We start from the raw sequence: 72,089 nt of genomic DNA, 5'->3' as shown, positions 1-72,089 counted from the left end.
CCTGGCATTCCTGGTGGCGCCGCTGTACAAATGGGAAATAATAGGTTGGGTTGAGTAGACGGGATGTTGACGAGCTACATTAATCTAGAATAATATAACATACTGTCTTTTTCATTATATGCAAGATGGACACACTAGTGGCAAGGGGCGGGGAGGGAAGTGGGAATGGGACTGGCTTATTTACATATTGATGCGAATTTCAGTCAGGCTACTGAAGTCTGTTTTGAAGGTGGCCAGAAAATGACTCTAAATGCAATTGTGGAATGTTATAAGGAGGAGGGGACATGAGAGATAGACTTAAGATTGTGAAACGTGTTGCCATATAAACGCATAAACAAGGATGTCAAAAGACTGTGGGGCATATTATCAAGGTGCTTTATATCTGCTTTTTTGGCTTTAAAAGCCAAGAAAGCGGAGATAAAATTATCTCCCTATTACCAGCTGTCGCTAACACCAGTTAGCAACAGCTAATAGGAGATAGTGACCATCTTGGGCCCCGCTTTGCATGCCAGTGATATTTATCACTAATGACATGCAAAGTGGGCGTGCCAAGATGTTAGCGACTGGAAACAGTCGCTAACATCGCTATCTCCTATTACCAACTTTTGGAGATATTCGCGCTAAGCGCGAATATCTCCAAAAGCTAACACCTACCCAGGAGCAGTTCTTAGCCATGTTATCAAATGGGAGGTGGATAACATGGCTAAGAGCATTTGCTCGATAATGCATGAATATCGCTGACTTTTCAGCGATATTCATGCATTGCGGCCGTTTTTTATCGCATTTGCGATAAACCTTGCTAATAGCAAGGTTTATCTGCGATAAAAATCGCCGATGTGCGGCGATAATTTTTGTCTCTAAACAGGTTAGAGACAAAAATTATCTCTATTGGTTGGTAATATGCCCCTGTATCATGGAATTGTAGTCCTGATAAGTACTGAATCACATTATAGCAAAGTAAAATGCCAGATGTTTGTTTTTGAGAAAAAATCAATAAAAACATTCAACAAAAAAAAAAGTAAATTACAATGCCTGGTATTTATCGTTTTTTGATAATTAACACAAATAAAAGGCATTGACATTTACAATGCCAATAGCTCAAACTCAGGTAAGTGTGAGACCTATTTCATTTCAAAGAAGGTGCCGCCATTGCCAGGGGCAGCTTGGAAAGTGAAAGCATACATGGTACGCTGAATGTTGCAAGAAATCATGTTGTGCCTGCAGTAGGAGAACTTATAAAAAAATAGTGCTTACAGCCTCAATAAGACGTGCTGTGTAACAACAGTATTTCCAACAAGGGTTGGTGAGGAACAGAGTCTCTGAATTAAGCAGAATACTCTCACCCAGTCAAAAGATCAGGGCTAGATCCAACACCATTTTTTAGCTCATTGCACCATCCCAGTTTCAGAACCTGGCTGTATGCAAATTAGTCTGTTCCTGTCCCAGTGCATGATGGGAACAGGGCAAACCAAACTACAAAAGCCAATTCTTACACTGGGAAGGAAACAAGCTTCCGGGGACCGGTTTCTGGCATTACAGCCGTCTTCGGCCCAGCTTGCTTGAATCCTGATGGTGCAATGAGCAAGGGACTCATGTCTGAGTATACCCTTCCACGCTTAGGGTGGACAAAAATATTTACAACAAGGGGTGGTGAGGGACAGAGTCTCTGAATTAAGCAGAATACTGTCACCCAGTCAAAAGATCAGGGCTAGATCCAACACCATTTTTTAGCTCATTGCACCATCCCAGTTTCAGAACCTGGCTGTATGCAAATTAGTCTGTTCCTGTCCCAGTGCATGATGGGAACAGGGCAAACCAAACTACAAAAGCCAATTCTTACACTGGGAAGGAAACAAGCTTCCGGGGACCGGTTTCTGGCATTACAGCCGTCTTCGGCCCGGCTTGCTTGAATCCTGATGGTGCAATGAGCAAGGGACTCATGTCTGAGTATACCCTTCCACGCTTAGGGTGGACAAAATATTTACAACCACCCCTTGTTGTAAATAGTGTAACAACAGTAGCAAAAGGGCCAGTCCTTGTGGGAGGGTACAAATGAAGACAAGGCAGTACTAAGAAAGGACTAACAATCCCATTACTGAATCAGAAGGCAGTATTTACAAAGGACAATAACATAAATATAGGTGGAGAGTGTTTGGACCTTCAAGTTCATATTTGAATACAGCATGCCTTGCTGTGCAGCGCGTGCGCTGCATAGGAGCAACCTAAAAAGGTTAGGGTTAGAAAGCTTGAAATAATCTCAGCTAATGTTAATAATTACATTTTTACATCCGATTTCAAGGTCTGAATTTCAGTTTATTTTCTTCAATTGTATTCTCATGATTCACCCAATAAAAATGGCTGACTGGGATAATTGCATGTGCAGTCTATTCCTGAAAGGAATTGGGAAATGTTGGATTCTAGCAGCGTTGCATCCTGTGATATATTGCCTCCTAGAATCCTGGAAGACTGATGAAGTTTCATAAGGTTCCAAGGGCAGGCCTGAGACTGTTTCACGTAGCGATGATGTTTTATGATCATTGTATTTTGGTCATTATCCTGATCAAATGGCACTGTTTGGTTTATTGTGCTGTGGCTGTATGGTCATCGGGTTTAAAGGTTAAGGGACGAAGGCTTTCCATTTACTGTTGCATTTTCAAGGTCGAGATTTGGCTACCTGGCCTTTGGTATGTATGTATGTATGTATGTATGTATGTATGTATGTGTATATATGGCAGTTATGTAGTAGAAACCTAGTGAGTATGGTTAAAAACAAGCACGAGTTCACTGAGGTGAGGAAGCTGGGTTATAGACGGTTGAAGGATTGTGACGCAATATTCTTTAAAGAGGTGAGTCTTTCCTAAATCGGAGCAGCATTTTGGGGTCCCGATGGATACGGGGATATTGTTCCTGGTCCTGGGAAAGTAAATTGAAAAGGCCTACTGTCTTGTTTTGTTTTCCTTTTTTACACTTTACTTGTGTGATTACAGTGTTTCTTAATGGTTTGGTTACAATATTTGACTATGTGGTGTGTCTGCATCATTTTGGCCATATTCTAGCTAAACTGTCCATTTCATCCTGTTTTAAGCCAATGTCTAGGCACATCATAGGAGGATGAGTTGCTGTGTGCATTTTGTTAGCAACTATATAACATATGTGCCATGCCAGACACAATGTGCCATTGTAGTAGCAACTACATATCATAAAGGTGCCATTTCAGATACCTTGTGCCGGTCAGATGCCTAAACACTCCTAGGGCCAGATGTAGGTCGCCAAATACCGGTCGGTAACGGCCGATTTCGGCCGTTACCGACCGGTATTTGGGATTTGACATGTAGGTGGCCTTAATGTTACAGAATCGGTATATTTACCGATTAGGTAAATTTACCGATTCTGTAAAATACCGAATCGGTAAATTTACCGAATCGGTAAATCCAGATGTAGGTGGCACTGAAAACAGTGCCACAGGCCATTACCGATTCGTTATTTACCATGTAATACAATTGCATGGTAAATAACGAATTCCAGTGTACATGCACATCTGTGCATGTACACCTGTGCCATGTGGCACACATACATGCCCTAAGGGTGTTAGACGCCATACACGTTTGAGTCTGACATGCTGTTTTATCTTGATTTCTCTAAGCGGGAACTTTGACCTTAAAACTCATATTCGGAGGTGTTTGCCCGCTTCAATCTTCTTATCAGTTATCACGCAGGTAAAAAATAATTATCTATTTAATTAAAACGGCAGCTGCTAAATGTTTTTGAACTGAATGGAGGCATAAAATACCGGCTAATCTGAAATATATGCTTTCTCCATCAGTGTATCATCTGCTTATTCTTGTGACCAGGAGGCCATACGTTGCTCAAGGTAAACTTTCTGAGTCACGAATTCCCCTTTTTTAGAAATTACAATTTCATTTCTACTTTTAAACACCCCTTCTTTTTCATGATTATGCCCTTTAGATTCGCACGTCTTTCATCTCCTATTGCGCCAAAGTTTACATCGTGACTACACGCAATATATTCTTTATATAACATGAAGGTAAATATGCAAATTCAGAAATGGGTCTGTTGGAAATTAACCCCTATTGTTGTCATATCTAAAAAAGCTTTTCGCTATTGTGCTTTACAGATTCACACGTTTACTTTCTAAACCTGCATTGTGCAATATCCAATCTGTCTTGAAACATCCAGTTAATAAACAATCGTAGAAGTAATACAGGCGTCATTTGGATAAAGGTAATATATCACCATTATTGAGAAATCCTTGCCTGTCATGTGAATTATTAAATGTTGTAACTTATCTCAAATGGTTAAATATAGGGATCTCTCCTTCGACATCCAGAACAGAAAATATACTCAGTATATTATATCTATGCGATGTTATGCATACCCATGACAAATGTATAATGGTGCCTATAAAACTAGAAAAGGAAATATATAAAGAAATAAATCTTGCTCTGTCAAATGACAAAAACCCTCTTGATTTGTAGATTTCGTTTAGAAGAGAGCTTCCATCAAATATCAATACCCTTCGCTGAAGATTTGGCCTATGGGAGTTAACTACAATAAGACTTTGACTAATCTGAAACTATTCTATATCTAGATCATCTAGAATTGTAAGTTTTCCGTTTTTTTTTAAATCAAGTTAGCTCCAATCTATTAAATGAGTTGGGCTACATATTTAGGATAGTAAAGTGTGTTACATTAAATTTTTGTTATTTCTTTGTAGTTAATCGTCCCTGATTTACAGACTACGGCTTCAGTTTTTAATTTTGATAAACTATTGGAGCAGTAAGTATATAAGATCGTCATAAGTCTGTGTAGCTAGCAATGATGAGAGATCCTACATAATATACCATTAGCAATGACAACATAGATAAAATAGCTATTTCAATAATGAATGGATATCATATCCCTTATCTGACATTTTCTCAATTTGAGAATATTCTAAATGATTATGAGCAATGAAATAAATATGCCAAGTGATTGCTATGAATTGTCTGTAACTATCGTATGTTATGTGCCTTTTGTGAGACATAAAGAGGGGTCGTTAAAAATAATGTCGGTCACAGAGAAAGTGACGTCATGCTTGGTGATTCTGTTTAGCTAAAAATATGTCAACATTATAATCAATAACCTGTTAAATAGTATCTATTTTATGTCATTATTTTTCTTTATAGGTAGTACGTGGCTACTCCAGAAGAAGGCGTTGGTCGCCGAAACGCGCGTCGAGAAATATCTTATGCCACCTTTTTAAATGTCAATTGTATTTTTGGTTGTTATATTCTGTAATGTTAATTTAATTATTATTGATGATAGTTGATTAATTGTATTTGAGAATCAACTTCTTAATATTGTTTTTAATTTACATTGTTAATAAAACCTGAGCTACTGAACCTATGTCCTAAGAATTCCTCTCTCTCATGTCACTTACCTTATGAGTGTTAAGAATTAATTGCCTAGGTTGTTAAATTTCATATGTGTGTCATATGGCACACAAGCCAAAATCAGGGGTGCAACAGGGTGTCAAAGTGACACCCTGTTCCCCTTGCAAAATCGTTAATTTTACCGAATCGGTATTTACCGATTCGGTAATTGACATTGATTCCTATGGGCCTGTGCTGAATGCTTGTCCGCACTGTGCAATCAGTGCCAACCGCATCTTGCACAGTGAGAGCGGTCGTTTTCTGTAGCTCGAGTAGATTTCTACTTGAGCGGCAGCTTCTCAATGCGGACTGGTAGTTTCTCATCGCGAGCAGTCGCGAGCATACGCACCCACTCGCAATGAGAAACCTGACCTCCCCGCGTTCAGAAACTCGCTGGGAGGTTTATTTTCCACGCTTTAGATTGGCAACTTGATGTTGCTGATAGCGAACGAGGAAAAATTCTTGCCGGGATGTCATTTTGCTCGCTCGCGGTCCTCAACTTGACATTGAGGACCGCGAGCAAGCAAAAAATGACCGCTATGCGACGCGTGTTTGCACTGTGCTATGTGCAATTCGCATAGTGTGAAAAGGCGCAAACTTCGCAAACTACGCGAGGGTAGCGTAGTACTTCGCCCAGGGTACCTTTTGTGCCATTTTGCAGTTATCATCTATTGGGAGATTAGGTCGATGCAGAACATATCTTAAGAGAGTTGCAAGACTGCAGCCAAAAGAGGAGGTCTTCTCTGCCCATTCTCGTGCCGGTATCTCGAAAGACTTTTGTGTGTATAGTATGCCTTTGTTTGTAATTTTCATTGATGCTTAATGTAGGGTTCCCTGATTCCCTGATGATAGTTAATTTACACACACAAAACCTCTCATCTGAAGATGAATTACTGACACTACCCTGTAATCAGGGTAGTGTCAGTAATGCTAAATGCTGTAATCAAGAATAGGTGGGAAATTACATGGAATACCTATCCCACAATGCCCCACTGTCTGCCATTGTCTCCTTAAAATAAAGATGGCTTTATTGCAAGATAACAACTGTTTGTGTAGCCCCGTATGGGTCTTACCAGCCACAAAAGATGATCAGCCACAAAAGATGATAAACCTGCTCTGCAATGAGCCTCTCCATTCATGCTAAGTGCCAGGGCTGAGCAGGCGCTAACAAACACAACGAAATATTACATTGATCGCACAAGACATTGGCCCACATGCTTTCTTCTCATAAGTGCGCCACATGACTTATCTCTTCCCAAAAATGAACCCTGACAGTTTTTAAAGCATCTTCCCAGGGGAAGTCTGACACCTTGCTGAATAAGGCCACAGGAGACTGCCCATTCTTCTGATCCCAGGGAAGGAGGCATTCCGGAAGCAGAGCTGTCTCTGCCTGGCTCACAGAATGCTGTCAGGAAAACAGGAAGTCTGACACTTCTTTGAAGGGAAGCTGGAACTGCGAGATCTGTATTTCCCTCAGCTAAACAGTACATTACATTGAAAAGCATTTGTGTTGAAAAGGTAACATTGGACGCGGTGTATGGTAATGTAATGTAGCATTTTGAAAAACCGAAGAGAATCGAACCCTTGTAGAGCTCTGAAATTGCCATTATCAGCAAGGAGATTAGTTTACATCCAGGCGGTTGTTTCTGTCGAGCAGTGACCCAGCTATTTCAAGTGCTGCAGAGATGTGTTGTGGGCTGCTGATCAGCTGCTGCAGGGAGGAATGCAGGGCTGCGCTGGGCCCACGAAGGGGGCCCTCCCAGAGGGCGGCCCCCCTTAGTGCCACACAATGGCACACGAGTCAGCCGCCCAGTGTTTTGGGACCCTCAAGGATCCACATGCCCACGTCACTTCCGGGCAGGAGGGGCCTGGGGACGAAGTACTTATACCGCTCCCGCCCACTGGGCGCCCTCTTTGTTCTGCTGCCCTGACGCCGTTTGGTTGTGGTGCAGGTTCCCCCAGGATTGCTGTTGTAAGTGCTCGTTGTGCGGCTGGTGAGTGCAGGCTCTGACCCCCCCCGCGGGCTGAGGCTCGCTTGGGTCCCTGACCCGGGCTTATCTTTGACTTTATGTACAGTCCTGAAGGTGCTCGGGCGGCCGGGGTTGGCCCGGGGTTGGGGCCCAGAATTGAAGTGTCCCGGGCCTCCACTCCAATGAGCATGGAGGGGGCAACCAGCATCTCGCGGCAGGGTCTGAGTGCCTCAACGGCCACGCGGGGCCTCTGCCCACATGGGAATAGGGGGCCCTAGGCCCATGCGGTCTGTCGCTTAGGGGACGTGGGGGGGCAGTGATCACCATGTAGCTCCCTCCCTTGATTGCACCAGGTGCCGGTTTGGTATGGGCTAGTGTCCCCAGGCCTCCTCGGCACGCTTGTCTCCCTGGCCTAGGATCAGGTGAGGGGTGCTAGGCTTCTACCCGTGAGGGGCACCTAAGTATACGGTGCTGGGGGAAGGCATAGGCCCAGTAGGGTATCTGGGTGGGATGCTGTGCAGGCTCCCTCGTCCCCCTTCCTGCCATCCAGGTCCTGGAGTGGCATAGGCCCGGGGCCGATGGGGGAGAGTTGGTAGCGGGGGAGGCGGAGGTTGCCAAGGGGGAAGGACCCGGAAGGCCCACCTGGGTTCCACCAATGAAAGTCGCTGGCAGTCTGGCATCTCCCCATCAAGCCGTTGGACGTGCTTCACATGTGTCCTGGGGCTGTGCCGCCACCCCCCCCCCAGTTGGAGGGTGGTGCAGGACAGAATGCACGGGCTAGGCCCCAGCCTGGCAGGGCATAGAAGGTGGGCGCATGGGGATGGAACCAGCGCTGGTTTTTCTCTTCCCTATCATTCCCGACCGGGTGTCCGGGCTGAGGCATGAGGGGACTGTGGAGGAGCTGAGCAGGGAGCTGAGCGGGTCTAAGCATATTGCTGTCAGTTCCCGATGCCTCTCCCCCACATGCACACACATACCTAGTTATGTGCCCAGCCACACAGTCCTGCTCAGCTTACTCAGGCACGTGGGGAACCCAGCGCACTGTTCCCCCACCGGTTGCAGGTGAGGGTTGTGCATATCGGGGCGCTCCCTGCTGGCTACATGCTGCCAGGAGTTCTGCTGGCGAAGGCACGCTCCAGGACCTTGCTGCACCAGCCGTGGATCCCGTGTCTCGGCGAGGCGCGGCCCCAGGATTGATTCCGATGGATGTGGTCGTCGGGACAGTGCGGGGCTGGGATGATGCAGGCGGCACAGGCCCCACCCCTGACAGCGGCTAAGGTCTCTGACACTTACTCGTGTTGGGTACTATAGAGCAGTCAGGCGTGGGCTGGTGGCATGGGCCCAGACTCTCATGCTGGAAGTCAGGGGTTCGAGTCATGCCAGTATTATTCTAAAATAAATTACTAGGATAAATATGTGGTGACAGGATTGCACCGTATGCATAATCATTTCATCATGTGTGCCTGCAAGCGTGTGGGTGGGGGGGGCGGAGCAGCGTCGCTCCCCCCGCTTTTTAATTTGCGATGGAACAAGCAATAACCCCAGATGTCGGCAACAACACAAGTGTCTAGTCAACGGCACGGGCCTTGTCAGCGGCAGCCTCTCACATGATGTCCATTTGTGGGTAGTATTGCAGCGAAGGGTGATAATGGTTGTCGCTAGCAAATAGTTCATGTCTTGGGGGCAGATTATTATGGCAAGCGTTTATCTGAGACCGCGGTAGTAATTTGCAGAATTAGTATCCTGATGGCATACAGGTTACTTTCATCCCATCATGTGTGTAAGCAACATGTTGCGCTTGTCACGGCACTTGGCGGCGACTCAAGCAAATGTATATGGCTGCCTGGTTCATGGTTTAAGTAATGCTGCGATAATGTACGGCGGAGCCACGTCTGAGTAGGGAGCACATCAGGGTTGGCACAACGATTCAGGGGGGAGAGGGCCACACATTCAGAGGTTCAGGGTCACTTCCCGAGCAGGGGGGCCATCTGAACCCGGGGTAAGGCTCTGGTGTGGGAGCCGGGAAGGGCTAGGGTCGAGCAGGTATGGCTTGCGCCTTCATTGCACTGCTAAGTCTTCTTCGCATGCTGAACATGTCAGTGTGTGCGGGCAGTGTTCAGGGTGTCCAGGGCAGTCTTGTCCCTTCATCAAGAAACAGCTTTACCATTATCTGGAGCCAGCATCGCCATAGCACAGTTAAAGCGGCACAGCTTTAATTAGGGTAACCAGTGTGCATTTTCAAAATAGTTGTAAACACTAAACCACACAAGGCTAATGTTAATGTTACAAAAACCAAACTTGTGGAGGATCAAGAGGAATATTTAACGACCTGTCTGTTCAATCCCCTGTCTACAAGATGCAAAACACACAACAGAGCAGACCAGGTCTGGAAAAGGTGTGTGACTATACCGGTGACCGTGAAACAGTTAGATGTATGTGTGCACACAAATGCTATTGAAAACGAAGTGCAATTCAAAACAGAATGTTGTTGGACACAAGAGCTAGGTCAATTCCCATCAGCCCAACCTTGTGGTGGAGTTGTCGTCATGTGGGAGTTGCTAGTCATACCATTCCACATCCGACCAAATAGTGACGGTGCTGGAAAGGATGTCAGTAATCTAGCCATGATGTTCATCCTAGATTAGTGGAAAATTAAGTGCAGTGCTCAGGTGATAGAGACAAGTAAAATTCACTACCTAGATTCTGAAAAACAGGAAAACAGAAATCTATGTGTCAAGAGTTAAAAAACACGCCGAGTAGTAAGACTACCCCATGGCGCTAAGCAGGACGGTCGACATGTTTCAGCCAAAGGGGCTTGTCCCCGGCTTTCTTCAGGACCTTAGACAGGTTATCACTACTGCAATGACACATTGTGTGATAAGTGGAAAATAGCAAACAAAGTACTTCAAAAAAGTTACATATCTACCAGGTACTTTGAAGGTTTACATGCCCACTGAAGGGAGAGAAGCATGCCTTCTTCCTAACAGAGAGATAGAAGATTTTATTATTTATACAACAGCACTAGATTACACACACACAACCGCATGCACACACAAAGACCGCATAGACAGACACACCTGCATGAATAATTTGTATTCTGCATTTATAAAAAGAAGCATATTAGCTATATCACCCAGAGGCATTTCCTCGTAGCGATACTCACCCAGCTTTGTGTGGGTGACGGCCTCACCTCACCCGGCAACCGCTCGGGAGTATGAGGCCCCGCTCTATAGTGTAGAAAAAAGGACACCATCAGCACACAACTTTGAGGTGCCCAGCCAAATTGCTCTACACATTTAACCCAACAGACGTGTGATAGAACCCCCTATCGTTAAACCAGAGACCAATCCAAACCAAACACGGGCTCCCAAGGGCCGTTTGGAAATCGCACATACTGCGAAATTCCTCATGTCTCAGGACACAGTATAGACACATATGTGCACCTCTAAACATATTTATAGTTAGATTAACACTTGGAAAACTTACTGAAGCCCACAGCACAAGGGCGGAGTCAGATGCCCATAGATAGCTATCCAGGCCACACACCGTTGAAAAAATACCCAAGTATCTGGGAACATGAAACGACAGAGTCCCCACTAAGGAACAGAGTCATATAGGATTAGAGGGTCATCCAGACTCCTTCTGATCTGTTCCAGTCCACAGGAATAAGTTTATCTATTCCCCTCAGCAGGAAAACATAGAGAAAGACACAAGGGACGGCCAACAGGCAACTCACCTGTCCGTCGGTGCCCCCAGTTTCAAACCAAGCGGAAGTGAAGGTGTAAGTGATACTGCCCTTCATCCTTTAATAGCCGCCGGTAATTGGATATGAAGCTGTGCGGGGCGTATAGATTGAGCAAATAGCAGGAGGACGCGCGGAGAAGGCCACTGTTTCTTCGCGCATCCGCAGTGGGTAGAAACCGCAAACTGATGGGATATGATTCCACCGCGCTTCACCTTTAGAGAAGGGAACGGATCACTCTGAGAGCTCCCTTCCCAAATCGCTCAAGCGGGTACACGGGAGACCAGACTCCCGTATCCACGTATGCCGGATATTGTATTATTTTTAGGTCCATCGTCGCACTCAGGACGCAAAAGGGGAACGTTATTCCCTATGCCGTGCGCATAAAAGCTGTCACAAAAACGGGCTCGACAGTTCGAAGTGAAGGGACATCCCGAAGGCGCATCTCACGGCTTGGGAATCACCAATGTGCCATGGAGTCAATAGTTTATCTGCAAGCTACAAAAGATCAAAGATTATACTCAATGTGGAAACGTCCAAATCGAGTGTAATGGAAAATTCATCCTAACTGCTCTCTAGATAGTTATATGTAAAGGCACGATCATTCTGGAATAACTCCACATCGAAATACTTATATGGAGAAGGTCTAGCTACACCCCAGATTCAAATGTTAACCAAAAAACGTACACGCCTTCAAGAGTCACTGTATGATGTAACGTGGCTCGACCCCATGTGGGAACAGTGTAGTTATACAATGAATTTCCTGGAGTACCTCCACATATTAGTCGAAAGTGGAATGGATATTGTTATCGCTAAGTGTCAAGAAAGCAAGAGAGGAATGGGTAGGGTGAGGTAGGCTAAGGGGAAACGTGCACAATTAAGTTGGGTGAGCTAGAAGGGTGCAAACAAAGGTACGTGTGCATCCATACATATAAGACCCGCAACCGAAGGTTGCTCTATATACTACAAAAACAAAACTTGTGGAGGGTCAAGGGGAATATTTAATGACCTGTCTGTTCAATCCCCTGTCTACAAGATGCAAAACACACAACAGAGCAGACCAGGCCTGGAAAAGGTGTGTGACTATACCGGTGACCGTGAAACAGTTAGATGTATGTGTGCACACAAATGCTATTGAAAACGAAGTGCAATTCAAAACAGAATGTTGTTGGACACAAGAGCTAGATCAATTCCCATCAGCCCAGCCTTGTGGTGGAGTTGTCGTCATGTGGGAGTTGCTAGTCATACCATTCCACATCCGACCAAATAGTGACGGTGCTGGAAAGGATGTCAGTAATCTAGCCATGATGTTCATCCTAGATTAGTGGAAAATTAAGTGCAGTGCTCAGGTGATAATGACAAGTAAAATTGACTACCTAGATTCTGAAAAACAGGAAAACAGAAATCTATGTGTCAAGAGTTAAAAAACACGCCGAGTAGTAAGACTACCCCATGGCGCTGGACGGTCGACATGTTTCAGCCAAAGGGGCTTGTCCCCGGCTTTCTTCAGGGCCTTAGACAGGTTATCGCTACTGCAATGACACATTGTGTGATAAGTGGAAAATAGCAAACAAAGTACTTCAAAAAAGTTACATATCTACCAGGAACTTTGAAGGTTTACATGCCCACTGAAGGGAGAGAAGCATGTCTTCTTCCTAACGGAGAGATAGAAGATTTTATTATTTATACAACAGCACTAGATTACACACACACAACCGCATGCACACACAAAGACCGCATAGACAGACACACCTGCATGAATAATTTGTATTCTGGATTTATAAAAAGAAGCATATTAGCTATATCACCCAGAGGCATTTCCTCGTAGCGATACTCACCCTGCTTTGTGTGGGTGACGGGCTCACCTCACCCGGCAACCGCTCGGGAGTATGAGGCCCCGCTCTATAGTGTAGAAAAAAGGACACCATCAGCACACATCTTTGAGGTGCCCAGCCAAATTGCTCTACACATTTAACCCAACAGACGTGTGATAGAACCCCCTATCGTCAAACCAGAGACCAATCCAAACCAAACTCGGACTCCCAAGGGCCGTTTGGAAATCGCACATACTGCAAAATTCCTCATGTCTCAGGACACAGTATAGACACATATGTGCACCTCTAAACATATTTATAGTTAGATTAACACTTGGAAAACTTACTGAAGCCCACAGCACAAGGGCGGAGTTAGATGCCCATAGATAGCTATCCAGGCCAGCCACCGTTGAAAAAATCCCCAAGTATCTGGGAACATGAAACGACAGAGTCCCCACTAAGGAACAGAGTCATATAGGATTAGAGGGTCATCCAGACTCCTTCTGATCTGTTCTAGTCCACAGGAATAAGTTTATCTATTCCCCTCAGCAGGAAAACATAGAGAAAGACACAAGGGACGGCCAACAGGCAACTCACCTGTCCGTCGGTGCCCCCAGTTTCAAACCAAGCAGAAGTGAAGGTGTAAGTGATACTGCCCTTCATCCTTTAATAGCCGCCGATAATTGGATATGAAGCCGTGCGGGGCGTATAGATTGAGCAAATAGCAGGAGGACGCGCGAAGAAGGCCACTGTTCCTTCACGCATGCGCAGTGGGTAGAAACTGCAAACTGATGGGATATTATTCCACCGCGCTTCACCTTTAGAGAAGGGAATGGATCGCTCTGAGAGCTCCCTTGCCAAATCGCTCAAGCGGGTACACGGGAGACCAGACTCCCGTATCCACGTATGCCGGATATTGTATTATTTTTAGGTCCATCGTCGCACTCATGACGCAAAAGGAGAACGCTATTCCCTATGGCGTGTGCATGAAAGCTATCACAAAAACGGGCTCGACAGTTCGAAGTGAAGGGACATCCCGAAGGCGCATCTCACGGCTTGGGAATCACCAATGTGCCATGGAGTCAATAGTTTATCTGCAAGCTACAAAAGATCAAAGATTATACTCAATGTGGAAACGTCCAAATCGAGTGTAATGGAAAATTCATCCTAACTGCTCTCTAGATAGTTATATGTAAAGGCACGATCATTCTGGAATAACTCCACATCGAAATACTTATCTTGAGAAGGTCTAGCTACACCCCAGATTCAAATGTTAACCAAAAAACGTACATGCCTTCAAGAGTCACTTTATGATGTAACGTGGCCTCGACCCCATGTGGGAACAGTGTAGTTATACAATGAATTTCGGGAGTACCTCCACATATTAGTGGAAAGTGGAATGGATATTGTTATCGCTAAGTGTCAAGAAAGCGAGGGAGGAATGGGTAGGGTGAGGTGGGCTAAGGGGAAACGTGCAGAATTAAGTTGGGTGAGCTAGAAGGGTGCAAACAAAGGTACGTGTGCATCCATACATATAAGACCCTCAACCGAAGGTTGCTCTACATACTACAAAAACAAAACTTGTCGAGGGTCAAGGGGAATATTTAACGACCTGTCTGTTCAATCCCCTGTCTACAAGATGCAAAACACACAACAGAGCAGACCAGGTCTGGAAAAAGTGTGTGACTATACCGGTGACCATGAAACAGTTAGATGTATGTGTGCACACAAATGCTATTGAAAACGAAGTGCAATTCAAAACAGAATGTTGTTGGACACAATAGCTAGATCAATTCCCATCAGCCCACCCACGTTTCCCCTTCGCCTACCTCACCCTACCCATTCCTCTCTTGCTTTCTTGACACTTAGCGATAACAATATCCATTCCACTTTCCACTAATATGTGGAGGTACTCCAGGAAATTCATTGTATAACTACACTGTTCCCACATGGGGTCCTCCTATTTGCTCAATCTATAGGCCCCGCACGGCTTCATATCCAATTACCGGCGGCTATTAAAGGATGAAGGGCAGTATAACTTACACCTTCACTTCCGCTTGGTTTGAAACTGGGGGTACCGACGGACAGGTGAGTTGCCTGTTGGCCGTCCCTTGTGTCTTTCTCTATGTTTTCCTGCTGAGGGGAATAGATAAACTTATTCCTGTGGACTAGAACAGATCAGAAGGAGTCTGGATGACCCTCTAATCCTATATGACTCTGTTCCTTAGTGGGGACTCTGTCGTTTCATGTTCCCAGATACTTGGGTATTTTTTCAACGGTGGGTGGCCTGGATAGCTATCTATGGGCATCTAACTCCGCCCTTGTGCTGTGGGCTTCAGTAAGTTTTCCAAGTGTTAATCTAACTATAAATATGTTTAGAGGTGCACATTTGTGTTTATACTCTGTCCTGAGACATGAGGAATTTCGTAGTATGTGCGATTTCCAAACGGCCCTTGGGAGCCCGTGTTTGGTTTGGATTGGTCTATGGTTTGACGATAGGGGGTTCTATCACACGTCTGTTGGGTTAAATGTGTAGAGCAATTTGGCTGGGCACCTCAAAGTTGTGTGCTGATGGTGTCCTTTTTACTACACTATAGAGCGGGGTCTCATACTCCCGAGCGGTTGCCGGGTGAGGTGAGGCCGTCACCCACACAAAGCTGGGTGAGTATCGCTACGAGGAAATGCCTCTGGGTGATATAGCTAATATGCTTCTTTTTATAAATGCAGAAAACAAATTATTCATGCAGGGGTGTCCGTCTATGCGGTCTTTGTGTGTGCATTAGGTTGTGTGTGTGTAATCTAGTGCTGTTGTATAAATAATAAAATCTTCTATCTCTCTGTTAGGAAGAAGACATGCTTCTCTCCCTTTAGTGGGCATGTAAACCTTCAAAGTTCATGGTAGATATGTAACTTTTTTGAAGTACTTTGTTTGCTATTTTCCACTTATCGTACAATGTGTCATTGCAGTAGCGATAACATGTCTAAGGTCCTGAAGAAAGCCGGGGACAAGCCCCTTTGGCTGAAACATGTCGACCGTCCTGCTTAGCGCCATGGGGTAGTCTTACTACTCGGCGTGTTTTTTAACTCTTGACACATAGATTTCTGTTTTCCTGTTTTTCAGAATCTAGGTAGTCAATTTTACTTGTCACTATCACCTGAGCACTGCACTTAATTTTCCACTAATCTAGGATGAACATCATGGCTAGATTACTGACATCCTTTCCAGCACCGTCACTATTTGGTCGGATGTGGAATGGTATGACTAGCAACTCCCACATGACGACAACTCCACCACAAGGGTGTGCTGATGGGAATTGATCTAGCTCTTGTGTCCAACAACATTCTGTTTTGAATTGCACTTCGTTTTCAATAGCATTTGTGTGCACACATACATCTAATGTTAATGTTCACCGTTAGAGGCACATCCTTACAAAGGGGATACAGTTGGCTTGGGTCATTCAGGCACATTATTGTGGTATAATTCGGTGTCCTTTCTGCTTCTCACCATGATGGCACAGCACCCTCACAAGCATCCAAAGTTCATTCTAGCAATAGCACCTTCATAATTACTGCACCGGGTATTTGTTTAAAACCTTTTCAAGGCCAAGGGTATAGCCTAGGGGGTAACATCCCACTCGGATATCAATGTAGCCAGCAGGTTAAGGTAGTGGCCCTGCTTCAATGTAAACTTGCCCGAAGGTGTCAGAGCATTTTAGAAATGACCAGTTAAAGGGATTCCAGAGTTCACAATTGTAGGGAAGATGGGATGCTATGGCGCGCAGTAAATACAGGAGAGGGGCTGGAGTAAGTTGAGGTCATAGAGTATCATACAAGTTTGAGAGAGAGAACAAGCATATGTTGCTTTAGTACAGCACCGTGTTCATAGCCCCCTTCACCAGAATTGATTAGTTACGGGTTGGGGGACACAATTTCGGAGTACTGCCAAGTTAGGGGCCACTGGTGTTGTAAATGTATCTAGGACCCTATTTTAAATATTCCCGATTCGTGCCCTTATGTGGTTATAACAAATAATATCCTTATAAAGGCATAAGAATCACATCTATATTTAGTCATAGTCAATGCAGTCCAAATACGGCAAGGCTACTCCCATAGACTCCTAGAAAGCACAACGCGTTCTTTAAACAAACCAAGCCTCCAGCAGCCCGGGAAATCCCCCTGCTTTTGTTTTGGTTTGAACAAGAACTTCTGGAGTCCAGAAAGAACTGTAAGTTCTTAATGACGTCTTATGTCCAACCTTACGTCAAACTCGGCACCTTCCAGGTATAAATATACCAATGTTGCTTTAAGCAAACACACGGCGGTTTGGAGCAGAGCGGCTATCTACTTGCCCGAAGCCCAGCTGATGCGAGAGCCGAAGGAAGCCGACCCTCCCATTGACGCACTGAGAGAGACGCTGTCTTTTCTCCTGCCGAGAAATCCAGCTCCAGTGTTTCCAGTCGAGTCCAGAGAAACGAGATACAAGACCTCCTTCATTCTATACCCAAGGTACGGAGCTGATTAGATCCTTAGAGAATTCTTGATTCAGATTCTTGGCAAAAACTAACTTAACTAAAACTACAGCTCACTTACTCCTTCCCACGTACTAGGCTTACACCGGGGTAGGCGTATCTTAGAAGAACCTGTTGAGTACGTTTAGTCAATGATTTTATGTATGTATATATTTTATCTATTTTAAACACGGTATGGCTTAGAAAACTGTACCATGCTTTTATAGTATTATTTCATAATACTCCTTTTACTGTACGCACTTTACTTTATGATAAGTATTGCAATTGTGGCAACTCACTTCTCTTGCATGAGAAAGAAGACTGCTCAATAAATAACAACTTTTTTTGAAAACGCCCATCTCTCTATTTCTCTGCACTCTGGTGAAACTAAGTATGCACGATTGACTGAGTAAAATAGGTGTCTATTGTTTTCACACGACTCTGGAGATATACTCCTTGTTCTGGAGGGAGCAAAGTTGTCATGTTTATGCGGTTGTCAGAAGCTAATCCCTTCTTGTCTATTCAGGGAAGTTAACACCTCCTTGTTTACTCGAGAAAGTTTCTAGTGACCTATGAGCTAGCTGGCATTCATAATTAAGTCTAACATATTCAATAGAGACCTAGTCGACCACAGTCCTACGTCTAAACTATCGTTTATGTTATTCCAATGCGCAGAGCCTATTGGGAATATAGGAACTACACTACATGGCGCCCAACGTTTGGTAAGGCGATAATCTAACGCTAGATGCTAGAGTAACACAGTTGTGCTTTTCACACAGACCCCTTTTTCCCGTAAAAACTCCAATAGACGTCTGGAGTGGATAAAAGGTTAATATCCGTCAAAACTTAGTAGGATGAGAATCCTATGTATTAGTTTTTGGTTTAGTCAACGTTGAAGGATACAGTGTTCCAAAATATTGTGCACCTAATCTTTGTTTCCTTGAAACTTGCTCTGCAAACAAAAACTTTCTGTCAGTAAAATGGTGGAAAGTGACGATGAAAGGGAGAGAGCTAGAATAGCAGCTCAACTTCTAGCGGATGACACAAGTCTCCAAAATGATGACCCGGATGCTATACTCATCCCAGTCAATGTAAGAAAAACTATAACTATTAAACTTATAGAAAATGGACTATCACCAAGAGGTGGTACAGTCATATTTGTGGTAGAGGCCCATGAATATCGGCAGACAGAGGTATTCTATTCCTGGATACATTTTCCAGCAGCACACGCTTAACACACAATTTCCACTACTACAAAGTAGGGGAATCTCCAGCGGAATACGTTCCTTTCGAGGACGTTGAAATTCAACTAACATACCAAGAGCACCTGCTCTGGTTTAATGGCGCCCTCTTGATATTTTCAGACTTCCTCACAGAAATCGGAAAGAAGAGGACAGTCAGAACACAAGGAAGAGCACGTCAAGTCCAAATACAAGGAACCTGCTCATCAAAGTTAAAATTTACACAATTTCCAAAAAAGAAGGTAGCTAGTATTAAAATAAAACATGCCGAGGATTCTGAGGACACAACTGAAAAACGGAGAGTGGGCCCAGACAATGCTAGACAGCGCAGCAGACGTGACCATAGCTCGCAAGATCCTGATGAATCTTCTGGAGACAGTGGACACGAATGAATACATTCAAGTGGAAACTGCAGACACCAGAGTTAGCATACCCCATAAATTATATGAAATAACATACGTATAGAAGGGGACAAAACTAGGAAAATAAGAGGTCTCTTTTGGGACAAACTATCTAAAGGCTATGATATCCTTCTAGCAGAAAAAGACTGGCCACCAGAGTTTGTCAGGGAGTGCCCACATGGCGAAGAAATGATTATGCCTGCCTTCTCAAATCAAATTCCAATTCATAAAAAATACACATTTGCTAGAAAATGGGCAGAAGCTCAAGCTCCTGCATTATATAAAAATCATGTAGGATGGGATGAGGATTCTCCTCACCATAAAATTCAGAAATAAAATCAACCGACTGCACAGAGGCAGTATCCTGTTAAGCAAGAAGCTAAAAAACAAGTCAGGGAGATCTTAGATCAACTTGAATACCAGGGGGTGATTGAAACATGCACCTCACAAATGAACAATCCTTTGTTTCCTGTCTCCAAGCCAGACGATTCATATCATCTAGTTTTGGACTACAGACACCTAAACTCATGCTGCAAAACTTTTGCAGTACAAAACTCACACAGTGCAGCACTAATGAATAACATCGTGCGCAAAAAATAAAACAACATTAGATATCCCAAATGGTTTCTTTTGTCAAAACATTGCACCAGAAAGCAGGTATTTGACCGCTTTCTCCTGTATGGGGGCACAGAAACAATTCTGTCGACTCCCACAGGGATTCAAGAATAGCCCAGGATTATTCTCAGCCAGGGTAACAGAGTTACTACAAATGTATGATGATGAGGCATTATCATATGTCGATGACATCTATCTTACAGACGACGACCTGGGGACACACTTGAAAAGAGTGAACACCATTATACTTGGTTTCGAAGCTGAAGGGTATAAATTCAACTTTAAAAAATCCCGAATTGCCCATCTAACTGTCCTATTTTTGGGATATAAATTATCAAGTGAAGGCAAAAGCCTAGCAGACAACTTCTTAGAGAAGTGTGCAGTACTCCAAGCTCCAAAAACGCTGCAAAACTTACAATCAATTCTAGGTTTCCTGAATTTCGGAAGAACATACATTCTAAATTATGCAGAGAGGGTTAAACCTCTCTATGAATTAATAAAACCTGATTTCAAACCAATCAATTGGACTCAGAAACACACAGAAATTTTAAGAACATTACAAGCAGACATGTTAACTAAAACAGAACTGCAAACACGCGCAAACGAACGCAACCTTGTAATCGAGTCATCCCAGGAAGATGCGGATTCACATACCTGACCTCTAATGAGGAACAAACGGTACCAATAGCTTATAAATCACACTTGTACACACAAGCTGAAATGAAATTCAGTTCTACTGAATAAATTCTGACTGCGGTTCAAACTACCGTAGCAAAAGAAAGAGCCCTAGCCCAAGACAAGAGCATATCTGTTTTAACAGCAGTATCAGGCCTTGAGGCAGTAACGAGACCACGCATTCCAAATGCAGTGGCATTAGATCCAAAATGGATACAATGGGAAAATTCTCTTGCTGCAGAAGACGTGAAACACGCTTTTGATCCAAAAATTAAAAGACTAGAAGATCTAGAATACGAACAGGAGTATCCTCTGTCAATCGAAATTCTGCCTCTCGAACAATATACCTGTATAATCTACACAAACAGATTTGCACAACACTACGTTGTGAAAAAACAAGTTTACAATGCAGCATGCGCGATTGTTAAAGGTCTCTGACGCTTAGGTAAATTCAGACCGATGGTCACCAAAACTGAATCAATCAGAAACTGTACAGCTCAGCGAGCTGAAATAAGATCTTTAAAGATGGCGCTTAAAAATGCCGATCGCGAATTCCCCACACTAATAGTGTGAGATTCGCATTACTGCTTCCAGTCTTACAATAATGACATGCAGACTTTGGTCATAAATGGTTACAAAGATGAGACAGGTGCCACAATAAAGCATAAAAAACTTTGGGAACAAGTAGTTCTTTTGCAGAAAGAACTACAAAAGACTCACGTGATACATACACTGAGTCATCAACGTGATGGCGTTCACGTTGCGGGGAATTCATTGGCTAACACAGCCACAAAGGCAGCTTTCAAACCGGCTTCCGTAGCTACAAAAAAGCGCACTAAAAAACATATAGACGGTGAAACGCTACTAGCAGTAAAAGCCTCAATGGAAGGCAACTATGCGCCTTTACCTCTGAATTATCCACTCGGAAATAAATACATAATTGATGCAAACTCCGTTCTTTTTGCTCAAATTCCTGGAGTGGGGGATAGAGTAATTCCAAACACGAACCGGAGGGCTTACTTGATTCAAGAAGCACACATGGGAATGGGTCTGAGGCACCAAGAGATCTTGAAATCTCTCATAGAATTACAATCACAATACTGGTGGCCGGGGATGAGCGTGCAAATTTACAACTTTGCAACTAATTGTCAGGACTGCAATAGAGATCGCAGTTGTGAACCGGACAAGATACCAGCTCGGACACCTCAATTAGAAAGCATTAGGCTATCTATACGGAAAAATCCAGATGGAAAAAGTCGATCCCATAATTATTAAGACAAGATTCATTTAGATGAGACCCCAGCGCTCGGCTGACGCCAGAACTGTTATAAAAGATTTGCGAGTCTTTATCGGCACATACGCAATTGGCATGCTACATTCTAACCAGGGTCCTGCGTTTAGCTCTCGAGCTTACAAGGAGGCCATGGTCAGCTTGGGCATTGCATTGCGGTACTCTAGTCCATTCCATCCTCAGGGAAATGCGATAGTGGAGAGAAAAAACCGGGACATAAAGCAATCTATAACAGCGAGGGTATTAGGTTCAGGTGATGGGTGGGTCAAACATCGAACAAGTGTCCAACATAGTCTTAATAATCTGCCAAGAAATTCTCTAAGAGGTATCACTCCATACGAACTTTTGTTCGGTACTAGAATGATAATCCAGGACTTAGATTGTCAGACTTCAGTGGTGAAAGAAAAATCCTTTGACATCAAAGATCGTTTGGCTGTTTTACAGGACTTAAATGAAACAAGAAGTCCAAGTAACATAAAGCTAAAGCCAATGGCCACTGAAGAAAAACCACCTGTCCCAGCAAGACCTGTCTGGATTCCAAAGATTGGGGATCTGGTCAGAGAAAAGATCGCGGTGAAGAAGGAATTTGGGCCTTCTTACAGAAAAGCAGTACCTGTCTTAGCAGTCAGCGGAACAAGATCAGTAGTACTACCGCCACTTGCTGGTAAAAAGGAGAACAGAGTTGTATCAATCGACCTGGTAAAACCACAATCATGTGGCCAATAATAAGTAGTAGGCCCAGTGGACTCCCAAGAAGTAGCAGAAGACCAAACCTTGCTACAATCCAAGAGGTTCAAACTGAGAGACTAATCACATTTGATAAACCTGCAGTAAATAAAAAAGGACTATGCAACAAAGCCATGGAACTTGTGCCTCTTGAAACCCAAATTGCAACAGTTCGTCAAGAAACACCAGTCTACAATGATGTAACCTCTGAACATACAGAATCAAAGATTAATGAAAATCCAGAAGCAATTCCAACAATTGACAGAACTGCATCTGGCTACTTCATCAATTTCGATGACTTTTCTGATGATCCAAGTGAACATGAAGAAACGCCAGCAACAAAGACTTTAAAAGAAAAAGTGACTGAACTATTTCATCAACTCAAGAAAACATATCTGATTTCACCATGGATTGAATCATGGATTGTGTTAGGAGTACTTTTCCTTCTACTTTGGCTCATCATGATTTTATGTTTGGGTAGATTTATTGATGGAAAATATAGTACAATGGACACAGCAAGTCAGAACATCAACTTGGCCCTAAAACCTCACAGATCTTCTCACATTGAAAAAAGAGAACTGTCATCAGTGGACATCACAGCCAATCTTATACCTGGGGGTGTAGCATGGGACAAAACGGATTACGAAATCTATGGCCCGGTTGAACTCTTGAAATATCCACATCAGTTCAAGGTTTCATTAAGTGACTTTGTATCACCAAGTACTTTCTCTGATGATTGGGACTTTGAAAATATTAATAATATGATGTCAGATTTAGAAATGTCAGCAAAATTCACAGAGCATGACTATTTGCAGGGTTCATCAAATTATGAAGAAATGTATTGCTATAATCATTATGGTCATCACTATTTGCATAAATCTGTTAATCCTAGAAATGTTTTTACTTATAATCAATGGGAACATTGTCCAACACCGCCAAAAGGCAGCTCAAAAACATTTTATGAGAAATTCACATACTTATAGGGTTTAACAACACAGATCCAGAAACGTTTTATTTTAAAATGTTAAATAAGACAGGAATGAAAACAATGTTGACAAATACTAAATTGATTTATTCTGAAAAATGTTATGAAAAAATGTCTACATTTGGTTTTGAATTTTGGAAAAACAACATTGAAACAAACACCATCTGGGGTACAAAAGACTGGCAGGTACAAGGTATAGAATCATTATTCAGAGCCTGCATGATCCCAGAACAGATATTGTTCCTGAAGGACACCATTCAACAAACAACCTGTCTTGGCTTAGCCAAGATAAAAGACTTTAAAAAACGTCTATTCCAAAGCCCATACCTGATATTAATAACACTACAGATGTGGAGATAGACGTATCCCATATTTTACACCAGAACAGAACAAATCCTGATTGGAAAAAATGGTTGATCTGGCCCACAGACACTAATAACTGTCAAAATAGATTCCTGAACAAAACACAGGGGTTCAAACAGACCAGGCCAGACCCAAGATATTCCCAGAGACAACATCCAGGGATAGTTACAACATACAGTGTAGGGAAACTATGCCTCGAATGGCTACAGAGAACCACACTGCTGGAAATTAAGCAACACTTGACTTTACTTAAAGAAGGTGCTGACTTGCGAGATTTCATATTGGGACCGCGCAAACAGCGTCAAAAACGTTTCATATATGCCGGTATATATGCAGCTTACAATGAGGCTTGGAAAGTAATGCAAATTGAAACTGCAGAAAAAATACGAGAAATTGATCGAATTCATTTGGAAAAATCACTGTCTGTAGTGGACAATGGGTTAACGACTCTGTCCTCCAGAATTTATTCACTGGACAGCATTGTATCATCTGCTATTGATATAATAGAGCAGGACTTGCTAATGTTACAACATGGCCAGTCCCAATTACGTTCTATTGTACAGCTAGGCTGGACGTTACAAAATCTGCGTTCAGGCTACGTGCCATGGCGTCTAATCAACAAAACGTCATTATTTTCTATCTTTAACCTTACTGATAAACAAATCAGTTTGGCACAAAAAGGAGCAGATTATACGATTCTGAGCATTGAAAAACTTGAGAGATTACCATTGACAATGTCAGAGAGACCTGTCATTGAATGGATAATACATGGTACAATTACAATTCCGATAACAACTTTCCAGTTTCAATATTCCCAAAAATATATACCAGCAGGCCTGTATGAAAGGTTGGGTAAAGGATACATCAAGTCAACCTGAAAATTACCTTATAAACATAAATGTTATAGTGAAGGGAAAAAAGAGGTATTTCTTAGTGGTAATAACTGTAAAAATTCACTAAGCGGTACATTTCTGTGTCAAGGCATTAACTTGTATGGAGCCTGCGAAGGTTCATCAAATAACCTTTCATGTCACCTGCATGGCACTCCTGCAACACAGATAGAGCCTTTTTTCAGACAGCTTTCCAACGGCAGCTACGTTGTAATAAATGACCGCAGCTGTTGTGGCATGGTGCCAGGATTAGCCTATCTCGTGAGCGTTACTTCCAGGGTCATTTGCTGTATTCAAGTATTGTATCCAAACAGCAAACCAGACATGGAGGCAGCAATATGGCCTTCTTTGAATATCTCTTCTATTCGAATTGATACTTTAAGCAGAATGAAGTCTATTCTTTTACAGACAACTGTGCCTTTAACCTCGTCCGAAGAGACATATGATCTGCAATTTGCAAGGACAGCGGCAGAGATACATTCCCTATTATCGACAAATTGCCCCGTGCATTTCGTAGAAATGTTAGGTCAAATTTTAAACATATCTGATACCAGTGGCATCGCACATGTGTTTAAGACCATTTTTTCGGGACTGTTAGCACCCTTTGAAACAGTTCTGGGCATCTTCCCGAATTTTGTGCATTCTGTATTTGGCGGACTGCCTCTTCTATTGGGACTCGTAGCAGGAATTTTATTTTTGTTCCTTCTGCTCCGATATGGCAAGTCAAGTCACAGACAAAACTCAGGCTACAATGGAAGAAACGATCGTGGCTATACGATACCGAGAACGGATCACTAAAGTCCTCGGCTTTGCCCGGCTAAGAGATCTGAGTACTACCTGGTTTCTTTCGTTCAGACCAATCTGGCAAGATTGCATCTTAACTGTGCTTCGATGTCTGCTATGCGGAGAAGAATGCGTGTTGGACGTCTGTCTAACACTACCATCAGCAGTACCTATGGATATCGATACTTTGCTTGGTTCGGTAACGGCTCATGCAACGTGTTGTCCCCAGCGGCTACCTATTCTGATGACGGCATTCATTGAGACTTCACCATTACGATTAGGTGGCGGTGAAGTACGAGATGAAAGCAGCACCACACAGGTACAACCTTCTGTGAGCATTGCTGATCCAGACATCGATGATAGCAATCATTCTCACATATGCACAATATCAGCTTTTTCGAACTTGGTCGAACTATCACCTACTGTTGTAGACCAATTCTTCGCAAGCCTGTCTGATTTGATGTTCTCTCCTAACAACGAGAATAACATTTAAAAACAACGAGCACACAGCGTTCCCTGAACTCTGAATTCGGCCTTCAGTTTTGATAAACAGAACTACTGAAAACAATTGGAACTATTTTTTTCCCCTGAAAGCGAAATTATTTTTCCATTTCCAAAATATTTACCTTTTTTCTGGCACACGGTACTCTGCTTAAAGTAAAACTATTCTTAGAGAATAGAACTTCGATTTTGAATCTCTAGAGACAATATTTTGATTCAGCCTCTAGCACATGTACAGTATTGTATAAATATGTGATGAAATTGTCTCGAGCTTCTTTTCTGTATTAAGAGTCATTTCATAAATGTAATTTTCGCACTTCATTCAGCCGATATTTAAACATGCATTATCTGAATGATACCACTGCTTGAAAACCGTACAGTACAAATACTCATATTCCTGTATATACCATATACCATTTCAAATGCACTTTATGTATTTTGGGGTGGGTTGGAAAACACATGCATCACTTTATGTTTAGTATTGCTTAGTATTTTAGTAATGATTGACATAATACGTGGAGTGGATGTTGTAAACGTATCTAGGACCCTATTTTAAATATTCTCGATTCGTGCCCTTATGTGGTTATAACAAATAATATCCTTATAAAGGCATAAGAATCACATCCATATTTAGTCATAGCCAATGCAGTCCAAATACGGCAAGGCTACTCCCATAGACTCCTAGAAAGCACAAGGCATTCTTTAAACAAACCAAGCCTCCAGCAGCCCGGGGAATCCCCCTGCTTTTGTTTTGATTTGAACAAGAACTCCTGGAGTCCAGAAAGAACTGTAAGTTCTTAATGACGTCTTATGTCCAACCTTACGTCAAACTCGGCACCTTCCAGGTATAAATATACCAACGTTGCCTTAAGCAAACACACGGTGGTTTGGAGCAGAGCGGCTATCTACTTGCCCGAAGTCCAGCTGATGCGAGAGCCGAAGGAAGCCGACCCTCCCATTGACGCACTGAGAGAGACGCTATCTTTTCTCCTGCCGAGAAATCCAGCTCCAGTGTTTCCAGTCACCCTTGCGGGTTTCTGGGAGAGCGAGTCCTGAGAAACGAGATACAAGACCTCCTTCATTCTATACCCAAGGTACGGAGCTGATCAGATCCTTAGAAAATTCTTGATTCAGATTCTTGGCAAAAACTAACTTAACTAAAACTACAGCTCACTTACTCCTTCCCACGTACTAGGCTTAGGTTAGGTACACCAGGGTAGGCGTATCCTAGAAGCACCAGTTGAGTACGTTTAGTCAATGATTTTATGTATGTATATATTTTATCTATTTTAAACACGGTATGGCTAAGAAACTGTACCATGCATTTACAGTATTATTTCATAATACTCCTTTTACTGTACGCACTTTACTTTCTGATAAGTATTGCAATTGTGGCAACTCACTTCTCTTGCATGAGAAAGAAGACTGCTCACTAAATAACAACTTTTATTGAAAACGCCCGTCTCGCTATTTCTCTGCACTCTGGTGAAACTAAGTATGCACGATTGACTGAGTAAAATAGGTGTCTATTGTTTTCACGACTCTGGAGATATACTCCTTGTTCTGGAGGGAGCAAAGTTGTCATGTTTATGCGGTTGTCAGAAGCTATTCCCTTCTTGTCTACTCAGGGAAGTTAACACCACCTAGTGACCTCTGAGCTATCTGGCATTCATAATTAAGTCTTACATATTCAATAGAGACCTAGTCGACCACAGTCCTACGTCTAAACTATCGTTTATGTTATTCCAATGCGCAGAGCCTATTGGGAATACAGGAACTACACTACACTGGGTGGCAAGGGCCTTCAGTCACTTTTGCCCTTACCTCAACTTGTGACTGCGCAGGAATGTCCGTCGCTTGTGTTTTCTTTGACTCGTAGCGTGCGAAGGTAGAGTTTGCATGGGACCGGCCCAGAGGCTTCTGTGTTCCAAGTATTACCAGAGATTGGCCAACAGGAGGGTGTAGAAGCTGCACCCTTGTCCCTCTCTGATGCCAATTGTAGGCAACGCTATGGTGATCTGTGATGCCTAAGTTGTACATGAGGTACTTTTGATATGCGCCTGGCTACAAGTGTTAAGGGTACACTGCTGATTGAGTTGAGGCATAATGTGTTATGTTAAGTACAGTCCTACCAGTAACTACTGGGTTGTGCTAACTGATCTGTAGGACAGTGACCCAATTGACCTAGTGATTACGTCATGACAAGGTTTTGTAGCACAGAGTAATATAGGCAGTTGGAACTAAGTTTTCTCTTATGGAGGATATGAAGGATAATTTAAATAACCTTCTATGGAGTCTACTCTGTGGTGTGCTTAGTTTGCTACTGTGGGTGTGCGGGTGGCACATTACATTTTCACTGCCTCTGGGATAAGCCCTAAGGCTCTGCCTAGTGTGAGCAGGCGTTAGCTTAAGTGGGTACTCCCTTCTCCTGACTAGTGGTGGATTCGACCAGGCTCAGGTGCAGACCTTAGCCAACCAGATAACTCCACTTATAATATTGGTAGAGAATGCCTAGGAGTAGTTTGAAGTTCATTTGCAACCGCCCCACAGGGCGAATGTTTTAGGCCACATGGCTTGTTAAGGGATTTTGTGGTGGAGCCTGGTTGAAGAGCTAACGTCGGTCAAGAGTGTCTGGTGCTTTCATCGCACTGTTAAGTTCCAGTCATGAGCTGATTTTATCAGGGTGAGCAGGCTGGGGGTCAGAGAGCGCCGATACATCAGAAGCACTGAGCAGCTTTCTGCCAGGTGTGGTATGGTTGATATCTGATGCAGGGGGCATCTGTTAGACTAGAGCTATACTAAGATGTACTGCCGCCGGTGCTTGGAGGTCTGTTGGCACCGCCTTTTCAGTGCAATCCACTGTCTAGCGGGTTGTTCTGAGCTGAGTATTTGCAGGCTTAAGTAACATTTTCAGCTACCAGTTCAAACGTGCATCTTTCACTGATTTATACAATACAGATCACAAGAACTATTTGCCAGGCTCCTGCAATAGGTGCAGGAAAAAAAAAGGTTGGAGCAACCTGGCAAGGGAACTGTGCAACGTGTGGGGTAGCTTGTGTGGCTCGGTTTGGGTATGAGCACGGCCTGTCCTGTTGCCGGTGGTCGGCGAAGTTGGTGGTCTGTGCTCCCAGCAGTCCTGTTTGGTGAATGCGGGTTGACCATAAGGGCAATTTCAGTTGTTTGTGGTAGGTCACCTTGTTTGGGGTTAGAGGTCCATTGGTCAAATGACTGGCTAGTGCATCTTCCTGCGCTCAGGTCGGTGAGCAATAACTTTGGGTGTTATGGTGTCTGTGTTATGTTCTGGGCAGGGAGACTCAGGCCAGTCCCCACCCTTTGGTCGACTAGGACATTCCACACAAACTCTTTCAGCGGAGATCATTTCAGGGTTGGGTCATGGGGTTAAAAACTTGTCAGCAGGGACACAGCAACCCCCTAGTTGCACCCTGGCATGGGTAGTAAAGCTTCACGCAAGTTCAATTTAGGGTTATGATATAGAATGTCTTATTAGGAGGGACCCAGTGAGGTCATGCATTGTCTATTATAAGGTGACTGGAATTTGGGCCACGTCCAGTGCAAGCAGGGTAGGACTAGTGCATAACAGCTACATGTAACATGCAAGTCTCTGTGGCGGAGCGAGTAAGGGATGCATGGTCTGCACGCAAGGGCGAGCAATTTTTTTGTGGGCTTAGCTCTGCAGACTACCTTGTGCCCTGGTTTTAACAGACTAGGATACGCAGTGAATTTTGTGGCTGGCTTGTGCCAAGAGATGGTTCTTCCGATACATATATACCTGGTTTAGTTCATGGCTACGGAGTGGCGGCGTGACACTCTGGTGTTGGAGGTGGTCAGCTGGTTGGCAGGCCTTCTAGATGTGGGTTTCTAGCTCGGGCACGTCCAAGTAAGGGTTCAGGTGCCAGAAGCCAGCCCTGGGATACAATTTCACAGGCCTGTGGATCAGCAGAAATGTAAGGGGCTTGAGTTCGACCTCTTGGTAACAGGTTCGGATCCTGGTAGGTCCAGATCCTGGTAGGTCCACTTTCCAGGGACCAATTCCAGTAGATTTTCCACATGCAGGACGGCATTCTGTTAGACGGCAGCAGGAGTCTGACCATGTGCTACCCACATGAGGGTGGGAACCTGGGCCATCATATGGGGATGACTTGCTCGGCATGCTCCCTTCAATCGTTCTCTGACTAGGGTGATGCAGGGGACAGGTTGCAAGCATGCACTGTAGAATGGGTCTTTCGACTTCATCCACTTGTGAATGTCGTTAGTTTCAGGCCAAGGAGTGACTGGGTGGAAGCTTCCCCAACTATTGCACAGGTTGTTGTTTACTCAGAGGGGGACAGGTTAGCAGGTCTCCTCTTGTCAGGGTTTGAGGTGTCGGTTGGGTCTTTTAGATTGAGTACGAAAAGGCTATCCTGTCAGCTGGGGTGTGAATTTACCATTCCCAATAGGGTGCTGGTACCATAATATTGTTGGAATTGAGGGTTAGGATCACAAAAACTGAATATCAGAGCACATTTTGCTTTGATATTTAAGAGGGTACAAGTACACTGACCATAGGTTTATTCCATGGCCTCCGATCCACAGCGACATGATACAGATTGCTTCAGTTAAGCAAAATATCCTTGGGAGCAGTCAGCCAACTAGGGGACGAATGTCCCAATTTTGGCCGAGGGAGATGGGTGGGTGTGGTACTCCCTTGCAAGGGGTAGGGAGAAGGGCTCATTCCGACCAGGCTCGGCTGAAGGGTATTCTGTTACACCTAGCTGGGAGATAGATGTATGGCCCAGTTTGTCTGTCTCTGGTTCATGCTGAATGCACACCCCTTACCATTTTGTGGTTGGACGGGTATGGAAGGCATCATTAAATATCTGGCTTGCGGGTCTTGACAGGCAACTTTGCAAACACTCTTTTGAAGGGGCAGCAAGCCCACCGATCTGGGCAGGATTGTCAGTGGAGCGCATCATGCAGGTGGGGCGAGGTGAATCCCAATGTGTTAAGAGGTACATCCGTCAACAGCCACCCAGGGGAGTGGCCGGAGGACAGGTTAAGTATTTTAAGTACAGGCGAATGGTGAATATACCAAAGGCACCTGAGGTTTGTTGGGGTGCAGTGTTATGAGGCAAATATGCGCAAGCCATGGCAAGTTAGCTCAGTGGGTTGGAGAGTGGTGCTTATAATGCCAAGGTCGTGGGACCGATCCCTGTACGGGTCAGAATTTTGGGATAATTGTATAGAATAGTGTGCAGTGCTCAACAAAGGGGGTTTTGCAACCTAACATTTCTTCAAGTTGCCAGGACCAACGGTGTGGGGGAGGGCCTTCCGGGTATCCTGTGAGTGGGGGTCCCAGGCATTCGCTGGAACAGCTTGCTGTAGAGGCTGCGACACAGACTAAGAGGGGGTGTCTTCCCTCCCAACAGTTTTGGCCATACACCTGGGAGGCAATGACTTGACTTTTCGGTGTAGGTGGGCAATCAGGGGAAGCCATGGAGACCTTGTGCAGGAGGGTTAACAGCGCCATGTGTAAATTCACCAAACAAAGAAGTTTTGGTTTCATCCGGCATGGTTTACTGCATGCCAAGTCTATAGGGTGTTTTGATGAAGATGTGATACACCTCTCCAAAGTGGGAATGGACCTGTTCTTGCTTGTTCTGGGGGAGGCCTTAGAATCAGCAGAGTGTAGGTAACTAGGCCTATCGTGATGGGAAGCCCTGTGGTGACGGTGGCACATCAAGTGACGTGGTGGAGTTACAGGGGGTTCCAGAGGCTGTAGGGGAGGCTGTAGGATACAGAGGGGAAACCTCTGCACTAGCACCACAAGAGTGTAAAGGCCAAATACCCCAGGGAGGTCCTCGCATTGGACCCTGGAGGAGCGACGGTGCCCCGTTAGTCCTATGGGTGGTTGTGGACCTGAGCAACCGGGGGTTGCCTGCAATGCTCCTCCCGCTTTCTGGGGGGTGTGAGTAAGGGGGTGGACTGGTGGTCCACTGGAGGGAGGGGCTATCCCCTCCCCCAAATCTGGCAAACACCGGTTGGCTAGGGCCACGGTGTAATTCTGCTCATCAGGTGGGCCGGTGACAAGGGGCTGCCTGCCCTGGGATCGCCCATAAGATAACCCACCTTGTTGGTATATTTGTTATGCAAATAAACCTGCAGCAATTTTCTCCACAAAGAAGGTTTCCTGTCTGTTTATTTCTCCAGGATGTTGCAGTGGGAGGGATGGGGAGTGTTGCCAATATTGGCACTAGGGGACGAGGGCAGGTCGGAGTCCAGCTCAGCAACTGATCAACGTGGCATCTATAGCTGCAGAGTTGATCCCACGAGAGGCTGACACGGCCATTGACGAAGCAATAACAAAGGCACAGTTTCCGCAACCCAGCAGTGGGAGTGGGAGGAGAATACATAGGCAGCTTGTTTTTGGTGGTGGTAGGGCACTCTACAGAGAAACGCAGCTTCAAAGCTGCAAGCAAAAGATTAAAGTGAAAGTTTAAAAAGAAAGTGCAGCTAAGTATTCTGTCTTTGTCTCGTGGGCTGTGGTGAGACCCTGCTCGGAAACATGTCATGTTTATAAATAAAACATGACTGGTGTTGTTCTATCTTGAAAGCGGGTGCTGTGCTGAAACAGAGCACAGCGCCCGTGTACATAAAATGGAAGCATGTCATGTTTATAAATAAGAAAATGGGCCAGGTACCTGATGGGCTACCTGGTCTCACATGTGCACAGCTTTGGGGATAAATACCACTAGCTAATCTGTATTTACATTCAATAATTCCACTTCATCTATTGTTTTTGCAATGCTTGTGTTTCATTTAATCAACACATAATATTCTGAAAAATCATTCAATAATTCATACAATCGTATTAAAACGCTGCATTGTATTTATACATATATTTCAAAACATAAAACATGAAGACAAAATCCAGATGAAACAAAGCCCAATGGACGACTAGTCCCTTCTTCAGAGGCCAGTAATCTGTAAAAAAACATATATGATAGCATTTTTCTGGCATTCAGTGGTACCGGCGTATGATTATAATGAACAGTATTATTCATCATTCTACAAAGTCATTTCATTTACCAGTGACGTTTCTCTCAGTGCTAAGTCTTTCTTACTCAGTGTGTATGATTGCCAAACATGCTATTAGTGTACTTAATATACAATGCTAAATAATGTACACAAACCCAATCTTAATACATATGACATATCTAAATAAAGCCATGTGACTCTCTTTTAACCAAACCAAATTCTCAATATGGGACTTCACGTCTTCTTGAATCTTAAAATCCTGACCCTGCCTTCACGCTCCAAACTGTATGTGCAAATGGACTATAATTACTCTAACAATCATGGCTAGCATATAGGCTTGCAAAGCATTATACGACAAGATTTTCTTACCATTAGTGAACACTTCCTTCGTAATACCACCCTCCGACTTCACTATTCTGAACTTTGCTTAGCTGCCTATAACATGAAGGATCACGGTAAATAATAGTGTTATACCAAGGCTAACTAATAATCAAACCAGAGTCCCGTAGCACTCCTTTCTGCGATTATAGCCTCTAAGATGGTAATATTCTTCCAATCTCCTCTGTAAAGGTACAACTGCTGCCGGTCCCGATGCCGACGTTTTCAGTAACATATTTCGCTCTACCTCCCTTTTTAACGTTGTCACGTACTCTCACGAAATTACGTTCATGACATAAAAAAACGTGGGTGCCATCTTAGAATGAGTAATATATGTATACCTACTTAGTCATGCCTATTATATCAATATACAAGTTCTATAAAATGATGCAAATTTGATATAGGAAACCTCTATCTTCCGACTACCTTAAAAGAGTAGCCCATGGGATTAGCTGTACGTGAGCAGCAGTTTGCTCTAAATCCCGCGTGTGGTTAAAACAAAATCTCAGGACCGACGCCAAGCCATTATTGTATTGGCGTAGGTTGGGGCTCCAGGAAAGCCCATCGAAGTTCCATTGAGCTGCAGGAAGAATTCTTTTTCCATTAAGGCAAAATTCTAACAACTCAATCACAAAGCAATTTCGATTGTCTGAATTTGATTGTCTTAATAATGCCCATTCAGTGGCTTCAATTCCTTGTGCATGCGGGATCGAGGTGTGCAATGCAACCACGTCAATGGTGCACAGGTACCATTCATCACTCACTTCTTCTTTGAGTAACTGAAGGCAAAGTTTGAGTCAGATCATATCTTAACCCCTTCGCTGCTAGGCCTTTTCCCCTCCTGTGCTGAGGCTTTTTTTGGCGTTTTGGAGTAGTGCGCGCTTAGGCCCTTGTAACTTTTTGACCACATAAGGTATCCACGCCAAATTTGCGTCCTTTTCTTCCAACATCATGTGGATTCTAAAGGCGCCCTGGGTTTGTGGATTCCCTTGGAGGGGGCCCAGAAATTTAGCAAAATATAGTGATTTTTTTGTTTTTTTCAGAAAAATGGGAAAAACGGGCTGCAAATGAAAGCCTCTGGGTGTTTCCCTGAAAATGGTATCACAAAAAGGTTTGTGGGGCTGAAATCTCCATTTTCTCAGCTTTCAGGGAATGACAGACTTTTGTCAGAGAACCGAAATTTTTCACTCAGTTTTGGCATTTTTCTGGGACATAGCCTATTTTTGCTATTTTTAGAGCTTTCAACCTCCTTCCAGTTAATGGTAGAAATGAGTTTAAAAGCAATAATGGATCCTGGAAAGCTTTACATTTTCGAAAAGTAGACAAGATTCTGAATCCAGAAAGGGGTCATTTGTCTAAATCCATGAAGGTTTCGTTATAGAAACTAACAGTTAGATATTGGAATATTTGAAATTTTGTTGAAAAAAACAGCCTTTTGTCTCAACGTTTTCACCTATAACTTTTTCTAATTTTGACAGCTCTTGGAAAGCAATATACCGTTACATCCGTTAGACCTTCCTGGTTGTGGGGATATATAGGACTTGTAGTTTCACCAAGAACCCGACGAACCCAGATCCAAAAACTGAGCAGCAACTTGCAATGGTATTTTTTCATTTACTGGGTATAGTGCACTTTGTCTTGGAAAATGTATACATGGAATAATCTGTATGAAAGACACCTATGTATTTCTGAATTGGGTACAAATTATAGACTTCAGAAACAGTATATAATTGCACATTTTCAAAGTTGGGAATACTCATACTAGCATGAGAATTATTGGTCATTTTTCATAAAGATTTTTTTTTTACTCAATGTCTTTCATTCAAAGGGAGAAATGCATGAAAGCTCAATTGGTAATAACAGTTGATTTACAAATCTGAATTACCCCAAGTGTCCCGATAAAAACGGTACCTCACTTGTGTGGGTCGGCCTTGTGCCTGCGACAGGAAACGGCGGAAAATGCAACGTGGTCACACCTAAATTTAGCAGTTACAAATTGACCCTTTTTTGGCAAAGTGCCTACCTGTAGTTTTTGCACCCTAGCTCTGCCGGCACCTAGGGAAACCTTGAAAACCTATACATTTTTGAAAAGTAGACACCCAGGGGAATTCAGGATGGGGTGACTCGACTGCCTACCACCAGGTTTTGTTACCCAGAATCCCTTGCAAAGCTAAGTTTTTCACAAAATGAACACATTTTCCTCACATTTCTGTGGTGGAAAGTTCTGGAATCTGCGTGGATCAACAAATTTCCACCCACCCAGCATGCCCCCAGGTCTCCCGAAAAAAATGGTACCTCACTTGCGTGGGTAGGCATAGTGGCTGCGACATGAAACAGCGCAAAACGCAGCATGGTCGCACCTCAATTTCCCAGTGAAATTTAGAACGATTCGGACAAAAAGACTACCTTTTGTTTTTGCGCCGTAGCTCTGCCAGCACCTAGGGAAACCTAGCAAACCTATACATTTTTGAAAACTAGACACCCAGGGGAATTCAGGATGGGGTGACTCGCCTGCCTACCCCCAGGTTTTGTTACCCAGAATCCCTTGAAAACATAAAAATTTGACCAAAAAAACACATTTTCCTCACATTTCTGTGGTGGAAAGTTCTGGAATCTGCGTGGATCAACAAATTTCCACCCACCCAGCGTGCCCCCAGGTCTCCCGAAAAAAACGGTACCTCACTTGCGTGGGTAGGCATAGTGGCTGCGACATGAAACAGCGCAAAACGCAGCATGGTCGCACCTCAATTTCCCAGTGAAATTTAGCACGATTCGGACAAAAAGACTACCTTTTGTTTTTGCGCCGTAGCTCTGCCAGCACCTAGGGAAACCTAGCAAACCTATACATTTTTGAAAACTAGACACCCAGGGGAATTCAGGATGGGGTGACTCGCCTGCCTACCCCCAGGTTTTGTTACCCAGAATCCCTTGCAAACATAAAAATTTGACCAAAAAAACACATTTTCCTCACATTTCTGTGGTGGAAAGTTCTGGAATCTGCGTGGATCAACAAATTTCCACCCACCCAGCGTGCCCCCAGGTCTCCCGAAAAAAACAGTACCTCACTTGCGTGGGTAGGCATAGTGGCTGCGACATGAAACAGCGCAAAACGCAGCATGGTCGCACCTCAATTTCCCAGTGAAATTTAGCACGATTCGGACAAAAAGACTACCTTTTGTTTTTGCGCCGTAGCTCTGCCAGCACCTAGGGAAACCTAGCAAACCTATACATTTTTGAAAACTAGACACCCAGGGGAATTCAGGATGGGGTGACTCGCCTGCCCACCCCCAGGTTTTGTTACCCAGAATCCCTTGCAAACATAAAAATTTGACCAAAAAAACACATTTTCCTCACATTTCTGTGGTGGAAAGTTCTGGAATCTGCGTGGATCAACAAATTTCCACCCACCCAGCGTGCCCCCAGGTCTCCCGAAAAAAACGGTACCTCACTTGCGTGGGTAGGCATAGTGGCTGCGACATGAAACAGCGCAAAACGCAGCATGGTCGCACCTCAATTTCCCAGTGAAATTTAGCACGATTCGGACAAAAAGACTACCTTTTGTTTGTGCGCCGTAGCTCTGCCAGCACCTAGGGAAACCTAGCAAACCTATACATTTTTGAAAAGTAGACACCCAGGGGAATTCAGGATGGGGTGACTCGCCTGCCTACCCCCAGGTTTTGTTACCCAGAATCCCTTGCAAACATAAAAATTTGACCAAAAAAACACATTTTCCTCACATTTCTGTGGTGGAAAGTTCTGGAATCTGCGTGGATCAACAAATTTCCACCCACCCAGCATGCCCCCAGGTCTCCCGAAAAAAACGGTACCTCACTTGCGTGGGTAGGCATAGTGGCTGCGACATGAAACAGCGCAAAACGCAGCATGGTCGCACCTCAATTTCCCAGTGAAATTTAGCACGATTCGGACAAAAAGACTACCTTTTGTTTTTGCGCCGTAGCTCTGCCAGCACCTAGGGAAACCTAGCAAACCTATACATTTTTGAAAACTAGACACCCAGGGGAATTCAGGATGGGGTGACTCGCCTGCCTACCCCCAGGTTTTGTTACCCAGAATCCCTTGCAAACATAAAAATTTGACCAAAAAAACACATTTTCCTCACATTTCTGTGGTGGAAAGTTCTGGAATCTGCGTGGATCAACAAATTTCCACCCACCCAGCGTGCCCCCAGGTCTCCCGAAAAAAACGGTACCTCACTTGCGTGGGTAGGCATAGTGGCTGCGACATGAAACAGCGCAAAACGCAGCATGGTCGCACCTCAATTTCCCAGTGAAATTTAGCACGATTCGGACAAAAAGACTACCTTTTGTTTTTGCGCCGTAGCTCTGCCAGCACCTAGGGAAACCTAGCAAACCTATACATTTTTGAAAACTAGACACCCAGGGGAATTCAGGATGGGGTGACTCGCCTGCCCACCCCCAGGTTTTGTTACCCAGAATCCCTTGCAAACATAAAAATTTGACCAAAAAAACACATTTTCCTCACATTTCTGTGGTGGAAAGTTCTGGAATCTGCGTGGATCAACAAATTTCCACCCACCCAGCGTGCCCCCAGGTCTCCCGAAAAAAACGGTACCTCACTTGCGTGGGTAGGCATAGTGGCTGCGACATGAAACAGCGCAAAACGCAGCATGGTCGCACCTCAATTTCCCAGTGAAATTTAGCACGATTCGGACAAAAAGACTACCTTTTGTTTGTGCGCCGTAGCTCTGCCAGCACCTAGGGAAACCTAGCAAACCTATACATTTTTGAAAACTAGACACCCAGGGGAATTCAGGATGGGGTGACTCGCCTGCCTACCCCCAGGTTTTGTTACCCAGAATCCCTTGCAAACATAAAAATTTGACCAAAAAAACACATTTTCCTCACATTTCTGTGGTGGAAAGTTCTGGAATCTGCGTGGATCAACAAATTTCCACCCACCCAGCGTGCCCCCAGGTCTCCCGAAAAAAACGGTACCTCACTTGCGTGGGTAGGCATAGTGGCTGCGACATGAAACAGCGCAAAACGCAGCATGGTCGCACCTCAATTTCCCAGTGAAATTTAGCACGATTCGGACAAAAAGACTACCTTTTGTTTTTGCGCCGTAGCTCTGCCAGCACCTAGGGAAACCTAGCAAACCTATACATTTTTGAAAACTAGACACCCAGGGGAATTCAGGATGGGGTGACTCGCCTGCCTACCCCCAGGTTTTGTTACCCAGAATCCCTTGCAAACATAAAAATTTGACCAAAAAAACACATTTTCCTCACATTTCTGTGGTGGAAAGTTCTGGAATCTGCGTGGATCAACAAATTTCCACCCACCCAGCGTGCCCCCAGGTCTCCCGAAAAAAACGGTACCTCACTTGCGTGGGTAGGCATAGTGGCTGCGACATGAAACAGCGCAAAACGCAGCATGGTCGCACCTCAATTTCCCAGTGAAATTTAGCACGATTCGGACAAAAAGACTACCTTTTGTTTTTGCGCCGTAGCTCTGCCAGCACCAAGGGAAACCTAGCAAACCTATACATTTTTGAAAACTAGACACCCAGGGGAATTCAGGATGGGGTGACTGGCCTGCCTACCCCCAGGTTTTGTTACCCAGAATCCCTTGCAAACATAAAAATTTGACCAAAAAAACACATTTTCCTCACATTTCTGTGGTGGAAAGTTCTGGAATCTGCGTGGATCAACAAATTTCCACCCACCCAGCGTGCCCCCAGGTCTCCCGAAAAAAACGGTACCTCACTTGCGTGGGTAGGCATAGTGGCTGCGACATGAAACAGCGCAAAACGCAGCATGGTCGCACCTCAATTTCCCAGTGAAATTTAGCACGATTCGGACAAAAAGACTACCTTTTGTTTTTGCGCCGTAGCTCTGCCAGCACCTAGGGAAACCTAGCAAACCTATACATTTTTGAAAACTAGACACCCAGGGGAATTCAGGATGGGGTGACTCGCCTGCCTACCCCCAGGTTTTGTTACCCAGAATCCCTTGCAAACATAAAAATTTGACCAAAAAAACACATTTTCCTCACATTTCTGTGGTGGAAAGTTCTGGAATGTGCGTGGATCAACAAATTTCCACCCACCCAGCGTGCCCCCAGGTCTCCCGAAAAAAACGGTACCTCACTTGCGTGGGTAAACATAGTGGCTGCAACAGGAAACGGTTCAAATTGTACGGTGGTGAATTTACATTACCTTATTGCAAAACTACCTTGATTTTGGGGGGGGGCATCTGAGTTTGTGGCCCGGGGCTCGGTGGTATTCTTTGCAAAGTAGCAAACCCAAACAGTTCTGAAAACTAGACACCCGGGGGACTCCAGGGAGGTATGGCATGCATGGGTCCCCCAATGTTTTCCTACCCAGAACTCTCTGCAAACCTTAAAATTAGGTAAAAATTGCACTTTTCCAAACTTTTTGGCGTGGGATCGCCGGGTCGGCAAAAAAGTCATACCACCCTGCGTTCCCCTTGTTCTCCCGAGTAAAAGGATACCTCACTTGTGTGGGTGCCCCAAAGCAGAATACGCCAAAAATGAATTTTGAAAAAAGTAGTTTTTACTCATATTTACGTTTTACAAATTAAGCACCCCAGCCTAAGTCACATGCCTTTGGCCCACCCACACAAGTGAGGTATCATTTTACTCGGGAGAACAAGGGAAACACTGGGTGGTAGGACATTTGTTCCGGCAGCGAGATCCCACCCAAAAAAGTATGGAAAAGTGGGTTTTTTGACCAAAATTTCAGGTTTGCAGGGGTTTCTGGGTAGGAAAACATTGGGGGACCCACGCATGCCATACCACCCTGGACTCCCCCGGGTGTCTAGTTCTCAGAACTGTTTGGGTTTGGTAGTTTCCAAAGATGCCTGCCAAGCCCCGGGCCAAAAGCTCAGGTGACCCCCTCAAAAAATAAGATTATTTGGCTAAAGGTAAAGTTTTTGTCTCCACAGTATGAATTGGGCCTTTTCCTAAAGCAGCCGCTATGCCTACCCACGCAAGTGAGGTACCATTTTTATCGGGAGACCTTGGGGAACGCTGGGTGGGAGGTAATTTGTGTGTGCCCAGTGATGCCACGCTTTCCCACACTAAAACGTGTGAAAAAACTGATTTTTTACCATGCAAAAAATGAGGTTTGCAAGGGATTCTGGGTAAAGGAACGTTGGAGGATCCACGCAAGCCATACCTCCTTGGAAGCCCCCGGTTGTCTACTTTTCAGAAATGTGTGGGATTGGTAGGTTTCCCTAGATGGCTGTCTCGCACGGGGCCAAAAACCCAGGTAATCCCTCTTGCAAAAGCTGGTGGACTTAGGGGTTACCTGGGTTTCTGGCCCCGTGCGAGACAGCCATCTATGGAAACCTACCAAACCCACACATTTCTGAAAATTAGACACCCGGGCGCTTCCAAGGAGGTATGGCTTGCGTGGATCCGCCAACGTTCCTTTACCCAGAATCCCTTGCAAACCTCAATTTTTGCATGGTAAAAAATCAGTTTTTTCACACGTTTTAGTGTGGGAAAGCGTGGCATCACTGGGCACACACAAATTACCTCCCACCCAGCGTTCCCCAAGGTCTCCCGATAAAAATGGTACCTCACTTGCGTGGGTAGCCATAGTGGCTGCAACAGGAAAAGGTCCAAATCTAACAGTGGTGAATATAAAATACCCTGAAGCAATATAACTTTGATTTTTTGGGGGGGAGGCACCTGAGTTTTTGGCCCGGGGTGGGTGGTATTCTTTGGAAAGTAGCAAACCCAAACAGTTCTGAAAACTAGACACCCGGGAGAGTCCAGGGAGGTATGGCATGTGTGGGTCCACCAATGTTTTCCTACCCAGAACTCCTTGCAAACCTTAAAAATAGGTAAAAATAGCACTTTTCCAAACATTTTGGCGTGGGATCGCCGTGCCGGCAAAAAAGTCCTACCACCCTGCGCTCCCCTTGTTCTCCCAAGTAAAAGGATACCACACCTTAACAGAGTTACTCAAAAGTCAAACATTCAAGCACGGCTATCTATTCCTCAAAGACACACACATACAGGTTGGATTTGGCACGAGGGCGAGTGATGGTTCAGTACATAAAATTTTATTAATAAGATATTTCAAAAAAATGAAATGCTCTGTCAATAAATAAATGCATAAAAACTGAACCAGTGACTCGCAACTCGTGAGCTGTAAAGCCACGACAAGGCACCAACCGTTTTACAGGCCATTCACGCACCTTTCATACCTGATACAAACCAGACCATTGACACCATCCGAATGGAAAAGCAACACATAACAACAATCACAATAAGGGGCAAGGTACACCCTACTGCAGAAATTAGAAAAAAAACAATTATTACTGCACACCCATCTAATCCGCAAGCACACACACATACTGGTTGGATTTGGCACGAGGGTGAGTGATGATTCAGTACATACAATTGGATACGCAAGTAATTTCATCATAAATGAAATACACTGCGTATAATTGAAAGTATGATAAACTGAACCACTGACTCGCAGCTCGTGAGCTGTAAAGCCACGTCAAGGCACCAACCTCTTTACAGGCCATTCATACACCTTTCGTACGCGTGACACATACAAAACATTCACACCGCCAGCCGCGGACCCATCACATTTCAACACTCACACCAGCAAACAGCGCCATTCAAGGGCCCATCACTTTCACACGCCCACATTTCTGACACTGCAACTACACAAAATGATGGACTGTGTGGAGTGTCACTCAACTAGCAGTGTGTGTAGTGACCAACAGAAAGTAACTACTCACACACCGCCTGCCGAGCGCCAGTCCACCCACACCACCATCCAAGCACCAGACCATGCACACTGCCAGCCAAACACCACTCAGCGCACACCGACAGCCAACTACCACTCCACACACACCACCAGCCAAGCATCACTCCACGCACACCACCAGCCAAGCGCCACTCCACAAACACAACACCATCCAAGCACCACTCCACACACGCCGCCAGCCAAGCACCACTCCACACACACCGCCAGCCAAGCACCACTCCACTCACACCGCCAGCCAAGCACCTAACCATACACTCCGCCAGCCAAGCAAAAATCCACTAACCCCCCCAGCACAACTCCAATCCATGCACTATTCCAGCCAAGCACCAGACCACGCACACCACCAGCCAAGCGCCTGTCCACGCACACCAACAATCCAAGCACAATCCTGCACACACCACCATCGAAATTAGAATTTTTTAAAGAAATACCACAAATCAAATGTAGAAACCTACAAATCTGCTAACACAAATTCAAAACCTAAATGCTTTGCACTAATGCAAACCTAAAAGCAAACAAAAAAATATTACAGAAAACAAACCAGACAGTACACTTACAAGCTCAATGAAACTCCCAAAACTTCTTTTGTGTGTGGTACGATTTAAAACAAGCTGGCACACACAATCCAGGATTTGAAGGACAGTCAGGACAGTGCATACGAGACTCCCTCCGCACTTCTCTTCGCCAACAGACTCTACATCTTTTAGTGGGTTTGTCTTTTGCAGTTGTGGGAGGAATGTATTCTGGAAAGTGGCGATCTTTCAGTCTAGCCACTTCCTCCACCACTCCAAATCTTGGCACACTTGCCTGTTCCACTAGTACAAGGCTGCCTATTATAGTCTCCTGAAACTTAACAAAAGGCATCTTTGACTCAGGACAAGATTTCTGGAAAACAACAAAAGCATTAAAGGATGCCAAGTGGAAAAGATGGATAGCCAACTTCTTGTACCAAACGTAAGCCTTTCGAAGAGCAGCATAAGGTTCCAACCTCTGATCTACTCTGTCAACACCACCCATGTGCCTATTATAGTCTAAAATGCACACAGGTTTACGCACTTCAGCAGTCTCACCCCGAACTGGCAGAGCTTCAGTGCTTTCGTCATGGATAGTAGTCAGCATGTAAACATCTCTCCTGTCTGAAAACTTCACAGCTAGAAGCTTCCCACATCGCAATGCAGTAGACTGTCCCCGCACAAGCCTTTTGCAAACAAGTTCTATTGGAAAACCTTTCCGGTTACTGCGCATCGTGCCACATGCAACAGTGCCCACTTTGGCCAACTCCTTGAACAAACGCACACTAGTGTAGAAGTTATCTACATATAAATGGTGGCCTTTGTTAAATAATCGTCTACCTAGTTCCCACACAATTTTCTCAGTCACTCCAAAAGTGGACGGACAAGCAGAAGTGTTAATGCTGGAATCCTTACCGGTGTACACCCTGAAATTATAAACATATCCAGTCTCACTGTCACACAGCATATACAGTTTGATGCCATAGCGTGCCCTCTTACTAGGAATGTATTGCCTAAAAACCAAGCGGCCCTTGAACAACACCAAAGACTCGTCCACAGCTATTTCTCTTCCAGGTGCAAACATCTCAGGAAAACGATCAACAAAGTGATCAAGGACAGGCCGAATCTTAAAAAGACGGTCACAATCAGGGTGATCGCGTGGCAACGCTAAATCATTATCAACAAAATGCATCATGCGAAGAAGAAGCATATATCGATCACGAGTCATAAGTGCTGGAAATATAGATGTTGCCATCAAGGGACTAGTGGACCAATAAGAAGACATTGATGGCTTCCTTAGCAAGCCCATCAAAAAAGTTAATCCCAAAAACTTCTTCATCTCTTCAACATATGTGGGAGACCAATGGGTAGCTCTGGAATGGGGCTTAAGGCTGGCACTGTGGTCCCTCAAATACTGCTCTGCATACAAATTAGTTTGCTCCACAATCTCCTGCAAAAACTCATCATCAAAAAACAATTGAAAATATTGAATTGGCAAAAAATTGTCAGTATCCACTCTACACCCTGGAACACCAGTGAAGTCTGGCAATTCCGGCTGCACCATGCCAGGGGCAACCCAGACGTCATCACTAACATGAGGAGAAGAAGCCACCCTAGCCTGCAGGCCAGATGCCTCTTGCTGCACTACATCAACGGGAACACTAGCATCCCCAGATGCCTCTTGCCTCACTACACCAACAGGAATACTAGCATCCCCAGATACATTTTGCATCTCTTCACCAACAGAAGAACTCACATCCCCAGCTGCCTCTTGCATCTCAACATCAACAGAAGAACTCGCATCCCCAGATGCCACTTGCTGCTCAACAACAACAGAAAGACTAGCAGCACCAGATGCCTCATGCTGCTCAACAACAGGAAGACTAGCAGCACCAGATAACCTTTGGCGCACCACAGCAATGTGAAACCTTTTGGGCGCAGCCTTTCCCACACTTGCCTGTTCCTGACGAGAAAAAAAGGGAAACCTTGAGGACCTAGGCTGCCGCTCACATGGCTCTTCCCTCTCTACCGGCACATCAATGTCCCTCTCTACCACAGGCACTTCATCAGCACTAGAAGAAGAATCATCATCCGATGATACCATGCGAAGAGAAAACTCACTGCCTGAATCTTCTGCACCTAACTCAAGCTCCGAATCGGAGTCAGTGTCTGGACCATGGTCAGAGGAAGACTCAAAAAGCAAACTAACAACCTGCTTAGCAGTAATCCTGCGAGCAGCCATTATCCTTACAAATCAAGAAGACTACACACACAAGTGAACAACAACCTACACTGTGCAAAGGAAGAAGTAAACAAGGTAGAGTCTTCACACAAAAATCAATACACTCAAAAACAATTCAAATCTAACCAAATATAAGAAGACTCACCAGCACCTACTCTGCTGAAACACAGCAAAAAGAAAGGAAATCCCACTGGAAAGAAAAAAAAACAAGTATAGATTAGACAAAGTACACATCAAGCAGCAATACAAAAAAAAAAGTTAACAATCAAGAAACACAAAGCCACACAAACAGCAATAACTTTATCTAGGAAAAATAGTACAAAAAACATTTACTTACCAAGCACATGCAACTACACAAGCTGCAAAACCAGCATTAACCGAACCACAACCTACACCAATACAAACAGCAAAAGCCTGGATCAAAAACAAAGAAGAAAAAAAATAATTTAATACTACATTTCACAAACAACATAACAAATGAATAAACAATACACAAATGTACCCCCAAAATCACATCCACACAGATGGGCCATCAAAAAGGGCAAAACGGACAAAAGTACGGGTTGATTTGCCCACCGGGGGGGGGGGCCAGAAAATCTAAATTTAAAATCCGACCCACCTGAAAGCGACCCTTGCACAATGGGTCACTTCCTACAATCTAAAATAAAATCCCTGGTGCTAGTGAGGGCATTTCCACCGCACAATCGCAATGCTGTGCGCGACCGTGAGCCAGAAATGCCCTGCAAAGAGACATCAGAAGAGAGGAAAATCACTTACCTCTCCCCTGAAGCCTCTTTGCAAACCCCCCCAAATATCTCAAAACCAACCTAACACCTCCAGGCGCAGGAAGCAAATGGCTTCCCGACCGCCTGGGAATCCCTGAAGATGTTGGCGCGTGCTGTGCGCGCTGACATCATCAGGGATTCTCATGGGGAGGGGGACAACAGAATTACTGTGGTTAACTGCGATGCTGGACAGAGGCACTTGCATCCTTGATTTTCACAAGCGCAATCCTAAAACAGTTCCTATGACCAGGAGCTTCTTTCCATCTGCTGCTCTCAACAGTCTCTGACCATTTATACACATAAGAGGCATGTGAACTCACACAGAAGATCCCCTATTGGCAACGCCCACCAACTAGCGGAGTGCACCATCTTTCCTAAATTTACCCACTATGATGGACAGCTCACTCAAGGGACCTGTGCACACATTGGTGCGATGGCATAGTAACACACACGGACACTGGAGACAAAGCAAGCGCTCGAGTTGCAGCACAAATTCAGGAAAACATTCATCAGCCCAAAAACATTTGTGACCTTCCCACTATGATTCACAGCTCACACAAGGGACCCCTGCGCACATCTGTGCAATTGCATAGTAACGCACACATGGACACTGGAGACAAAGATGGGGCTCGAGTTGCAGCACAAACTCAGGAAAGCAATCATCAGCCCAAAAACATTTGTGAACTTCCCACTATGATGAACAAATGGTCTCTGTTTCCAGATACCTAAGAGCCTTGCTAGTTTATTCAGATAACAACCAACACACACTGGGGTCGATTGGGGTCGATTGTGAAAATATGGTATTGTGTACAAAAAAGGGGAGAAATGCTCCTCTTTTAGGTGTCCCCTCACTCACCAGGGTTGACCCACGGTGACATGCTTCATCATTGGGGCCATCCCAGTCCTCTACGGGCTGGGGCGTGCTGCGACTTGCGAAAGTTACGTAGGAGCACTTTATTAGACTATGTGTGGTGCATGTGTATTTGAGGAGTGGACTATGTGATGTGTGAAATACCTGCCCAGTAGGTTTACAATAAACTTTATTCTTGCCTCTAGGTGGTAATAAACGGGGTGGAAAGATAGGCTGCCCTAAACGTAATGTGTCCAGATGTACCTATCAACTCCTATCGTCGACATGTTTCGTGCATACACCAAGCACTATGATGGACAGCTCACACAAGGGACCCCTGCGCACATCTGTGCAATTGCATAGTAACGCACACATGGACACTGGAGATGGCGCTCGAGTTGCGGCACAAACTCAGGAAAACAATCATCAACACAAAAACATTTGTGAGCTTCCCACTATGATGGACAGCGCACTCAAGGGACCCCTGCGCACATTTGTGCAGTTGCATAGTAACGCACACATGGTCAATGGAGACAAAGATGGCGCTAGAGTTGCAGCACAAATTCAGGTAACAATCAACAGCCCAAAAACATTTGTGAGCTTCCCACTATGATGGACAGCTCACTCAAGGGACCCCTTCGCACATGGCATAGTAACACACACATGGTCACTGGAGACAAAGCATGTGTTTGAAAAGCAGCACACAAAAAAAAACATTCATCAGGCCAAAAACACTAGTGAGCTTTGCCTAGGCAGCACAGGTGTGTTTTTTAGCCACTTCAGAAACACACATCAGTATAAGTAATGAAGGACAGAGGCACTTGCATCCTTCATTACAATGCACTATCATTTTACTTTATAAATGACCCCCATCAGCATTTTTGTACAAAAAACGGCCTTTCCAAAACATTGCAGCCAAGAAAAGACTTCATAGATAATGTTCCCCCAACAAGGGGAGCGACCCTTCCCCAAGGGGCCGCTCCCCGAACTAAGAAACTGATCACAAAACCCCAAAAAAAAAAATCCCTAACATTCCTGCTGCACGATCGCACGATCGTGCAGCAGGAAACCTCTAAAATGCCACCGAGGGAAAGGAAAAGCCTTTCCTTTCCCTCGATGCAAGTTGCATCACAATCCCCCCCGCCCCAGCCGCAAAACTAACCTCTTTGTGCAACGACGCGCAGGAAGCAAATGGCTTCCCTGCGCGTCTGTAAACAAAGGAAGCCTCCGGTGACGTCAGCGCGCCTCGCGCGCTGACGTCATTGATGACGTGGGCGGGGAGGGCGGGGGGAGGCAGGGGAAGGTCTTCCCCTGCCATCCCCGCAAAAACAAAAAAAATCAGGCAGACTCGGAGGGAGCGCTGGCGCTTCCCCCGAGGGTGGGGCTCATGACGAGCTGGGCTCGTCATGAGCGTGCGAGGAGGCTACGCCATGACGAGCCCAGCTCGTCATCAGCCCCGAAGGGGTTAAACAAAGTGGCATGGAAGGAAGGTTTGATTTTTTTCAGACGATTTATTGATGATATTTTCCTAATTTGGAAGAGCATGAAAGAACCCTTGATTGACAACATTACTGATTTGAATTCTAGAGATCCCAGAATACAATTCGCCAACGCTATCAAGAAAAGCGGAACAGCCTTTTTGGATACATGGGATGAAATAGAATCCAACAAAATCGTCACATATTGTATAAAAAAGATACCGACCGCAATAATGCACTCCAATTTCAGAGTTTTCACCAACCATCTTTGATCAAAAAATCAAAAACCTCTCATATGCACAATTCCTTAGGATCCATCGCATCACCACCAACACAGACACAAGCACAAAAACCATGGCAACTAAGAAGGAAAATTATATAGACAGAGGATACTCAGAAACATTTTTGGAAGCTCATATGATACAAGCTAAGTCTAAAGCTAGAGAAGATCTTCTAGCAAAGAGTACCAAAGAGACAACTGACAGAATAGTATTTCTATCAAAATACTTGACTGTATCGACTGAATTGAAATACATTATCCACAAGTGGTGGGAACTTCTCATGGAAGAATCTGACTTTAATGGTATTTTCAAAGACAAACCATTTTTTGCCTTTACAAGAGCCCGAAACTTGAAAGAAATCTTATCAAATAAACAAACTAATATCACAATGATCAAACCTGGCACAACGAAATGTGGAAATTGCATTCACTGAAATAATGCTATCATTGGAGATATGTTATTACACCCTAGAACCAGTAAACGCATTAAAATCAAACAGGTTTTCGACTGCAATTCAACTCAAGTAGTCTATTCAATCAAATGCCCTTGTGGCTTATGACATACATATCGGCAAAACTGATAGAAAAATGAAGACTCGCCTAACAGAACATAAAAGTTGGATTAGGAACAAGAACACCACCTCGAGTCTAGCAATACATTGGGAAGAAGCTTGACACACAATAGCACATATTACATTTGAAATCATTGAAAAGATACCCCCACGCGAAGGGATGGACAATTCCAAACTATTACTGCAGCGCCGAGACACCCGTATGGGTATTTGTGCGCTTTAAAAATTGCAAAAATAAATAAATAAATAAATAAATAAGAGAAGCTTATTGGATTAAAAAGCTTAATACCCTCATGCCATTTGGATTGAATGTCAAATTTGATATGTCATGTTTTTAAAAAACACACAATACCTAATACAAATTCACACATACTACTAATGGAGTACGCTCAGAATCCTAATTAGATAGCATATAGCTTAATAAACATCAGATAACATCTGTTAGTTCAATCTTTCCTAAATATGATGTTATAATTGTCAAGTAATGCCAAATCGTAGACCATGTCAAGCAACATAGACATTATGAATGAAGGATTTGTTCTAAGTGCCATGAAAATTTACAGTATCATTTATATCACAATTTATTCTAGGTTACTAAGGTTTATCTCACTAACACCACGAATCAAAGAGGCATAGGTTTATATTTGATTTTTTTTTATTTTAAAGTGATTGCATCATCGTCCACATAAGTGTACATTCTGGACTGCATTATCAGGTACGGGTGTGTACAGTGACAGTTCATAGCTTGAGCATCCGTCCTGAGATCTTTTTTTAACCACACGCGGGATTTAGAGCAAACTGCTGCTCATGAACGGCTAATCACATGGTCTACTCGTTCAAGGTAGCCGAAAGATACAGGTTTCTTATATCAAATTTGTGTCATTTTATAAAACTTGTATATTTATGTAATAGGCACGAATAAGTAGGTATACGTAAATTACCCATTCTAAAATGGCGCCCACGTTTTTTTGATGTCACAAATGTAATCACGCAAGCGAACGTGACAATGGTAAAAACGGAGGTAGAGCAAAATATGTTACTGAAAACGTCGGCATCGGGCCCAGCAGCAGTTGTACCTTCACAGAGGAGATTGGAAGAATATTACCATCTTAGAGGCTATAAGCACGGTAAGGAGTGCTACAGGACTGTGGTTTGATTATTATTTAGCCTTGGGATAACATTATTATTTACCGTGATCCTTCATGTTACAGGCAGCAAAGCAAAGCTTGGAATAGTGAAGTCCGAGGGTGGTGATACGAAGGAAGTATTGACTAATGGTAAGAAAATCTTGTCGTATAATGCTTTACGAGCTTATATACTAGCCGTGATTGTTAGAGTAATTATAGTCTGTTTGCACATACAGTTTGGAGCGTGAAGGCACGGTCAGGATTTTAAGATTCAAATAGACGTGAAGCCCTGAATTGAGTTATTTTAACAAGGTATGGGCAGTCATGTCAATTATTACTTTATTCTTGTAAATCCGATTCTATGGACGAGTGATGTAGTTAATTGTGACAGTCCAGGTGGTTTGTTTTCTATGAATCATCCACCGTTATATTTGATTTTTGGCACTGCTTTTTCAACAAGTAAGTTCAATATCTTGGTGATCGGCATGGTTTTGCACTACGAATTTGGTTTGGTCAAAAGAGAGTCACATGGCTTTATATAGATATGTCATATGCGTTAAGATTGGGTTTGTGTACATTATATAGCATTGTATATTAATCACACTAATAGCATGTTTGGCAATCATACACACTGAGTAAGAAAGACTTGGCTCTGAGAGAAAAGTCAATGGTAAATGATATATATGTTTTTTACAGATTACTGGCCCCTGAAGAAGGGACAGGTCATCCCGAAATGCATTGGGATTTGTTTCATCTGGATTTTGTCCTTCATATTTTATGTTTTGAAACATATGTATAAGTACAATGAAGTGATTTAATACGATGGTATGAATTGTGGAAGAATTTTTCAGAATATAATGTGTTGATTAAATGAAACACAAGCATTGCAAAACAATTGATGAATTGGAATTATTGAATGTAAATACGGATTAGCTAGTGGTATTTATCCCCAAAGCAGTGCACATGTGAGACCAGGTAGCCCATCAGGTACCTGGCCTATTTTCTTGTTTAGATATTCATGTACAGGCAGACATAGGTCACAGGTGCACACAACACAGTATAAAATAAGAAAAGTAATTGAGTCAAAATTAAAAACTAAGATGTGCATAATTTATACTCTCATTCTTCATGTTTATAAATAAATCTGTGGCTGGTGTTGTTGTATCCTGAAAGTGGGTGCTGTGCTTAAACAAAGCATGGCACCCGTGTACATAAAACGTATGTGGCTTTAAGTTGAACAGGCACCAGGTTAATACATAAGTTGTCCTTAAAGAAGCAGAGAAGTCCGTAGAATCTAAGGAAACTAAATTGGCCAGTGCTCCTGGCTCAAAAACAAATGTGATGTATCAGGAGCACCGGCCAATAAGGAACCAGCAAATTGGAGCAATGGGGTTGGCATTTAATGGCATGCAACAGCATGCAAGCAGCTGTAATTACACTCAGTAGAGTGATTACGGCAGGTCTTGCAGTCAGAACATGCATGCCGATGCTCGACCTAAAAAGTCAAAACTCAACACGAGGAATTCCCAAACCAATTGTGAAAAATAGAGTAAATTAAAATAATAAAAGGACACCAAAAACAACAAAATCCTACAAGGGGAACCGGAGGTATGAATGTTTTAATTTTTACATGAAAATAGCACCAAAAAGCAATAAGCACCAAATGTGATTAACTGGTCTTGGTAGACCAGTAGTTAGTGTGAATATGGGGCCGACCTTGATGGAGTGTAGGTCAGATACAGAAACCACTATCGAACCATTGGAAGTTTTAGCTTGGAAGTCAGCCACAAAAATGGGAATCAAAAATGTTCTTCCAGGCAGGCCGTGGCTGAAGAGTACCCCCAAGAAGTCACTAAGCCATTGGATGAGGTCATGTAACGCCATTGGATTTTGGCAGGAAAGATCTGAGTGGGAGAAACTCAAATTTCACACAAATGCCAGGTTCCTCACTGACCGGATACATTTCGGACATTTGCACAGTCAAAATTTTCAAGATTTCTTCTTTCCCACTTAATTACATTTATGGAGCTTGAGTTCTCCCATCAAATGTATTCACAGACCTTTCTGCCCTAAATACTTAAAGGCCTTGTGATCGATTGCCCTATAAAGATGCTGAAACACAGACACAAATGGCAACAGTGGAGGGAGGCATGAACGTTTGGACCATGGAAATGAAACTAAGAACCATCCCCAAGGGGATGACTTGAAATCATTTCCATTTTGTTCTGACTGCTTGGCCTGTCAATTGGTTGTGGCAGATGTATGTGCTTAATTATAACATTTGTATACAAAGAATTGACCCAGCCCATAGGAGGACCATTTCCTTAAAATGTATTAAAATCAGACTTCATCAGTGTATGCGGATTTTAAGAAATAATACAAAGAGAAAAGAATAACATTTCGAACGGTTTCCCAGCTGAAGATAGCATTATTAAATGTAACAGTCTTTTTCTATGTAACAGCCAGTCATGCTGCAGTCAAAAAAGCTTTTAAGTGATAGTCACGTAAGTTCTTGTTTAATTTTAAATGTCCTACTTTTAAATACCACGCAGCCTGTTTTAGGGTGATAAGCCCTACTTAGAGATGTATTACACCCAGATCTGTGATTGCGGTAAATGATTGATTTGCTCATCATTCTATCCATCATTTTTTCTTTTGACTTTTGTTGCCCTAAGTGAGAAGGGTATGTCCAGACGTGGGTTCTGTACTCAGTGTGCCACTGGATTCTTGTTTCTGGTCCAGGGAGGACCAGGCCTGGATGTTAAGGCTGGACTGTTTCCATGGGGAACAATGTCAGGACTGATTTGTATATGGCTGGGTCCAAATTAGGGTGGCATGGTGGGCAAAGGAATGATGGGTTAAACCCAGATCTGTGACTAGGGTTGAATGTATGATTTGTGCAGCATTCCGTCCATCATTTGTAGTTTTTACTTTTGTTGCCATAAGTGGGAAGGGTATGCCCAGATGTGGGTCCCGTGCTCTGTGTGCCAGTGGATTCAAGCTAGCCTGGCTTATGAGTGGTGATACCTTGAACCCGGTCCCAGGATGCTTCTTTCTGGCCCAGGGAGGAACAGGCCAGGCAGTTCAGGCTGGACTGTTCCTTTGGGGAGCAGGGTCAAGACTAATTTGCATATGGCATTTCCTACACTCAGTAAATCCAGGTCCAATCAAAGATCTATCTAATGTGAATGCGACAAATCGATTAAATGCTAGCACTGCATTTGCTGAGAGGCAGATAAGGGCAGATAGATAGCCCTTAGTAATAATGGCAACCATTTTTACGTTCAAGATGACTGTTGCCATTTGTGCCACATAGTGGTAAGCTAAAAGTAAATTCAGACTATCAATCTAGATGTTTTTGGTCTACCGGAAGGAAATATGGATACCTCTAAGGAAACAAATCTGATATTGTGACCCCTCCACATGAACAGTCATGACAACTCTAATTTAATTGTGGGGCGCAGCATTTAAACACCCACATGAGCATTGCTGAACAGCTACTCCACAGTTAGTTGGCTGCGAGTGCCTAGTAACTGAAGGGGCCCTAGCCTCAGAGGAGGAAGAAATGCTCTACTGAGTGCCCATCAGACGTAGGTCTTCAAAAGATGAGGCACAATGGAGGTCCAACCACATGGCAGCAAAAGTCCCCAGAAGGCCTCCAGTTTTCACAATGGTCTCCTCTGATGGATGACTGAAATCGTGTAGCTGCAGCAGAAGGTGACTGTTAACAAGTGGAGATCTTAGGAGGTGCCGAGATCCCACCATTATCCTTCTCCTAACTCAAATATCTATCCAACACCCATTATAACAGTATTCTTAAAACAAGGCACATGGAAAACTAGCACCTATATTACATAAGAGTTCTCGGGCTGTGGCTGGTGCAAACCGGCACAGTACACCCCATTAAAGTGAATATGGTGTTCCCAGTGCAGAGGCAACTCACACATGCAGACTGAGCATTGGATTACTGCTGTTTGAGGCTTCCTGTCTACATTTCACAAAGGTGGCATGCCCGGCCTCATAATTGATGGAGGTGGAGGGATCCCCATGCAGGTGGGTGCAGGAAGGGGCTGCACCGCCTTGCAAAGTGACAATGTCATGTCCTTTAGGATAGCTCTGTCATGTATACTCCATTTTACATACAACATCCCATCCACATGACAATAACGATTCTAAACAGGTGACCTTTACATAATAGCTTGCTCCAGTCTCTTCGACACCCGGTTATTAGGGCAAGATGTATCAAAGATTTTCACGTTCGCAACCGGGCCGATTCGTAGAATCAGACCGTTTGCGAGCGGGAAAAAGCCTTTTGGGATGTATCATCCCAAAAGGCCATTGCAAAATAAGGAATCTCAATATTTGCGATTCCATATTTTGCAAATGCATTTAAGGAATCGCAATTTTGCAAGCACCAAAAAGTTGCGATCTGGCCTTATGACATTGCAAATTAACACCAACTTCAAGTTGGTGGTACTTTTTGATTTCCAAGAAAAATGCATAGTTTTGCATTTGCCTTGTGGCACACATGCATGCCCTCAGGGGCATGCATATGCGCCACACTATGCATGCATGTGCGCCACATGTGCACACATGCATAGTTCAGGGGTACAACAGGGTGTCCTTTTGGCACCCTTGTACCCTTGAAATTTCATTTGCAATTTGCGATACCTATTGGGTACTTGCCAATTTGAATGTCTTCCAATTCATTCCCATGGGCCTATTCCCATGGGCCTATAGGCCCATAGGAATGAATGGGAAGGTATTCCTTAATTGCGAATCGCAATTTGTGATTTACAATTAAGAAATATGTAGGAATCGCAATTATAATTGCAAAATCTACATACATTACAATTTGCGAGTCCTTAATCGCGAATCGGTAAAATTCGCTATTAAGGACTCGCAAAATACAATGATGATACATCTGCCCTTTAGTCTTCTATCAGAATCTCTGTACCTGACGTACATAAACATGTCCCCTGGCACAGCAGATTTATTCTGCATAAGGGTCACCAATTTTTTTCATCCTTTTCCAACAGCCAGCTGATTGCAATTGTTTAGAAAAGCATCTGTGATTGTTTAGAAAGCATTTATGATTGTTTTCAAAACATCCATGGTTGTTTTAAAAACATATCACTTCTAGAAAAAACCTTGGAGTGACCACTTAAGTATAAAAGACCCACACTCCCCCCTACAAATTAGAGGAAAATTCCTTGCAAGCTGAGATAGGGGTCCTGCATGGCAAATCTTCGACACACAGCGGTCTGACATTCCATGCGCTTTGTCATCCCCGACGCAGAGACGGGGTCCTTCTTTCCAAACCATCAGGTGAGGGGCTGGTTCATCCTTGGGGGTTTCTTGGCTACAGATACACATGTCTATGCACATATACACCTACACATCCAGGTTAGGCTCGGTACATTTTAGCAATTTACTTAGGGCATGCATTTTAGGAATATGCAGTGCTACTTTTTTTATCTGAACTGTTTCTGTTCATCTTATTAGCACTATCAGCAGTATCTACTTTTCTCTATATTGGTACTAGCAATCTCTTTCGTATGCTTCTGTCTCCTAATTGTCGCAGCACATAAGTTTTACACTAGGCTATTGCTGGACTAATAAATAATTATTGAAATGTCCTAATCACCAGCCTGTGTATTTTTGGTGAGAAAGCAAACATGAGTGTGTAACCAAAATGTACTGTACTGTTGTCCACGATACCTGAGGAATCAGGGTTATCATATTCAGTAGTTGCCAAAAACTACTTGCACCACTGTAGAATACAGGGGGGTGGTAGTGGCACTGTAGAGCTAGCTTGTCTAATGGCTGACATATCCTGCGTGGTGTCCAAAAGCGCTTGGGACACCAAGCCCTCAGTTTAGGTCACCCAAAATGCGCAGGTCCTGGGAGTCTCCTAAGAACTACATAACAATACCTTATGGGGGATGTGGGTCCCTGGGAACCCAATGCCAGCCTCCCAAGAGATGCCCTTGAGAGTTGTACGGATTGAGTGCCACTCCTATCTGGCACACAGTCAGCATGCCACTGATAGCTTTATTGCCTGTGTGCCCATGTCTTTTAGAACATTCAGGCTCACAGACAAAGTGATTCCTCATTTGAATGGGGCTGGAGGAATGCTCTCTAGTGATTAGGCTAGTGCAAAATTTCCACCAGCTAAATCATTTTATTTAGAAGTGGTCGCACAAGCATCTGCCACCTATTGTATACAACCAAAGTCCTCTGGGGAACAATATGCAAACACAAAAGCCTGTTTTGCCCCTAGTGCACTTACTGTATTACAGCTTGTGAAAATTTCCATGACTAGAAGAGAAATCTGGGGTGGTTTCACAGCTTTATTTAAAGTATGACCTGCACTATAGGCAGAAGACAGCATATGTGTTTTGGGAGGAAAGGCTCCCTCTGCAACACTGCAATCTCCCATAACCAGCAGGATTTGCATGCAAAACTCCCTATTAAAAAAAAAAAAACAACCAGAAGTAAGATACCATGCAGCTTTCTGCTTTGGTTTGCGGAGTTGGTTTGTAGTGGGTGCTATTCCTCAGAAATACAGCTCCCTGGGTGCATACTGCTTGCTTGTTTGTTGGTTACCGCTCACTTCTCTCTCGCTTTTCATTCTGTGGTTATTCTGCTAATGTGTTTCAATACAGGAGCATCATCAAATATTTACGCACCGCAAAGCACTTGTTCTTCTTCGCTGGAGTTATACAGTCATTATGATGGAGAAACAAAACAATGTAGCCAGAAAAACAGGATACTTAGTTCAGGTTTCCCATGTATTTTTAAACAATGACAGGGGTGCCGACGACACGTCATATAATAATCTTGAGGCAGCAATGGGTCTCTTTGGTATTATTTAACGAGATAATTTAGGAATAAGAGGGGCTAAATAGTCCAAGAGCCTGAGAGCATATCAAATGATTCACAAAACAACAGCTTCCTTACATGAGAATACAATTATTTATCTCTGCAGATATTAGACAACAAAGGCAAGAGTTCAATTATTAAATTCCACACAGTGCAATGTCTCCCCAGTGCCAAAGCTAAACAATTACAATGATTCAAACTTAAACGTTTATGTGGAATTCTGTAAGTGAACATTTGTGTTTGTTGTCTAATGTCTGTAAAGTTAAATATTGTTATCCTCAAGTATGGCGTTGCTGTATAAATCCTTTGACTAATTAGTCCCTCTTATTCATAAAATATCTCGTTAAATGATGACAATGAGAAGCATTGTTGGATTCAAGATTCTTACTTTCCCAGGTTCCCATGGGTCTAATGGTTGTTGGTGTAGCCTGATTAGAGCATCATATACTAAGCCTTTCAGCAGCAAACAATATAACATAGAACATAGTCCAATCATTCTTGATCGAAGCTGTATTTTCATTTACTTATAATCTCTGGTGCCTTTTGAAGTCATCTACTAAATTAGTTGATCCCTTATTCTCATTTTTGCTTTATTTTTGGTTCACTTTCTTGGCATGATTAACATTCAAACAGCGTGCAGTGTGCTTTTTGAAGTGTCAGAAATAAAACAGGCATTGGCAAAGACAATAGGCTTTGGCCATTTGGGACCTATTAGCTTTGCCAACGCCTTGAAGCAATTATGCACAACATTGGAGAAAAAGCAAAATGCTTTTTTATAAGAAATGATAGAAAACTACACTGTGGGGCTGACTATGATATCGGTGAGTCCGACACTGACAGAACAATGGTGGGTCTGACGTGGAGTTGGGGTTGGACTCACCGACATCTGCCCCTGCGGTCAGTCCGCCACATTACGATGCAGCGGGCAGAGCCATCAGACAGAGGGACCATCCGCAGCACTTCCAACAGGCATTAGAAAGACACCATACTCCCCTAATGTCTGCGGCTCTGTCATCTGCATTGAGATGTCATTTTTCAACAGCCTTTCCATGTCGGCCATTTTGACATGGAAAGGTTGTTGGAAAATGACTTTGGGGGCCCCTAGCAGGGCCCCCTTCCCTCTGGCCCTCCGGTATGGGATCAGGTGGGGCACCTATGGTGTCCGCTACACAACCCTACAAAGTGTGGCAGGCATCGTGTGGTGCCTGCCACACGGTGCAGGGATGTTTAGAAACATCAATTTCACTATGGCAGCTTGTGCTGCAAACCATTTACGCACAAGCCGCCATAATGAAATGAATGTTTCTGACTGCACTATGCACGGTCGCATCCAAATTGTGAGGTTGGAACCGCTGACCTTTGGTCGAGCGGTTCCAGATCGATACAGGGTGTCTGCCCGACATTGTAATCTATGAGGAAATCACTGGAGGTTGCATCTTCCACTGCCATACACATGTCTGATGATATATGTGCACACCAGCAAAATTCTGCAGGCACCATTTAATTTTCTTTTTACTTTCAGATACAAAATGGCAGATGCCACTCACATCGGTAAATATTTTATTTTTTTACTTTTGAGCATGAAAACACAAAAACAATTAACTGGAGAGGCAAGGGAGGGGTGGGTGGGAGGGAGAAGGGTGATATCAACACAGAAGAATGAGAGAAAAACAGGGATTTGGGTTATGAAGCAGCAGGGTGGAAATATGATGGAGTAAAGAACACGGAGCTTGAGCAAGGGGAGAAGCACATGAGAGAGCAGGCAGCACAAGAGGATGACAACTATACAGGTTGTGAGGGAGAAGGACAAAAGTAAGAGAATAACATGTAGTGTGGAGGCAAAGTGTACAGGAGAGAAACAAGGAGTGCTAGTGGGGTGGGCATTTGGGGGCAAGCACACGAGGGAGAGAACTGGAAAACACATGCACTCGTATGGAGTATTTCAAAAGAAAAATGTAGTTTCTTTAGATTGAGCAGGGGAAGGACACAAGTCAGCCAAATCAAGAGAATGATAAAGAGATATGCTCCACATTAGGGAGAAACACAATTTTCGCATAACATTGATTTTGAATGGAAAACAAGATAATCACAACATATGGCTAGAATGAGCAATAAAAACGGTGGAGTTTAAAGAGTAAATGACCAGAAGAATCAGAGTTCGCTGGGTAAGATTTAAACATGGCCCTGAAGGTTACATGCAGTACTGGTGAAGGACCTAAAGGCCATATTTACTAAAATATAGGGGCTGTGATTTCCAAATTGTGACTCCTAATGGATCACAATGAGGAAATCACAATTTCTAATGTACGAAAAAGTACAAGTCTAAAATATAAATTCTTAATAGGTTGCAAATTGACCTGTCTCAAGAATATAAATGAAGTATGTTGCAGTTTGCAACACATTATGAACTGCTTCCATCACATGTGATAGCGGTCTGCTGGGGTCAGCAGACCACACTGTATTTGATATTTTTTTAATAAAGCTTTTTTTTTAAGGCAAACAGATGCTTTACAAAAAATAAATGATACTTTTAAGTTTCATTTATTAAGAGCAGGCAGTGATCCATAGGACCACTGCCTGCTCTTAAAAAGTATTTTTTCCTACATTCACAACAGTGTAGGGGTCCCAAGGACACCCTTCCCATTTGGGAATGGTTACCAACACCTTAGAGCTGTCCATAATTCGGTTCTAAGATAGTCATACAAAGCACTGCAATTCAGTATTTGGAAAAGGGACACCCTCTACATGGCCTTTCCAAATACAGAATCTCTGAACACAAATTGCATTTCAGTAGCATGTTACCCAATTACAATTTATGCTGTGTGTATACGGAAAAGCATTTTTGCTCTTGGAAATGGCCCGAATCTGCAGATTGGACTATTTCAGACTGCAAAAAGAGTTTGTACATATAGTCAATCAATCAATAAATCAGGGGTTTATAAAACGTGCTCTTCTCTTGAGGCTCTCAAGGCGTTGGGGGGGGCGTGGGGGTCCTTAATCCATTGAACTTCTTAGTCAGGACTAAATCTTCCGAATTGCAGGTTACACATGGTTCACAGCTACCATAAAGGGACAAGCATTTACAATGCAATGGTCTCGCCTTTGGAAAAGTTAGAGCTATTGGCATTGTAAATGACAAACTTTTTATTTATGTGTTGGTTTTGAAAACAGATAAATAAATTGCATTGTCATTTACAATCCCAATAGCTTAATCTCTCGCAAATACGAGACCTATTGCATTTGCACCCACACACACAGAGCCACACACACACACACACACAGAGCCACACACACACAGAGCCACACACACACAGAGCCACACACACACACAAAGCCACACACACACACAGAGCCACACACACACAGAGCCACACACACACAGAGCCACACACACAGAGCATTGAAAACATTGAAAAAAACTTTATTTTTTAATACTTAGTTCATGTTCTCCTGAGACCAGGGGTGTCTTGGGCAGTGACAGATGAAGTCAGGGATATCAAATCAAAGGGCAAAACAGGGGTAGCTACCATTACACCTAAACGATGTCCTTTACTTTCAATGTCGAGTTGGTTGTGTGCCAGCTTGCTATTCTGGACCTGAACGCACACAACCTATGGCCTGGATCAGCGCTCAAATACATAAACAGTCAAGGAGAATGGGGGCAGCAAAAACAAACATTCCAGAATAGGACAAGGACAGCAGACAGTGAGTCTCTGGCCCGGAGGATCAATGCCATTAACCACAGCAGGACCTCGGTCTGTATACTATGGAAACCCTCACTGGAAAGATGACTAGGGCAGATCAGACTTCATAACAGTGGCAATTGGCTCCGGCTGTGCAACAAGGGCAGCAGATGTATAGATCCCAAATCATGGAATATCAGGGTCAGATTCATAGATATTAGACAGGAACAGTCGGGACAGGATAGAGACATCGGTGGGGAAAAAAACACGCTACAGACAAACCTAACACATCTGATACCGCCGCCGACCTGGGTGGGCCTGCTGTCGTGTCGGTCCCTAGGTCAAGGCCAGTGACTGTGTGTGGGAGCCGCTGCACTGCCCCCTTTGCTCGGTAAACACTGCTGTTTGGGCGGCTGGCTGCCCCCTGGCACCCACAACAGCTTTCATATCTTCCCTAGCCATGAATGGAGGACTGATGAGGATGGTGGGCTGAGATGTGAAAACATAGCATTCCACGTGTATCCTGAGAGCCTACACCTGCCAGGATTAGCTGCAGCATGCAGCCCTCCGCTCCTGTATTTTACCTTCTGCCATTTGACAGCAGGTTGCACCCCACGCTACCCACAGTGTCCCGCTCCGCTCGCTCCCGCATGCACATAAACAGTCACAGTGACAACGGCGAGCACAAGCCACCCAGCCAAAATGTGCGTCCCCCCGAGCCCCTCCCCCACATGTCCCCATGTGCCGCACGCCCCATACATTGAGAAGGAATATTAAGGGGAGATAAAGATCCCAACTTACCCACCAGTTGTGTGTCATGGAGTCAGGTGGCGCTGCTCGCCGCCGCTATCCACCCTCGAGGTCTGGGTGCAAGGGAGGCCACACATATGCCTCGAAGGGGGGGAGGCAGGAGGCACCGACAGCGGAACAAAGACGGCTGGGCCAGCCTTTAATCCTGGCACTGAGCTGAGGCCAGTGGCAGTTCTTCGGCGCGCGTGCTCAGAGTGTCCTGCGTGCGTGCATGCGTGTGCCCCCCTCCCTTCTCACATGCAGAGAAGCACACATGAATAATTCAGTGCCCGTCTCCTGGCTCCCCCGCGCGGCCCAATCACCGGAGCCCGCGGCTAATGGGCTTCTCCGGCTCTTGCCAACGGGCATCTTTTCTGCGCTCGTGGCCCCCACGGAGGCAATGGAGGTAAACCAGACTCCGGCCAGGCGACTGCGCCCGTGCGGACCCTCACGGGCTATAATGGGAAGGAGGTGAGAGGCTCAGGAGGAATGGCATCTTTGCTATAGTATGACCAGGGCTTGCACATTAAAAATACAATGAGCCCGGGGTATCAAGATGCAGTCTTTCTTCCACGAGGGAAAACAAACAAGCCCTCACCCAAAAGAAAAAACAAGCGCTCGCCATTTTTCACTGAGCCCCGTTCTTTGCAGACTGGGGGGCGTGTTTTTCTTTATCCCCTCTTATCCATTGGCTGGTATGTAAATAACGGGCGTGTTTTTGACTGTTGTTGTTTACATTCCAGCCAATGGAAAGAGGAGAGAAAGAAACGGAAAAACACACCCCTCAATCCGAAAAAGACGGGGCTTAGATAGGAAGAATGACATTACTGAGACCTCTTCTCCAATGGCTGGCCACGTTTAGGAGGCCAGCCAATGGAGAAGAGGGGCGGGAATTAACCTCGCTACTCAGAGACATAAAATCTCGCCAGCAAGACTGCGCATGTGCGCAGGCTACTCTAGCTGAGACCTGAAAAGGGAGTTACAGAGTCTCTTGTTAGCGGCAGTCTTCTCTATTTGCAAACACAGTACTGCTTATTTGTGCAGTCTCAAGTAATTATTAATACAAAATGTGCATTTTACCAAAGCCAATAAAAGCACAAACAAAAATCAAAAAATGCTATGCAGGTGCGTGATTTTGTATGCTGAGGTGAGGGAGTACACAGGAGTGAATATGGGTGGGAAGCAACGAGGAGTGGGCAGGGGAGTAAAAGAGCAGTTCACAAGGGAGAGCAGTACAAGAGGAGAGGAGAAGCAAACAGTGATAGAGACCAACACAGAACTGACAGAGGAGGAAAAAAACCCGGGTTAGAGGCATAGCAACACAGAGTGTGTGAGGGTATCACAGAAATGAGATTGAACAATATGGAGTGAGGGAAGAGACAAGGATATGAAGGAGACAACTAGAAAACACATGCACTGTCACGGAGTGCTGAAGCAAAAAGAGAAATGTATCCCCCTACATGTTAGCAGTGGAAGGACCCAAATAAAGAGGGTATGGTCCAGGACAAGGAGAAATAAAATATGTAGAAGAAAAACTATTGAATAAGAGTGTAAATGAGAGTGACAAAAAGAAGCCAACCAATGGAAAGCAATGGGGCGATCTTTAAGCCCACTGTAAAAACTTGATAAGCTGACAAATAGTTATTTTCCAACGAGGCAGCTCGCTGTCTGGTAGGCTCGACCTAAAAATGAACATTTTTGTAGTGGTGAGTGAGTGGGTCACTAACTGCAGGTCTTGAAGCAGGCGTAACATGCTAATGGTCAGTTTCTGAATAATCAATTTTCAGTGTAAGAACATGGGTTTCTAATCTCCTGAATGCATTGTAGAAATGGATAGACTACAATTAGGTGAAGCTTACTGCAAGCAACAATAAACATGCAAAAAACGTGAATTCTTAATGATCTACAAATAAAAAATACGTTGAAACAAATCAACTTATATGAACCAACACCTGCCTGTGCAGGTTCACCTTAGGCAATACATAACAGAGTGGAGCCTTCTACTTTTCTGCCATGGGAAGCTAGATCCAAAAATGTTTCTCTGCAGGGTTTTTGATATTTGCTTTGGAACAACTTTGCTACAGTTATATAAACAACGGTACAGCCAGACCTCATATCGCTTCTAGCAATAGAAAAGATTTATGGCAGTACACTCACTTGAAACTAAGCCAAAGCCCGACCCCTATTTAATTGCCAATTATTCCTGCTCAGTGCTGGCTGGCATAGAATTATGTGTATAACAGAAAGGAGAGTAAGGGAAGTTTGCACAGTATTATGTGTGGTGGGAACTCCTGGTCCCCTAAACTAGAATTCAACAAACAGTGGAGGAGTACCCCCTCTGGGTCAAAAAGATTTTATACTTTGAAGAGATTCCTTCAGTATCGGGAGCTTAAGGCTCTGGTTTTAGCAAAAGATTGCCCCAACCTTTTATTTAAAAGGACAGTCATAGTCCTTATAGAAGACCCCTCACTCACCAACCTAGTTGGTGACATGCTTCATCATTGGGGTCCAACCCCATAGGCCGAGTGCCTATAGGGTGTGTTGCGACACCTGATTACAGTGGAGCGGGTTTTTTTGATTTTTATATGTGCAAATGGTAATTGTGACAAGTGTGTTAAAAAGGGTTCAAGTCTACTCACACCAAGAATTTATTCTGGAGTGCTTGGACCCTATTAAAATTATATGTTGCACCAGTGCCTAATTAGGTAGGGTTAGGTGCTACGAGACGTGTGAAAAAAAGAATAAAAATAGCGTAGTGTGCTATGTGAATTATTTACAAGTTAAAATAGGTCTACATGTTTCAACCATTGATAGTATTATGTGGTTTTCGTCAGGACCGTGTTGTTTGAATGGGGTGGTACACACACGCTAAGGAGTGTCCAGTCCTCATCCAAAAACAGACCATAAATAGTGGTCTGATGTTAAAAAAGTGCTTTTTCCTGAATTCAGGAGAAAAACCTGTGGAAATAAAAAACATATAAAAGGTTGGGTAAACGTACTGGGGATCACAATACAAGGGTACATCTTATCGTGGTTATTGTGCTAGGTGAGTACTCATGTGGTAGTAAAACACCTCGCATTACACGTCGTACCCGTGGTCTGTCTGTGGTGGTTGACAGAAGTGCTCAGGCGGAGTTTACCGGAGCATATATGTGTTGACGATAAATCCAACAGCTAGTTGAATACTCTCGTCATAGGTACACGTGACTGGGGAAAGGGAGTGGGAGAGCAATCGCTATCTATAGTGCGGCGTCACAACACGCCCAAAAATTCTGACCGGTATCTAAGTTTTGCATTAATTCACAACATCACTCATTAAGGGGTTGTTTGGCTTACACTCGAAGCTGCAATTTGCGCTTCATGGGCATCGAGTTGGCCAAGACTGCAGGTATCCGTTACCTAAAGAATTGCGGCAAAACGGAAGGTTTGTATCCCATGATACTGTAGTAGCAAAAGGGCGTGTACTGATTCGAGACGCGGTATTCACGTCTCGATTCTGTGAGGCAGGGCACTTACTTGCGGCTTCTGCTCGTCAGGCTTCTCAACCTACTTGGTTCCGCACTCGGAAATGCCCCGTGGAGTAACCCGTAGCGGCAACGGTGTCTAGAAGTAGACTGGTCGTTACTTCCTGGTTAGGTGTGGCTACGTACAGGGAGTTCCCGCGAGCCAATCAGTGCGTGGCTCACCGGTGATGCCCGATGATGCTGTGTGTGACGTTATGAGTCACGTTGCTTACAGCGTTATTCGGTTACCATGGTGAATGAGAACGCGAACAGCGCTCGAGGGTGGGTCGCGCATAGGGAAAGGGAAAAAGGTATTAAAAATCTTCAAACGCTTGTAATTAAACGTGAAAATAGCCCAGAAAGCCAAAGAGGTAATTGATTGTGTAGGACATGTACCCATGGTAGGTACATCTGTTTTGGTTGCTTAGTTCTTAGTGTAATCTTAGGATCTTCATAGCTAGCAAGCCATGTGTGGAACCAAAATAAGGATTCTAGAGGATATTGCTTACACACCATATTGCAGGGGCTACCCCATTACTGAGTTCCATGGGATGTTATCGTTGAGCCCAGTTATATGGGTGGCAAGTCTATAAACCCACCTTTGCTCCTTCTCAAAAAGGCGTTGGTTTATGTTGTTTCCTGGTCTTAATTGTTCTATTATTGTCCAGCGGATGTCATCAGCACTGTGGCCCACCGACAGGAAATGTTCGGTAAGCCTTGTATTTGTCTTTTTGCACCTAATGGTGCTTCTATGTTCACCAATGCGTGTCTTAATTTTTCTGCCAGTCATACCCACGTATCTGAGGTCACAAGGACACGTTAGTAAATATATCACATTTTCACTATTACAGTTCGTATGCCCCCTGAGCGTCCATATTTTGTTAGGTTCTAGTTGTAATGTTTTCACATTGTTGGTGAACGGGCAAACGCTGCAATTTCCGCATTTATAGTGTCCTGTCACTTTTGGTAAACCCCATTTGTTCAAAACAGACTCAGTCTCTGTTGTGGTTGTTTTTGGTCTGGTATTTACTACTGCATCTCTGATGCTCCTGGCTCTTTTATATGAAAAGAGGGGCTTTTCCCAATGTAGGTTTCCAGTATTGAGGATGCTCCAGTGTTTTCCTATGATTTTTGTTACTTCATTGGAAATTGTATTATATGTTGTGACACAAGTTAATGGAGGTTCCTTTTCTGCTCTGGTTGTATCCTCTAGGAGGGCCGCTCGGTGTTGGTTGCGGGCCCGTTTTTGGCTCTTATTCAGGATTTTGTTGGGGTAACCCCGATTTTTCAATTTGTTTGTGAGGTCCTGGGCCTGATGTTTATAGTCATCAAGTTCGCTGCAATTTCTGCGAAGTCGTAGGTACTGCCCATATGGTAAGTTTTCACGGAGGGGTCTGGGGTGAAAGCTTTCAAAGCGGAGCAAATTGTTTTTGGCTGTGGGTTTGTAATGAGTGGCAGTTGTTAGTTTGCCATTGGTTTTTGTTATAGTGAGATCCAGAAAGACCAGTGAGTTTGAGTCTTTTACAATGGTGAATTTTAAATGTTCATCTCTTGTATTGATCCAATTGAAGAAGCTCAATAGTGTATCTTCACTTCCTTTCCAGATTGTCAGAACATCGTCTATATATCTTCTCCAGAGTAAGATATTAGAACTGTAGGGGTTTTGCTGACTCAGGATGTACTTCTCTTCAAAATCGTAGACGTACAAACCCTAACCCTACCTAATTAGGCACTGGTGCAACATATAATTTTAATAGGGTCCAAGCACTCCAGAATAAATTCTTGGTGTGAGTAGACTTGAACCCTTTTTAACACACTTGTCACAATTACCATTTGCACATATAAAAATCAAAAAAACCCGCTCCACTGTAATCAGGTGTCGCAGCACACCCTATAGGCACTCGGCCTATGGGGTGGGACCCCAATGATGAAGCATGTCACCAACTAGGTTGGTGAGTGAGGGGTCTTCTATAAGGACTATGACTGTCCTTTTAAATAAAAGGTTGGGGCAATCTTTTGCTAAAACCAGAGCCTTAAGCTCCCGATACTGAAGGAATCTCTTCAAAGTATAAAATCTTTTTGACCCAGAGGGGGTACTCCTCCACTGTTTGTTGAATTCTAGTTTAGGGGACCAGGAGTTCCCACCACACATAATACTGTGCAAACTTCCCTTACTCTCCTTTCTGTTATACACATACTAGGCAGCGCACAGCTGCGAGAGCGACACATAACCAGAATATAATTCTTCAACCATGGCCGATAACCAAGGCCTCTCCTACACCTCTGAAGAGGTCGAGGAGGTGATGAGTGATCTCTCTATCTTTGCGGACCCCAGCATCGCTCAAAGCATTTCTGCAACCACGGATTGGGAAAATCTAACAGAGCTAAAGAGGAACAGAATTAGGACAATCCTGCACGGGACTATCCTAAAACAATATTTGGACAAAAACATGGCACCCAAAGGGCTATTAGTATCTAATGCCCCACGAATCTTCTTGGAAGACGCCGTGTTTCGTAAAGATTGGGCTGCTATAGCGTGGCATTGTACCCACGACTGGATAGTCTTAATTTTAAAAACAGCATTAAGACTTTCCGAAAAAATTCTAGTAGAAATTCAAACAGCTGAAGGCAACATGAAAACAACTATCACTGGCTTTAAGAAAAAGCTAGACGAACTAAACAAAGAGATGACAGACTATAAAGACAACCTAACGCAACAAAAAGTGCAAAAATTTCAGAAAGATTTAAAAAGATTCACCATGGTGAAAGCATATCCATACTCGGACCCAGAGTATGTACCACCATCCAAGGGGGACGACAACTCTGACGCTTCAAGTAATGCGTCCAGCAACACTTCTAACTCCAGTGGTAATTCCAGCAATGGAAGCATCAAAGCGAGAGGCAGAGGACGAGGCAGAGGGGAAAACAATTGGCCTACATTTAATCCAATGCCAATGCCACATTTTCAAGATGTGTATAACCAACCAAACTTCCCTATGTACGGATGGCAACCTCCCTTCCAACAACCCTTCTTTCCCCAAAACCCTTATATGCCCCCTTTTTTAAACCGGGGCGGGAGAGGACGAGGCAGGAGAAAAAACGCCAACCAGGGCAACCAAGTCCATTGGGCACCGGAAGATCCGAATACCAACCAGGGCAAGAACAAGACCCAACAACCAGGACCGAGCAATCGGAGAACCTAATTACAAACCTGTCTAACAGACCTCTCACAAAAGATGAGGAATCAGTACTTAACAAAGGGTTAGGTTTTGTACCTACCGCAAATCTGGACAAATTCAAACTCCACTATGAATTAGCTTCCTTTTTTAGGAAACTAAGATTAAAAGCTTTTTTTGAAAAAAGAACCTCAACTGAGGAAAGCACTGATCCAAATGAAACCGGACTTCGAAATAAGTCCACATTCACACCCCCTCCTCACACGGTTCCTGTGGAAATCTCTACTTTCGAACAGGCCGTTTTCAACGAGGTGGAAAAAACATCCCCCAAGAAACCTTCCATGAATCTTACTAGAAAAGAAAATATTGCACTGAAAAATCTTCAAAACTGCGACACCATTATCATTAAACCAGCTGATAAAGGCGGAGGGATAGTCATCCAGGAAAAATCAGCTTGCCAGACAGAATGCCTTAGGTTACTGGATGATCCCTTGAACTATCGAAGACTACCGATGGACCCTACAGATGACCTCAGAGGAGAGATCATATCATTAGTGGAACATGGGGAAGCAGAAGGCTACCTCTCCAAACAAGAGGCGGATTTCCTCTGCAAAAGCGAAGGCAAGATTCCCTATTTCTATACGCTGCCCAAATTACACAAAAACAAAATTCCACCACCAGGGAGGCCCATTGTCTCAGGGATTGGCTCATTACTTGAACCCCTGTCTTGTTTTTGCGATGTCTTCTTCAAAACAATGGTTCAAAAAACCAGTACATATTTACGGGATACTAAAAACGTATTACGCCTCCTTGATCAGCTAGCCATAGATGATGACACCATCTTGGTTAGCTTTGACATTGAGAGTTTATATACAAGCATTCCTCAAGATGCTACACTAGAGGTACTCAAAAGAGCTCTGGAAAAAGAAGACTGGACCTCAAGAACCCCAAGAGAATTTATTTTAGAATGTGCAAGACTGGCTCTGAAAAAAAACTATTTTCAATACGAGGACAAGATCTTTCTCCAAATAGGGGGGACATCGATGGGCAGTAAATTTGCTCCCAGTATAGCGGGTTTGTACGTCTACGATTTTGAAGAGAAGTACATCCTGAGTCAGCAAAACCCCTACAGTTCTAATATCTTACTCTGGAGAAGATATATAGACGATGTTCTGACAATCTGGAAAGGAAGTGAAGATACACTATTGAGCTTCTTCAATTGGATCAATACAAGAGATGAACATTTAAAATTCACCATTGTAAAAGACTCAAACTCACTGGTCTTTCTGGATCTCACTATAACAAAAGCCAATGGCAAACTAACAACTGCCACTCATTACAAACCCACAGCCAAAAACAATTTGCTCCGCTTTGAAAGCTTTCACCCCAGACCCCTCCGTGAAAACTTACCATATGGGCAGTACCTACGACTTCGCAGAAATTGCAGCGAACTTGATGACTATAAACATCAGGCACAGGATCTCACAAACAAATTGAAAAATCGGGGTTACCCCAACAAAATCCTGAATAAGAGCCAAAAACGGGCCCGCAACCAACACCGAGCGGCCCTCCTAGAGGATACAACCAGAGCAGAAAAGGAACCTCCATTAACTTGTGTCACAACATATAATACAATTTCCAATGAAGTAACAAAAATCATAGGAAAACACTGGAGCATCCTCAATACTGGAAACCTACATTGGGAAAAGCCCCTCTTTTCATATAAAAGAGCCAGGAGCATCAGAGATGCAGTAGTAAATACCAGACCAAAAACAACCACAACAGAGACTGAGTCTGTTTTGAACAAATGGGGTTTACCAAAAGTGACAGGACACTATAAATGCGGAAATTGCAGCGTTTGCCCGTTCACCAACAATGTGAAAACATTACAACTAGAACCTAACAAAATATGGACGCTCAGGGGGCATACGAACTGTAATAGTGAAAATGTGATATATTTACTAACGTGTCCTTGTGACCTCAGATACGTGGGTATGACTGGCAGAAAAATTAAGACACGCATTGGTGAACATAGAAGCACCATTAGGTGCAAAAAGACAAATACAAGGCTTACCGAACATTTCCTGTCGGTGGGCCACAGTGCTGATGACATCCGCTGGACAATAATAGAACAATTAAGACCAGGAAACAACATAAACCAACGCCTTTTTGAGAAGGAGCAAAGGTGGGTTTATAGACTTGCCACCCATATAACTGGGCTCAACGATAACATCCCATGGAACTCAGTAATGGGGTAGCCCCTGCAATATGGTGTGTAAGCAATATCCTCTAGAATCCTTATTTTGGTTCCACACATGGCTTGCTAGCTATGAAGATCCTAAGATTACACTAAGAACTAAGCAACCAAAACAGATGTACCTACCATGGGTACATGTCCTACACAATCAGTTACCTCTTTGGCTTTCTGGGCTATTTTCACGTTTAATTACAAGCGTTTGAAGATTTTTAATACCTTTTTCCCTTTCCCTATGCGCGACCCGCCCTCGAGCGCTGTTCGCGTTCTCATTCACCATGGTAACCGAATAACGCTGTAAGCAACGTGACTCATAACGTCACACACAGCATCATCGGGCATCACCGGTGAGCCACGCACTGATTGGCTCGCGGGAACTCCCCGTACGTAGCCACACCTAACCAGGAAGTAACGACCAGTCTACTTCTAGACACCGTTGCCGCTACGGGTTACTCCACGGGGCATTTCCGAGTGCGGAACCAAGTAGGTTGAGAAGCCTGACGAGCAGAAGCCGCAAGTAAGTGCCCTGCCTCACAGAATCGAGACGTGAATACCGCGTCTCGAATCAGTACACGCCCTTTTGCTACTACAGTATCATGGGATACAAACCTTCCGTTTTGCCGCAATTCTTTAGGTAACGGATACCTGCAGTCTTGGCCAACTCGATGCCCATGAAGCGCAAATTGCAGCTTCGAGTGTAAGCCAAACAACCCCTTAATGAGTGATGTTGTGAATTAATGCAAAACTTAGATACCGGTCAGAATTGTTTGGGCGTGTTGTGACGCCGCACTATAGATAGCGATTGCTCTCCCACTCCCTTTCCCCAGTCACGTGTACCTATGACGAGAGTATTCAACTAGCTGTTGGATTTATCGTCAACACATATATGCTCCGGTAAACTCCGCCTGAGTACTTCTGTCAACCACCACAGACAGACCACGGGTACGACGTGTAATACGAGGTGTTTTACTACCACATGAGTACTCACCTAGCACAATAACCACGATAAGATGTACCCTTGTATTGTGATCCCCAGTACGTTTACCCAACCTTTTATATGTTTTTTATTTCCACAGGTTTTTCTCCTGAATTCAGGAAAAAGCACTTTTTTAACATCAGACCACTATTTATGGTCTGTTTTTGGATGAGGACTGGACACTCCTTAGCGTGTGTGTACCACCCCATTCAAACAACACGGTCCTGACGAAAACCACATAATACTATCAATGGTTGAAACATGTAGACCTATTTTAACTTGTAAATAATTCACATAGCACACTACGCTATTTTTATTCTTTTTTTCACACGTCTCGTAGCACCTAACCCTACCTAATTAGGCACTGGTGCAACATATAATTTTAATAGGGTCCAAGCACTCCAGAATAAATTCTTGGTGTGAGTAGACTTGAACCCTTTTTAACACACTTGTCACAATTACCATTTGCACATATAAAAATCAAAAAAACCCGCTCCACTGTAATCAGGTGTCGCAGCACACCCTATAGGCACTCGGCCTATGGGGTGGGACCCCAATGATGAAGCATGTCACCAACTAGGTTGGTGAGTGAGGGGTCTTCTATAAGGACTATGACTGTCCTTTTAAATAAAAGGTTGGGGCAATCTTTTGCTAAAACCAGAGCCTTAAGCTCCCGATACTGAAGGAATCTCTTCAAAGTATAAAATCTTTTTGACCCAGAGGGGGTACTCCTCCACTGTTGGCATAGAATTATGACATTTCCAAATTTTCAGGGGTAAAAACAGAATAGGACCACAGCCCCTAAGCTGTTCTTTCTTTCCAGGATGGATAGGG

This window comes from Lissotriton helveticus, chromosome 5_1 (genome assembly GCF_964261635.1).
Source record: "Lissotriton helveticus chromosome 5_1, aLisHel1.1, whole genome shotgun sequence".
NCBI classification, from domain to species: Eukaryota; Metazoa; Chordata; class Amphibia; order Caudata; family Salamandridae; genus Lissotriton; species Lissotriton helveticus.
Note: the sequence above shows the minus strand (reverse complement) of the source record.